Here is a 71,700-nt window from a genome sequence, read left to right on the forward strand (position 1 = left end):
AGCTTGATCCTTGTAGGAGATTGTTTATACTCGTCGAGCCTTATGTATATTTTTAAATTCCAACTATATTGGACTTCTATTCTATGTATTAATTTCACACTACATGTTGAGTTTGAACCGAGCTTAGGCTCGTTTACGGTACTTCACATGAATTTGAGCCGAGCTAAGTTTCGTCCAAGCCTTTTTTACATATAAAAATAATAGTAAATGCATATAAACTAATTAATAATAATATACTGCACAAGCCAAGCTAGATCTTGAAAAAACGGCTCATGGGGTCATGCTCGAGCTTTTGTAAGTAAAAAACACGCCAATATAAGCCAAGCCGGGTTCATGCTCGCCTCGTTTACACACGTACCACACTCACAGATAAAAATAAATGAATGAATGAATGAATTGAGTTGAGTTGAGTCGAGTCGAGGATGACTCTGGTGTTGAATTGCCAAAAAGAGGCCGAAATAAGGGTATGTTTTTTAACAGTAACCAACGTTGTAAACATCCGGACAAGACACCATCTAATCGTTTGTCCCCCGCACTGATTAATTTTGGGCTAGTCGGTCAATTAATCAGTCAACAGTCAAATCCAGTTAAAATCATGATTAATCGAACTTAGTAGGCGTTTTATGATTAGGTTCCGACCAAAATCAGCGGTTTCTAGATTCCAACCAAAACGTGTATGTGCGTATATAAAACTGAAAATTACATATAAAAATGTGTGTGTGTGTATACAAAACTGAAATTATACATTAAAGTCCTATCTGATTAATCGCTAGTCCCCCACTCCACAGCCCGACCAACGATTTTTATAACCTTGAATGTATCCGAATACCGAACTTGACCCGAACCTTAAATGGTAAAAACCTTTTTTTTGGGTTTACATTTAAACTCGAAAACTAAACAACCCGACCCGAACTAACCGAAACCTGAATAAACCGAACCCTACCAGCTGAATTTAAATGGATCGGTTATTTATCGGGTCACCTTCTCTAGCCAAAAACCCGAATAACCCGACCCGGAAATCCTAAAAATTAACCCGAATAACAGCCCGAGGCTGCCGAAATGAATATTGTGCAGGCAGAAGTCTCATGGTTTCAAAAACCAAAACGGCAGATTAATCAACAAATTCACAAATTACGCAAAAACACATAATAATCAAATTAAACAACACCACCACAATTAATTAGTTAATAAAACTTATTACTTCTTCTTGCCTTTACCGGGTGCTTTCCGTTTAGGCGGAATAATAATCTCACCTTTCAAGGTCGGAATCTGCATAAACTGATCCAACCCACCGTCTCCACCGAACTTCTTCCTAAACTTCTCAACCTGGTCAGCATCGATAAGGTTAGCCGACCGACTGCCTAGGTAGAACGGGTGGTTACCTGACCACACATCCACCACGTACTCCTTCTTAGTCCCGCCGGTCGTCAGCACGTGCTCTCCGCTGCAGTACACCTTCGCGTCGTCGTAGAATTCCGGGTGGATATCCTTCTTCCGGCATGTGTACCGTGGTTGAGTTGGAGTTATTTGTTTGATCACCTGGTGAAAGAAAAGAAAAGTAAAGGGTTAGTTTAATAATTGATAAATGGAGATCTGTGGATGTAAAGTTTAGACCTTTTTGATGGATAGTGTTGGAGGAGAGCTTCCATGGAGGAAGGAGTTGGATAGGGTTATTGCCATGTGATGTGGGTGAGAGGAAGAATGAAGAAGAAGAAGAAGATAATGAAATAAATGGATGGGTTATACAACTTTACAGGCTTATAAAGGAGGTACCAAAAAGACGCTTTTACCCTCCACTTGTTTTTTTTGTTTAAATGGTTTTTTTATAATATATAAATTAAGCAAGCTTGAAATGATTCTTGGAAAGATTAAACAAGGCTCAAGGCTGCTGATGCTGTTATCTTTCCTCTGAGTTGAATCTGTTCCAAGCTGCCTGTTGATGATTACATATGAAAATTTAATTAATATCAAATTTACAAAAAAAAAAAGGGACAAAGAAAAGAAAGGAAATAATTTAGGGGTGTGCACGGTTTGGTTTGGTTTGGTTATTAGCTTAAACTGTAGTTGAAATTGAAGTCATCTGTTAATCTATTTTATTAGTCAATTGGTTTTCGATTAATCGGTTCAGTTTATTTGGTTTGTTTCTCGGTTTGATTCGGGTAATTTCGGTTAATAACTAAAACCAAACTTTCGGCTATTTTTTTTTTGTTTGTTTAGAAATGCATACATGAAGTGGAGGTATATATACATAAAATTGAGATGTATATACATGAAATGGAGTTTTAAGAGCTAGAAATATATGAAAATATGAATGGTTAGGTTCGGTTAATTTTGGTTAACCGAGGGTACAAAAAAAACCGACAAAACGGTTTTCGGTTTGGTTTCGTCGGGTTTCGGTTAACCAACCAGTTATTGCTCACCCCTAGGAGATATATTGTATATTGCATACCTTTAGAAGATCAAAAACCTTTTCACATATGTACTTCTGTTGAATGGTTGCACCCCTTTGTTGAAGTTTGTCGGGATGCACACACAGGGTCGCCTTTCGGTAAGCTTTCTTGACCGCGCTAGTGGTTATGATATCGGTCAGTGACACTGGTTGCCAACCACTCTCAGCTCCTAGGATCTGGAAAAAAAAATTAAGTTATTAATTACAACTGAAATTGAAGCTTAGAAGATATAGAAGCTTGTACATACATATTGCAGAGTTGAAAGCAGTGCACGCAAGTTCCCTTCTTTACCATTTGACCATCTTTTGATATCAGCGTCAAGATTCTCTGCTAGCCGCTGCAATTATAGTTAAATATTAAAATGTAAAGAACATAAAGATTGCGCCAACAGGTAAATAAATTTGATTCAAAAGATGCTTTACATTTCTCTCTGCTTGTTCTCTAAGAGCAAGCAGATCACGCATCTCTTTTTCTGCAAGAGCTTTGGCCTGTGGAAGAAAACATTCGAGTACAAGTTTAAGATATTGACGACTAAGATGTAGTTGAGTTATGGACAAGTGGCGAGAAGGTAGAAACATACCGCGCGTTCCATAATCCTGTTATCTTTTTCTAATTTTGCTTTACTTCTCAAAGCTGACTCAGCATTTGTGGTTTGGTTAATCTCCTTAACTTGTACTTTTGGCTCAGACATTTGCTTCTGAGAAACTGCTTTTTCTAAAGCCCGTTGTCTAGCCTCTGCAGTGGCTCTCTCTACTGCAGCTCGTTCTGCTTTAAGCTTGGCTTGTGCATTAGTTTTATCAGAAGAAGCTTTAGTGACCTTTTCTTGAGTTTCGGAAATTACTCTTTGTCTAACTTCAGAAAATGCACGTTCCCGAGCCTCACGGATTGCTCTATCTACAGCTAATTTTATTCTCTCCTGTTCTGTCTTGCTTGGGTCGGATTCTCTGCTTGCATTCTCAGGTTCTTGTTGTGTACCTGCTTCCATTTTTGTTGTAACTTCAGGTATTTCTTCATGAGGTTGTTGGATGTTGTTATCTTCTTTCTCAGCAGTCTCTTCTCTTTCTTTGTGTTCTTTAACTTCTATCTCCATACCAAGTAGTGTGTCTGAAGATGATTCAGATTGTACATTGTTTTGTACAAAATCCACATCAGCTAAACCGCAATTTGCATCACATTCATCCTCATTGTCTGCTGTTTCATCCCAAGAAATTTTGTCAATCGTCTCTTTGTCTAATGCTTCCGTGTCTTCCACTAGGAAGTCGTGACTTGAACTGCTGCTGTTGCTGACATCATCAATCTCTTGACTTGATTCTGCGTTGTTGTTGTTTTGGTCAACTTTGCTGGCCTCTTCTGTATCATCCACAATTTTGCTTGCACCAATCACACTCTCACTTGCTTCTTCATCATTATAATCACTTGATGGATTCTCATAAGTTTCTTCTGCCTTGTGACTTTCTTCCTCTTTGATTACGTATTCCTCTTTTTGAGACAAGTCATATGTTTCTATGCTACAATCGTTTTGTACAAAATCCATGTCAGCTAAGCCACAGTTTGCCAGATCATCAGACTTTGCATCGCATTCTTCCTTGTTGTCTCCTGTTTCATTTGAAGACATGTTTTCAGTCTTCTCTTTTTCTGTTGTTTCTGTCTCTTCCACTTGGAACTCATGACCTGAACTGCTGCTCCTGCTGACATCATCAATCTGTTGACTTGGTTCCGCATTACTGCCGTTCTGGTCAATTTTGCAGGCTTCTTCTGTATCATTTATAATTTGGCTTGCACCAATCGCACTCTTACTTTCTTCTGTATCATCAAAATCAATTGATGATTTCTCATAAGTTTCTGGTACTTGTATCTTATCCAACTTTTCCCATGTTTCTTCTGCCTTGTCATTTTCTTTCTCTTTTATCTCATAATCCTCATTTTGAGATAATTCATTTGTTTCAATGCTACAATCATAAGTTTCTGCATGTTTAATCATTTCCACCTCATGAACGTCATACAATCTCTCCTTCTCTTCCTCTTCCTGTTCCTCTTCCTCTTTCACTTCTTTCTCATCTTCAACTTGATTCGTTGCACTTCCCACTTGTTCATCATGTTCTTGTTCAAGATTCTCTTGCTTCTTAGTTTCAAATAACCCAAATGATTCTTCACTAGTTTCATCAGACTTCACAGGTATTTCTTTGTTATCTTCCACCTTTTGATGCATGGTTAAGTTGTTAGATTCAGTATCTCCTAGTTTCTTTTCACAGCTTTCAAGTACAAGAAAATCATCGGGTTTCTCAACATCCGTCTGTGGACCTTCACATGTATTATTTTCAATCGATTCCGTTTTGCCAACAACTTCTTTAGAATTGCAAACTACCTTGTTTTCTCTTAGTTCAACTGGAGACCTTATTAGTATCTCAGAATTCTTACCTAATTCTGGAATTTTTCCATGTAGTTCATTTGTAACCTTTTTAGCACCAAAAAGTTTCTCACCATCCATAAAGTCTGAGAAAAATGCTGTACTTTCATGTTTATGATCTCTTTCTTTCATTTTGTCTATAGCTTTAACTTTCAAGTCATCTTTGAAACTTCTACTTGAAAATCCTGTCTTTCTTCCGACTGATTCTTTTGCAATCCGTATACTTTTCTGAGCCTTTTCTATAGCTTTTCTTAAAGCAGCTGCAGAGATAGCTGCTGCAGAATTGACATCAAGCGCTTCATCAAAGCAATTAGAAGAAGATTCTCCATATGTAGCTGTTCTCTTCTGATAATCTTTATGATTATCAAAGTTAGTTGCTGGAATTGCTGGTGATGACGCTACTTTAGGGGGTTGTGATCTCAGATCAGCCTGAAATTTCGTAAAATTTCTATCATCGGATGTGAATTCATCTCGACTGTATGCACTTCTAGAATCAACACTGCTTTGTGAAGTTTGATTTTCAGGAAAATTCCCCTTGCTGGAGTTCTCACTGGGATGAATATTATTTGTTTTATGTGATTTTTGGCTCTCGGTTTCCTTGTTTGGTTGAGAAGCTACAGGTGGTGATGATACTTTAGAGGTATGCGATTTGAGATCAGCCTCAGAAGTCTCCAAATTTATAGAGTCGACAGCACTTTGTGAAGTCTGTTTCTCATGAAAACCGCCCTTGCTGGAGTTCACACTGGGATGAATATTATATGTTACAAATGATTTTTGGCTCTCGGTTTCCTTGTTTGGTTCTGAAGCTGCAGTGGCTGATGATACTTTGGTGGGATCTGATTTGAGGTCAGACTCAAAAGTCTTGAAAATTCTATCATCTGATAGAGATTCATCTTGATCAACAGTACTTTGTGAAGTTTGTTTTTCAGGAAAATCCGGCTTGCTGGAGTTTACACTTGTTACATACGATTGTCGGCTTTTGGTTTCTTTATATGGTTGAGAAGCTGCAGTGGATGATGTAACTTTGGAGGTATGTGATTTGAGATCAGCCTCAAGAGTCTTGAAAATGTTATCACCTGATAAAGATTCATCTTGATATCTACTTGTAAATTCAATAGCACTTTGTGAAGTTTGTTTCTCATAAAAATCCTCGTTGCTGGTGGTGCTTACACTAGGATGAATATTATCAGTTACAACTGGTTTTTGGTTTTCGGTTTCCTTCTTTGGTTGAGAAGCTGCGGGTGGTGATGATACTTTGGAAGGATGTGATTTGAGATCAACCTCAAAAGTCTTGAAAATTCCATCACCAGGTAAAGATTCATCTAGACCGTATCTACTTCCAGATTCCACAGTACTTTGTGAAGTTTGTTTCTCATGAAAATCCCCCTTGCTGGAGTTCACACTGAGATGAATATTATTTGTAATATATGACTTTTGGTTCTCAGTGTCTATATTTGGTTGAGAAGCTGCAGGCAATGATGGTTTATTTTGGCTCTTGGTTTCCTTATCTGGTTGAGACGCTGCAGGCGTTGATGATTTTTGGCTCTTGGTTTCCTTATTTGGCTGAGACGCGGGATGTGATGCTGATAATTTTTGGCTCTCGGTTTCCTTATTTGGTTGAGACGCTGCAGGTGATGATGATGATGATGATGATGATGATGATGATGTTTGGCTCGTGGTTTCCTTATTTGGTTGAGACACTGCAGGCAATGATGATGATACTTTGGAACGATGTGTTTTGAGATCAGCCTCAAAAGTCTTGACAATTCTCTCACCTGATAAAGATTCATCTTGATGTCTACTTCTAGAATCAACAGTACTTTGTGAAGTTTGTTTTTCAGGAAACTCCCCCTTGCTGGAGTTTAAACTGGGACGAATATTATTTGTTACAGATTTATTGTTTTTGGTTTCCTTCTTTGGTTGAGATGCTGACTCGCCGATGAAACAAGTAAATCCAGATACAGCAGGTAACTGTGTGACCTGTGTTGTCCCATCTAACCCATCTTTATTCCTTTGGCTGATCTTGTTATATGCCATACGAAACTGCTGCAAGGCATCCAAGGGTTGATTAGACAAATCACCCAAATCTTGAGAGCTCTGGCTTGCTGACGAGGGAGCACAGGCCCTGCAAACAATATCATTTACAGAAAAAGTTAAAACAACTGGAGTTCAGTGGCAAAACCACTATGAGAAAGAGTAAGACTACATTTATGATTAAATCTCTGTACCTGTAGAAATTACTTGTTTTCATTCATGTTATTAACCACGCTGAATGACGTTGTAAGTTTAAAAAAATAAGATATTTCAAATTTAAACCCTAAGATATCTAAAAAAATTATTGAAATGTTCATGCTAGGGAACAACTGGTAATTAGAAGCGTTAGAACATATTACGCTGTCCATGTGTAACTAATCAAGCTTCCTGCTTAAGTAGCTCAATTACACAGTTAAGCTAACGACTTTAGTTATGAAAGTTCAGGACTTGTTGGCATTCTTGTCCCTATACTCTGAATGTTTGCCAGAACAGTCCTTATGTTTTAGCTACTGTTTATTACCGTAACACGCCTCACCTTACCTTACTGTAGGAACGGTTGTCCAACTCAAATATGATATCATAATGTTCATGCATCAATGACTAACACAAAAACCTACTGATTCCTATTAAATTCTCACCCACACGCCAAATCACAAATATGATATCATAATGCAAAAAAACTCAAAAAAGAAGCATGCTCCAAAAATAATTCCAAAAAAATCAGATAAAGAATCTCAAGGAAAACTAGAAACTACCTAAAAATAGGAATATGTCAGCAAAATCTCAACATTGATCATCATCATCATCATCATTCATCAAGAACAAAAATAGAAACAATCCAATGTTTGGAATCATGTTTCAAATACATATACATCATCATCCAAACAAGAAAAAAAAAAACCGTCTTTTTATGCAATCCTGAAGAACGCTATGAACTACAAAAACGTGTTTTTCTTCTGGTTTCTGAGCAGACAGCAAGTTGGATCGGAGGCTACTCAGGATAGTGTAAAAGCATTTAATCGGGTACACCCAAATATAGCATTTCCTAATTCCTACCATAACTGAACTGATAAACTACGTCTTAAGCAAACACCCAATCTTCCCTGACCCAAACTACCCAAATTCTATGACATGGTAGATGCTCGAGGAACGAGTTTGCTCGAAAATGTGGTTAAACATGTGGCTTAACATTTAAGCTATGCAGTCAATATCAGTGGTATCTCGGTGATATCTCAGTTAAAATATCGATACCGGTAATATCGACGAAATTGACTGATATCTCAAATACTGGACCTCGACCGATATCCTATATTTTTCCGCATTAACTGCTTAGCATTTAAAGTACTTAATGAGTCCAACTCATTAAGATATATTAACTTTAGAGCCAAAAAAAAAAAAGTCCAACTCTAGTGAGCACAAGACTGGAGTAATTTAGATCTAAAACAACCACATTACTGTAACTGAAACAGTAAACAATTAATTATAATTACCTAGCGTTATCACGAGCAACCAATTCTTCATAACTAATAGCAATATCCTGATCACGAAATCCACCAAATATCATCCCGTAATCAGGCTTCCTACTCCAGATTTCCGAATCCAAACTATCACATGATTCTTCCAAGCTGGAAACATCAAGCACCGGAATCGAAGAACACTCGCCTTGACCAGTACTGAATATCTCACCGTACTCCTCAACTCTAACCGCCGGAGCTCCGTCGTACTTCGGCCGCCGCCGGACGGATAACACGCCGTCGTAGGCGTTCTTACCGGAAAAGCTGTTAACATTTGAAAGCTTCCTTCTCTGATTAACAGGCTCCATTATTGTTAGGTTAGGGTTCGTTACTTGGTTTACGTTATCTATTAAATGTTATTAATATTATTAAGTTTGTTTGTTTGTTTGCAGAAGGAATTCTGCAGAGACAGGACAAAGTGAGGTGGGAGAGAAGGTGAAACTCAATGTCAGGGGTATAAATGTAATTTAATGTCAAGGGTATATATGTAATTATGGAGTTTTAAGATTAGATTGTAGTACATGATGATGAAGTATCAAATCTAATGTGATTAGCTTTTTGTGATTGGAATGTAACTTGTTGGAAAGTGGATCCCTTTGGTCATTTTTTAACCATGTGTTGGAATCTTTTAAAGCTAATTGATTTTTTTATTAAAGGTTTAACTTTAAAGTAGTAATAATCACATATTTTTATAAAAAAGATAACATGAAGTAAAGAGAGTAAATAGGAAAGTAGAAGGTGTTATAAGAAATTTAACATGGTTATTGGCTTATTGTTTTGAAGTTCTCAACAATGTCTCTCTTGAATTAATTTTTTCGATAGTATTGTCTTCTCTGTTATATATGTGCAAACCACAACCACACATTTTCTTTCGGGTTCATTCGCCCATGTTTATCATTACTCTACAAAATTACTAGGGGTAAATGTTTTGTTTTCAAGTAAAAAGAAAAAAGAATGAGTTCAATACTGATTAAAAATGGAGTCGTTGCGTTTGTTTGAATAAGGTATATAAACGAAAGAAAGAAGAAACAAGTTTTGCATTGGAGTACACTAGCCTAAAGACAAGTTTTTGTGATACTAAAACAGTCTATGTCGCTATTCATGTATCTAGAGGGGAGAACGTTTGACGGAACAATTTCTTAGATGTGTTACCACATCCCAAAGGGTTAAGCCCACTTTTTACATGTTAGTGGAATTTTTATGCTCAAAACCCGGATTCAAGTAGTCATTTATTTGGTACCTCCCAATGAGCAGGAACCGTCATTTTAAACATTCTCAGGGAATTCAATCCACTGACCCAAAGTTAATGGCCGACTTATATATATAGCTCATCATCATTTAGCTATTGCATTTATTTTTCTCATGTTGGGCATATGTATATATAGAAACAAATGTTGGGTTTGGGCACAGTGTGAAAGATCTTTCAAATGCACATAGCCCTTCGGGAGGGCGATTGGAACGTGTTATGGATATTTTTTTGGTATTCTTGATTATAACCGGTGCAAAATACACATATTTCTAGGGTTAATATTAGTATTGTGAACTCTTGGTATTGTAATTACATGTACATGCATATATGCATGTCTATGTATTTTGTTTATATGCATGCATGCATGCATGCTTAAATATTTGTTTTGATTATGTGCAAGGTATCGTCGAAAAAGTTAACTTGTTCAACTAATATAAACACGTGTCGTGTCACAACACTTATTGTCTTTCAAACCTATTTGAGCTAAGATATGCTTGTAATCAAAGCTAGTTATAGGAAAAAGGAAAGAGATGTATTATAAATCCTTGGGAGTTAGATGAAAACTTACCACATCAATGAGATGATATGAAAGAGAAGTTATGTAAAAGAGATTAATAACACAATAAACTGTTAATACATATATTGTTTTTTTATTATGATTTAAAAATCATAATAAAAAAAATGCAATTATGTTATTAATTGTTTTTATGATTGTTTACTGTTTAGGCCATATGTTATATGCCGCTCCCCTTATTTTGCATATATGCGCCACCTCAGTTTTCCTCCCTCATTCAACTCCATCACTCAACTCATGTTATACATTATTCTCTATCATTCCTTTTATAATTTAAATTATTAAATAACAAAAAAAGGAAAAACAAAAAATCAGATTGGTCATGCTCCAATGACCGACGTTAGGGTGGTCATTCCTCTCACGTCACTAGTGACCTGGTGGGGGCGACGTGATGTTTCAATGGTGTTGTTGGCGCCACGCCAACATCCCAATGACCCAAAATGATCCATATGAATATAAACTTACTTTTTTCTTTATTAAGATAACTAGGTTATTGACCCGTGGACGCCACGGGTGGAAAAATATAAATCATGTAACATTCACACGTTTTTAACATCAACTGATATATAAATCATGTAAAAACATAATATTCAACTAAAATAACATCCATTTTACAATTATAAATTAGTAAATAGTTCCTTATAAACCAAATTTTAATTTTATTTATAATTTTACCTTCCTTGTCTAATAGAAGCATTTTAACACCGTCTCTACTTTTCATTGGTGATAAAGCCCATATAGTTAACCATGTGTAGACACCGGTTCTCACAAGTATATGCCAACTCTTGCAAATGACTGGCCTTGACTTTTATTAATGGTCATTTCAAAACAAACCGCAACAGGAAACTGTCATCGTTTCAATTTAAATTGCAGTTTCGTATCTGAATGAGTTAGACCACTACGAGTTATATACGTGCGAAACCCAATGTTAGTACCTGAAATAGCATTTGCTTCGATAACACGCCTCCCCAAATTAATTACTTGTAATATGGTTCAGTTGCATAAACTGTTCTTCTGATCAATATTCCTTAGTAACATTATTGGCACACCAACTTTTAGAACCAATCTATGATTAGGCATATCATACATCTTTAAACCATTTAGAAAATCCGGTGAGTGTAATGCTGGATCGAAACCAGGACCAACACTATCAGACTTGTCTATACTATCAGAATTGAGATATTTAACTTCTTCTCCGGGAAACAAAGACAAAATTCTGTCATTAATATATTGGATAAACTCATTTAAAGGTGCAAGTATGGCCCTTTCTTGAAAATATGAAATATCGTTAAAATTTTCCAATAATGCTGGATATACAAAATCAATAAGATCAGAAATAGGATCGGATGAATTACCAATCAAAAGATCATCTGATATACCTATAATGGCGTTGTTGTATTTATAAATAATGAAATGCAAATGTTGTATTTATAAATAAAAGATAATTTTATATGAATTATAAGACATCATAACTTATTTGAAGCAAATACAAAGACTAACAAAGATAAATGAAAAGTTAAAATATTTTATAACTTATATCATAAGTACAATAATAAGCAAACAAAGAAATTAGTCTCTAAATCAACAAAACAATTTTACAAATTTGATTCAACAAAACTTCTATCTCAATGTTGATTCAAAGTATTAACTTTATCTAAGACATTTATTACCAATCAATAACCGTAATGTATATTACTCTAAGATATGACCCGTGTTTATATACACATCAATTTAAATATTTGTTGCACATCAATGTTAAAAGGTGAACAATATCTAAAACATTTCTTTTTATAAGTATATTTTAAGTTTTTAAGTTACAAAACAAACTGTTATGACAATTTAAAACCTAAATTTAGTCTTTCATAATATTACAATAAATTAATCTTTAAAATAAAGTCTTAATCAATATTCAATAACATATTAATTTTTATTCAAATATAGTTGACATATAGTTGATTCCTAATATATATCATTTAGGAAATTAGGCAAAACTTTCTCATCTATTTTTTATAACTCCTTTGTGGATAAATTATGTTAAATAGTTATTGAATACATATAATAATAATAATCTAATATTGTTTTAATAGAGTGTGCTCTATAGCTGTATTGTTTTACCCATTTAGACAAATTGCATCTACTCGGGAGATTAAACTTTTCGCTATATTTCATACATGCTAATTTAGTGGTGATGAAAATAGAAATTTAATTTTGTTAAAACTTAAACATAGAAATAATTAAAAATTGTTTTTTCATTATGGGAATAATATGAATAAACTAAGAAAAATTTCATGTTCACTAATGGTTATTTACGGAGAAAAATGTATAAATTAAGGAGAAAACGTATTTTATTTTTAGCAACCACTATTTGTTTGACAATTATGTTAAAATCATTTTATGCATTATTTTTAGGTGTTTAAAAATATAAAATTTAATGTAAATTAATGTTTGTCAACTTAAGAATTGATTTGAAGTCAAAACTTATATTAGGTCAAAAAAGTATTGTACAATAAAAATAATGATTAAAATACGAGTTAAAACATAAATTAGTAGATGATGTATAATAATATGGTTGATAACTATTAAAGAAACTTTATAATAATTTTATTTAAATGAATATAAATTGAAAGTTACAAATAGTTTTTATTTCTAGTTAGGAATAAGGTATTGATATATTTTGATACCATAATTAAAAGTGTAAGAATTACTAAATAAATTATTAATTAATACGAATCGATTTTTTAAGTAATTGTATTTAATATAACAATAATTTTGGTAATACGATTATTATTGATATAAAACGAATATTGATTTTTGACTCTAACAATAATGGTTTTTTATTTTATAAAATATTGTAACAATAGAAAGTGAGTTAATTTAATAATAATCATGGAATAAAAAAATTCTTAAGGTACAGAAATTCAGGAAGTTAATTGATACTATTTTTAGGCATATGCATCTTGACATTTAGATATAATTATAAAATTGTCAAATAAAAAAATGTAAACTTTTATAAGATTGAAAAGTATCAAAATATTTTAAATGTCAATGAGAATTAGTCAAATAATGTTTGCTGAGTTTAAGATACGACTACAAATAGATTATATTGCTATAATTTGACAAATTATAATTGTAGTGTTTGTTAATAAAATTTGAAATGAAGAAAAAATACATGTTTTGTATATGAACAAAAACATATAATTATATAAAAACTGTAATCAATAAATATACAAATTGTAATAAAAAATTTATTTTAACTTTTGTATCAGAAACATTCAATAACTTTTTTTGTTAGATCTCTTAAATCCAATGCTAGAGTTCACTTTTATGAATAAAAAAAATTATTAGTAAACTTCAAAAAAAAAATTTAGCACAGTTATATTGTAATAAATAAACTTCAAAAAACAAATGATTTTTTTATTTTTGTAATATTAAAATGGGGTTTATTTTATACATTAATTTTGACATTCAATTTGTAAAAGTTTGTATTTAATTTGTAAATTCCGTATTTAATCGGTTATAGAAAATATTTGGGTTTTACTAAAGGTATGAATCTTGAAATAATTAAAAAAGTGTCAAATATAAAAAATAAAAATAATGGTTGTAACATCCCTATTTTCTTAGTTTAAATAATAATATGTCTATATTATGACACTGAAAATAAATAAGTAAAAGGAAAGGCCATTTTGGTAATCTTTATAAAGTAGAAGGGAGTGCTATGAAAACATGGCTTATATTACTATAGTTAAATAGTAGTAAAATCAAAAATAAAATGAGACTAGATTGTGTTCAGGTGGGGAGGGCGATAAGAGAAGAAAGAGGCTGTGAAAATTGGTTTCAAATTCAATAGAACTTCAACTGGATTATCTTCATGTGTTCTTAATCTTGTTCCTCTTCAGTTTGCTTCGACTGGTAAGTATGATCTTCCCTTTTATCCATCATTGTTGAACCTCCAGCCATGCCAATGGGTTTTGATAAATTAAACAAATTATGACAATTGTTAGCTTAGATACTATGTAGATGATGCTTGCATGAGTTTGTATGTTGTTAATTTGAGATTTAATACAAGTAGAAATTAGGTGCGCATGAAGAAAATTGGGGGCGTTTTTGGAAAGGTGATATTTCATGTTTAAGATAGGAGGTAAGAGTAAAATAGACAATTTGTGGGTAAATATTAAATTATGAAGATGCCATGGATTATTATCACTATATTAAATGTTGATATGAAAGATATAGTCTAAAACGAATCTGAATGAGTTTTGTTGCCAATAGTGATATATTCCATAGTTGACTAATTGTATAGTCCTAACTTAAAAGTGCATACAAAATATAAAGTTAAGAGATGGTCCATAATGTGGTTTGGAACTTAGAAATTTGAGGACTAATATTCTAAACGATGACGTTTAGGTAGCGGGACCATCGAGAACGAGGATCGCAAGCGAGTCCATCACCTCTTCAAAAGGTACACACCTTTTCAAAAGTGATCCTAGTTTGAGTGTATATTAATGAAAATTGCAGGTGCTATCATCTAATGGATCAACTTAGTGATTGTCTTAGTTTCCAAAATGTGAGAATGTTGTATGTAAGTAATGAATTAAATTTAACATGTCTTCAGGTCAGTGAGTTTAAAGTAGGGCCGTTCAAAAAACTCGTGGCTCGTGGCTCGCTCGAAACTCGCTCGAAAATAGCTCGGCTCGAAAAAGCTCGATTCTAAATGAGCTCGGCTCGATTTCTAAACGAGCCGAGCTCGAGCCAGGGCCAGCTCGGCTCGTGGCTCGGTTTCTGCTCGACTCGTTAGCTCGGCTCGTCTGCTCGTTTAGATTAAACTCTAAATTTTAATATCTATATATAATAATATCATACTTATACATATATTATGTCACTCAATACCTAAAACCTTATAAAAAGAATAACGAAAATAAAACATATAAAGTTATAAATTCTCTAATTTATAAATGTTATATAATATGTATGTTAAAATTATATTTTTTGTCTTTTATATATCAAAACTTGTAAAATATATAATAAAAAAATAAATAATAAAAAAAAAAATTAAAGGAGACTAGCTCGACGAGCTCGAGCTCGGCTCGAGTTTTAAACGAGCCGAGCTCGAGCTCGATTTTTCAGCTCGATAAAGAAAATGAGCCGAGCTCGAGCCAGCTCGATTAATTTCGAGCTCGAGCTCGAGCACACTCTGGCTCGGCTCGTTTACAGCCCTAGTTTAAAGTGGATGTGTTAAATATGACCTTACATTTGTTTTAAAATGGGTTGAAAATCATATCTTATATGGGAACACTTTAATAATTGTTTAGATGTAAACGGAGTTTGAAATGGTCAAACTTGCTGAATTCGAGTGTATTAAAGGTGGTGATGTAGGCTACTCATAGGCTGTGTAGCTTATACCACCTGGGTTTTTTTTATATACAGAATATTCCAGCATAGGTTGTTGGGTGATTACGCCATGCGACGTAAGCTATGCCAAGGTCGGCGTAGCTTATGCTGAGTCATATTTCTACATTTTTTTAGCATATTCCGCGTGTATAATGTTATTATAATACTTATCTTACTAGCGTGTATGATGGATTTGGGTGCTAGGTAAAGCTCAGTAAGGAAGATTCTCAAATATGGTCAAGGGCTCGGTTCAAGGCAATGAAAATATGGATTTAATGTTTTTGAAAACTTAGTGGCATACTGACGATGTTGATTTATTGTTCGAAGTAAGCTTTGAATCCATGTTATGTATTAACCACGTGACATATTAAAAACTTTGGTCAAGTTGCTCGTTCCATGACGTTTTGTAAATCATAAATACGATTTCAACTATTGGGACTAAGCTTCCGCATAATTTATGAAAATATGTCGTTTTCAAATTTTGAGTGTTTCAATATGTTATGAACGTTAACCATAAATTAAATGTATTATATAAAAACCGAATTAAATAAATGTACATTCTATTATATATTTTATTTTTGATATTTAGGAATAAATATATTAATAGATTTAGTTGAAATTGACATTAAAATCATAATAACTTTAAATATTTAGAAATGGTTATTAAAAATAATTTTTTTTATTTAAGGCATTAATATTGAAAATTTATGAAATGGTCAAATTCGTTAAATTTCGGTTTTTGAATAGCTAGTGAAAGTCAAACTATATAACACATTTTTTTAAACTTCACATAAATAGTGAACATCCAAATTTGAATGGTGAAAATCGGTTTCTAAAATGTCATATTAAATGTGTATTATTTAATGTTAAATACGATAACATTGGAAAATATAATAATATTTTAAATTGCGTTGACATTAGTGGTTTAATTGGAATTTAAACAACAACATTATAAGATTGATTATCTTAGTACAACTAATTTAATGTATTACATGTTGATCAATTAAATTTTATTTTCGGATTATATAATAATCAATTAAATTACATGAATTGTGAAAAAAAATACATGAATAATAACAAAAATATACATTAAAATTAAACAAAAAATAAGACATCTTGTCAACAAATCCTCAATCCATTATATCAAGTTGGGGACAATAACCTGAAATGATAAAATTAAATATTAATATTAATATCACATAACAAATAAATTACCAATTATGGACGATTTGAATTATGTGAACAAATGTAAACCTTACTGGAAAACAATATAACTTTAGCAGAAAAACATATAAATGTCTATTAGTACAAAATCGGTGAAAACCTAACCAATAAATATAATAACATTCATCATCCATTAATTAGTACAAAATTGTGTGAATAATATACTAAAATTAATGAATGTGTAATTTGGAATAAAAGTAAAAGTCCGGATTATGTTAAGCTATTTATTTTTATGTAACAATACCATTTCGTCTTGAAAAATTATCCTATCGACCAATCTTCTCCGGGCTTGTTATTGTCCTTGAGACGCCATAGTTTCAAAATACGAACCTTGAGGACACAGTCGTTGTTAAGCACATCCAACTGGTTCAACAATGTAATGTTTGTTGGATCCATCTTCCTGGTGGTGAAAAATTAAAAAAATAAACAAACTATTAATTTTTGAACAATTATACTTTAAACCGAACAACTAAACAGCAAAATGAATTATATAAGCACGACCAAACTATATACCTTACAAAGAAACAAATTCGTTTTTGCTAATTTCGGTGTGATGGTGTGAGAATTATCGTGTGAAGGTCAGACTATTTATACATAAGTATTAGATGTTTGAATTTTTGGATAGGTGAATAAAGAAGGAATGAACAAATGTAATTAATTAAAAATCATAAAATTAAAGATTTTTAAATTAGCTTGAAATATGGATGAAAACTAGGAGGTCTTTGATTACGAATTTTGAAATATTTGAATTTAATGTTGTTAAATTATATTATTATATTATAATTACAATATAAATAAAAATAATATGTTAAAATCTACACCATATTTCAGCATACAACATAAAGATAGTAATGTACAAAAATATGTAACTAATTTATTTTTTACTTATTAACGTTAATAAAATTAATCATCAATTGAATAATTGCATAATTGATATAAGTTGTAGATTTATGATAATTTTAGAATCCATATGATATTTGTTTCATGTATAATGAATTTTATTTTTTATTTATTACCATCCATAAAATTAGAATCATTATGATAATATTAGATCCTTAATCATATGGTTGATTTGATGATTATGTTAAAATCATTCATACCACGTATATATCATAATTGATTATAATTTTAAAATTCCGTAATCAAAGTAATCATTAATCATATGGTTTATTTGTTTCTAATATAGAGAAATTTACTTGCAATTGATTACAGATTTCAAGTTTACTTGCATTTAATCAGTCAAATCTCATAAATCTAAAATTAAAACCATTATTTATCAATTAATAAATTAAAAAATTAAACATTAAGCAATAATAATAAAAAATAACAAACTGACATTTGATCGAACACCTGGTGGGCAACCGAAATTAGTGTATGAAATCACAATATATATATATATAATTTCATGTGAATCAAATGCACAACATAATACATGATGCTTTAAATGACAGTCATGGGTAGGCCGAATTGTTGTAGATTAAATGTCCCGTTGGTGAACAACTTCATCGACGGTGGACGGTCAATTTGCCGGATAAAGAAATGAGGGTAGAGATCCGAGGAAGAACATGATAAATGCGTGAAAGAGGGGATAATTGATTTGGGTTTAGGGTACAATACGTTATAATGAATAATGAAAAAGGAATAATATAAATGACATAGATTAAAATTAATAATCAATAATCATTTAATAGAATTTATTGTCTAGTATTTTTATTTATTTTAGAGTTTTTTTATTCACATCAAAAATAGAGAAGTGGTAGATAACAATGAAAAGTTTAAGAATTCACTAATAAGAGGAGGTAATGTTAAGTTAAACTCATTTGTTTTAATAATATAGTTAGATTATATCACCTCAAAATATATAATTTTTATCCAAAGAACTTTTCAAGAGCGAGAAAATAATTTCATAGCAGGTGTAAGAAAATAATTTAGTGACAAATACGTTACAATCAATATGTGATTAATACTAATTGTTATAATGTTTATTAAGAAATTGGCGTAAGAAATGTGTAGAAATTAGATGTGACTCAATGGTAGAACACTCATTTTACTAGTGAGAGGTATGTGGTTAAAACCTCACTGTTACTAAATTGATAATACCAATTTATATGGGAGATATGAGGGATGACCCTGGTTTGCCAGGGTTCGAGTCATAATCTCAACCGGTTTTACCGGCCCCTCGCTGTCGTGCCGTTTGGCAGGCGTGGGCGTCGGGTTTTATCCGGGGAATCCCTTAATAGGTGGACCGCTAGGGGCTTTGTTCGTCCGGACTCGTGGCCGACTCGGGCTACCTTTAGCCAATGGGGGCCGCGTACAGAGTATCCGACGTTACTTAATTGGTCGTTCAAAAAAAAGCGTAAAAAATGGCATCAAAATGCGACAAATTTTTTGACGAACTAGTTTAAGGCCTTTCAATGTTTGTAACAAACAGGGGTGCAAACGAGCCGAGCCGAGCCCGAGCTCGACTAGGCTCGAGCTCGTTTAACTTACACATAGCTCGAGCTCGAGCTCGGCTCGTTTCGAGCTCTATTTTTAAAGCTCGAGCTCGGCTCGTGAATGAATTTTGAAGCTCAAGCTCGGCTCGTTTACTATTTATCAATTATTCTTTTATATAATTATAATTATTTTATATATTTTTTTCTATTATAGTTTTATGTATAAAAGAAAATATATTATTTAGTTATTTTTATATATTTTTTCATAACATTATATTTATTGATTAATAATTATTAAATATATAATTTAAAAAAAATTATATAAATGGCAGACTCGTTTAAGCTCGCGAGCCGGCTCGAGCTTGATAACTAAAGCTCGGGCTCGGGCTCGTTTATTAAATGAGCTTATTTTTAGGCTTGAGCTCGGGCTCGATAAAGCTCGGCTCGAACGAGCTTTTTAACGAGTCGATCCCGAGTAGCTCGCGAACAGCTCAGCTCATTTGTGCCCCTGGCTGTAACAAATAATAGTAAACTGCAGATTCCTACGCTTTGTGACGAAAAAGTGTGTCGTAAAATCTTTGATTCTTTGTTATATTTCCTAGTAGTGGATATTCGTTCTAAAACTTTTTGAGAGTTCGTTGACCGGTACAAATATAAATAATCATTAAGTGGGTTGTCTGTTGTTGTGGCATTAATATGACTATAATATCAAAAGCATTGGATACTTTTTAAAATCAACTTCCACTCGAATGTATTTTTGAAATTTGTTTATTATCCTTTTTATTTTATAAATTTGTAAAAAAAAATTAAGAAATGTTAGGTACGGGGTGTAGTCAAGACAAAAATAATATACATTGTCGATTTTATAGAGAAAGTTTCTTGATCAATTTTTGTAACATATGTGGATATACACACTCACATTGAAGACCATTACTTGTAGAAGTGACAAATCTAACTTTTTTACTAAGGTTACGTGTAGTGGAGGGAAAAGAAGGCGCTAATCTCTGTTTACATCAGCGTACCTACCTGGTTGCTAAAATCATTACGCAATTGCTAAGTAGAGGCGGCAAGCCCTCATACGCCAAGCCTTGACCTAGGTGAGGGATGTCAGAGATAAGGTCTATTTCAATCAATGAAACATTTGTATTTAATTTAGATGTAGCTCGATTTGTGTTATATATAAAAAGAAACAAGGTATTTGAAAAAAAAATTAATTTAAATTAAGCTTTCAATAAAAACTAGTACACCAAAATAAAATAGTATTGTAGTTAGTTAAAGACTTGCTACCTATGTGACAATGAAATAACCACTTTAACATACATCAAATATGTTAAAATCACTACACCTAGAGCATGTTTGGGAAATTGTTTTACAATCTAACTTTACATATTAGGCTATTTCACAAATCAACTATCACCAGTAGAGGTGAAAAATCAAGTTCTTCATTATATGTTTAAGCTCGATCTTTGTTACTCCACTCATTTAACATACAAGAGACCCAATCTCAAGCTTAACTCCTTTCAGTTATAAGTTTAAATCATAAACTCCACTCACGAGTAATTTAATTTAGAGTAAATTACGTTTTGCGTACCTACTGTTTGAGGCAAAAACCACTTGCGCCCATTTTTTTGAAAAATGAACTGTTTGTGTCCTTGTAGTTTTGCGTCCCTCTGTTTATTTTCCGTCAAAAAACAACTAAAAAGACTTAATGCCCTTTCATGATTTCACAAGTGCGTCAATAAGCTTTGCATTGAAATATTGAATGTAGTTTGAGTACATCCGTCCATCATCATCTAAATTCAAAAAATTAAACCAAATTCTAATTCTTATGCTATATTAAAAACCATTTGTAATCATTACAAGCTACAGTTACCATTTATTACATACAAACTTGATCAGAAATGGTGAAGTAGATCAAGGATAAACATTCATCAACAAAAAACCTAGCTTGATCGCCAAAAGGCCCAAATATTGATCAACTCTACTGTTAGACATAATTATGCCTCAATAAACTTCGACACCGGGTACTTGATCCCATATTCCATGCTTCCAAATTTCAAATCTCAAGTTAGGCCAAAAGTTCAACGCTACAGACAAGTGAAACGAAAGGTGTGGTGTGGTAAGAGTAAATTTACATGTCATTGTTTGTGTGTCAAATGTGGTGGTGACCAACGACACTATCACAATTCACAAAGGTGGTGGGAGTAGGTCGAGGAGGGGTGTGGTAATGGTGGGTGTTCGATTGGCGGTGGGGGTCAACAACAATTCGGTGGGTATGATGGTGTGGTGCACGACAGTCGTACAAGGGTTTTGAGCATGTGCAAAGATGAAAATGGCCGTCACATGGAAGAGATGTTGGTGATGGTCAGCAACAACGGTGGAGTGAAAGCATGGGGGATGCAGATTGTTGCCGGTGTGCGTAAGAATTATTGAAGTGAGTAGGGTTTTGCATATATGGGTGAAAATACGAAACCACCCCGTTAATCGACATAACTTTAAACGTAATTAGACTTAGTGACGCAATATGATACCACTCAACAATCAGAGGGAAACAAACCATTCATTTTATAAATCACAAGAACCAAGGGTGTTCAAGAAATCCGAAAAAAACCGGAACACGAACCGAAACCTAAATAAACCGATTCGAATTCTTATTCGGATATTCGGATCGGATTAGAATCTGTATTTTTAAAAAATCCAGATTATTCGGATATCTGTTTAATCCGAATAAAAAACATGTTTTTAGTGGTATTTTCCGAGTTAGTATATTTATTAGACTATTATTTGAAGTTTGAACTTTAAATTTGTGTTAAGAGTAATTCATATTTTCCGGTTTATATGTTTATTGTGATTATAAACTATTAAATGTTAGGAACAAAAAGTAAGGAAAACTTTTTTGGTTTATTTCGGATTATTCGGAGATTATCCGAATCCGATCCAAATTAAATTCGGATCGGATTTCGGAAAGGGTCCAAATCCAAATAAACCGAATAATCTGTTATCCGATCCAATGAACACTCCGAATAAGAATACAAACTACAATTTGGTTTATACTTTACAAGCTCGAACTCAGCTTGTTTATTATTATAATAAACTAGTAATCCAGGGACTACTTATTTACTTCTTTATTTTGCAAGGGCTTCATTACACACACATATAAATCAAAAACACCATCACTAAAATTGTTTCACAAGCATACTCTCAACCTGAATTCAATTCTCTGAAAACCAAACATGTTCCGAAACCAATACGACACGGACGTGACCACCTGGTCGCCACAGGGTCGGCTGTTCCAGGTGGAGTACGCCATGGAAGCCGTGAAGCAAGGATCTGCAGCCATTGGGCTCCGGTCCAACACTCACGTGGTTCTCGCGTGCGTTAATAAGGCCAATTCTGAGCTGTCGTCGCACCAGAGGAAGATATTCAAAGTGGATGATCATATTGGTGTTGCGATTGCTGGGTTGACTGCTGATGGGCGTGTATTGTCGAGGTATATGAGGTCCGAGTGTATTAATTATGGGTATACTTATGAGGCTCCGCTTCCTGTTGGACGGTTGGTTGTTCAATTGGCGGATAAAGCTCAGGTAATGTTAGTTGTGATTTTGAATTGTTAGGGTTTAATTTGGGAAATTGTTAATGTTATTATGAATATTATTAAGGACTGGCAAATAGGTCGGGTTGGGTCAGAATGGGTCACGGGTCGGAACGGGTTAGGCTGGAAACGGGTCTAATAAAAAGGGGTTTTTTTGGTTTGGGTCGAAACGGGTAAAAAGGGCTGTTTTGGTTCGGGTCGGAACGGGTCTGAATAGGTTTCGGGTCGAAACAGGTTGGAAAATGGGTCAGGTTAGGGTCGATACGGGTCAAATAAAAAAGGGTTGTTTTGGTTCGGGTTTGAACGGTTTCGGGTTAAAACAGGGTTAGGTTAATCGGAATGTGTTTCGGGTCGGAACAGGACAAGGGGTTATGGTCGAAATGGTCAAAAATAAAAGGGATGTTTTGGTTTGGGTCGGAACGGGTTAGTGCCAAAACGGGTCAAATTAAAAATGGTTGTTTTGGTTCGGGTCGGAACGGTTTTAGGTTAAAACGGTCCGGGTCGGAATGGGTTAGGGTCGAAACAGGTCAAAAAGAGTTGTTTTGGTTCGGGTCGAAACGGGTTTGGGTCGGAACGGGCCAAATAAAAAAGGGTTGTTTTGGTTCGGGTTGGAACGAGTTTGGGTCAGAACAGGTCGGAATGAGTTGCGGGTCGAAACGGGTTGGGTTTTTTTTTTTTTTGCCATTTCTAAAAACATGATTTCATCATTATAACATCGTTAATAATTTTATCATTGTTAAAGGTCAGGTACTGTTGTTGATGATATATGTTAAACCTAGAATGCTGATAGTAGATAGAAATTTGTTCTTCAATTATACTGCTATTGCAAATTATAGTTGGCTTTTAAAGTTTTGGGAGAATAATTATGTTTACTTTTGAGAGTAGAAACTTGTGTTTGATGCTCGTTATTTTGAATTTGGAGAAGTGGTTTAAGTTGGAAACTGTGGAAAAATGCATTTGAGATGAATTGTTGATTGATGGTGGTTTGATACCATAAAAGACGATAGTAAGAGTGCAAGTGTAGTTATGCGAATATTATGTTGAAGGTTACTGTTTGGACTTTGGAGTGGACTGCAATGGATATATACTTGAATCTATATATTGTGTGACATTGTTTAAACTTTAAACACAACTGACTCGTATTATAGTTTTTATGAAAAACAGATGAGATTATTGTTTCTTAAAATAATCTATGTTGATAGGTCTGCACTCAGCGTTCATGGAAACGACCTTATGGTGTGGGACTACTAGTTGCTGGATTAGATGAATCCGGGGCCCATCTCTACTACAACTGCCCTAGTGGCAATTACTTTGAATATCAAGCCTTTGCCATCGGGTCCCGCTCACAAGCTGCAAAAACTTATCTGGAACGGAAGTTTGAGAAATTCACAGAATCTTCTCGAGATGAACTTGTCAAGGATGCATTGTTTGCCATAAGAGAGACTCTGCAAGGTGAAAAACTCACCAGCAGTGTGTGCACGGTTGCTGTTATTGGCGTGGGAGAAGCGTTCAATATATTGGACCAAGAAACTGTACAAGCGTTGATTAATGAGTTTGAGATTTCAGGTGAAGATGCGCCGGTAAATGAGAGTGCTGCAGAGCAAGCTGGTGGTGCTGCTCCTGATCAGGGAGGAGCTGCTGCAGAGGCGGCGGCTCCGATGGATATTTGAGGAGTGCAGGTGTTTTGTTGATCCTACTGTTTGGTCTAAGAGTCTTTTAATTGCAGTTTTCTTTTAATGAGTTTCTGTTTTCAATGGTGGACCTTTTGAACTCTTAGTTAAAACTTGTATGTTGATTTGCAGTTAAATGGAAGTTAAATGAACCAGCATATGACATGTTACTTTTTATTAAGGGTTATACAAACATATTTTCTAATTATACATGTGAAAATTGCTTAATCCAGTTCTGGTATAATGCTTAAGAGATCAAAGACCCCTATGAATAGGATTCAAATTTACTTCAATATACTCAAATCCACATCAACAGGCACAGAAAATATCAAATCCATTTGAAGTTTTCAACGTAAGAACGATAAAACAAACGTACAACAGGGTCTAATCCCAACAGTTCTAACTCTAATAAGTTTAACCTTTATTAGAAATGACAGACAGACAGACCGCCGATCCAATATCCATAAACAACCTGCTGCTTGAAATAAGCATCTGTTCGTCAACATCAAACTCACAAGCATGAACTAAAAGTACTTTCATGACCGATTTCTTCATGATTAAAAACCCAAACAATTATTGAATCAAAGGCTTGTCTTCTTTAGGCTTCTTTTGATTCACTTTTAAAAACTCAGTCTGGTCAAGTGGCTCTGCATTCTTGGTAGCATGAACCTCGGCAAGGCTCTTGTAGTTAGCAGCAGACTCAGCAATGAAGCTTATCTCTTTGTCTGTAAGCTTTCTCAAGAATTTGGCAGGATTCCCTCCCCATAGCTGTTACAACATTCCCAACTAGCTTCAATAACAAATGTTTGTGCTTTTTTAATATATACATGTTTGCATAATAATAACACGAACCTCGCCGGTAGGGATTCTAGTATCCTGTCTAACAAGGGCTCCAGCAGCAACCATGGCATGTTTCTCTACAACCACCCCATCAAGAACCGTTGCTTTCATACCAATAAACGCTTCATCCTCAACGGTGCATCCATGTATGACAGCACTATGACCTAAATTGTACTTTGTTTGATTAAAAATCATTTTATTGAAAAGATAAAAAGAACCATATGAAACACATTGCTCACCAACAGTCACATTGTTCCCAATCACAGTTGGATGCACCTTTCCAGGTAGATTAGATTTTGCAACATGCACAAGCGAGTGATCTTGTATGTTAGTGCCGGATCCAATACTAATGCTGTTCACATCACCTGTATAAATAACCATATTTCATAAATGAAACAATAACTAATAACTAGTATATAGTGCATCATATGAGGACATTGAGCGACTCCCAATGAAATATCAAAACTACTATCAGCAAGATGTAAATTCTGGTTAAAGTTCATATATAATCCTAAATGATATGAAGATAGCTAATGCTTAAATGACAGAATTGACAGCACATAAAGGGTTCACACAACCATAAAAACATATCAAAACATAACTAAATCGCTAACTTTTAAGTTGAATATTTTCTAGTATAAAGCTTGCATTCCCATGTACAGCCTTCTAAAGTGTCACAGCCTGATAATAAACAGATTGGATAGATTAATTATAAACAACGATAAGGAAACTTACTACAAAGTACAAATATTCAACAAAGAAACCACTCCAAAGATGATCTTGTTTTTGCTTTCAACTTTGTCACCTATTAATTTATCTACTTTTTTATCAACTTCTTTGTAATTAATGTACTGTTGCAGCATCAAACTATCAACTCTAGTTCATTATTACTGTTAGCTACAATATGATCAAGCTTATAGCAACCCTCTTTTGTTGCAGAAATAAATAAGAAAACCAATATCAGCTAAAGGAATGTACAAGACTATCAGAATCAACAAAAGCCAAAATGTGTAACCGTTACCTCTCAAAACACATCCATACCAAACAGACGATCCAGCCCCTACTTGAACATCCCCAATAACAGAAGCACTTGGGGCCACAAATGCATCCTTAGCTACCGAAGGGGCTTTATCATATACATTCATCAGAGTCCGATGCCTGGAAACTGACAAAAAGACAGATTGTTTCAATTTTCAAATAAACCCTAACTACAAAGTAGTATTGAACAACCGCTAGTAGACCTGTAAACGAACCGAACGAACATGAACACTTAATCGAACAAATACTTGTGTTCATGTTCATTTGTTTGGAAAATGAACATGTCCGTGTTTGTTTATGTTCGTTTGTTTAAAATCAAAATGAACAGTTCACGAACATAAATGAACAAATGAAATACGTGTTCAGGTTCGTTAGCTAACTTTTTGTTCATGTTTGGTCGTTAATTAAATAAACAAACAAACTTTTTTTTTTTTGATAAAAAGAGTCATTTTGGTCATTATTTAAAAACATCCAAACGATTTACAATGCAGTGGCAGGTAAGCGGGCAACAAGCTGCGCCGCAACCCCATTTTGGATAGCAAACCCAAACAATTTAAAAACATCCAAACAAACAAACTTTCCGTCGAACAATTCACGAACATTTCACCGAACATTCGGTTCGTTTGCAAGCCTCACGGATAGAAATGGAAAAATGAGCTAGACAGCTAGTTAATCGAGCGTCTAGGTGTTAAATTCAAATTTCTCTGATCTTCAGCAGTTTGTCATTGCCTTGCAGTTCAGATGTAACAAAATCATTCATTTTAATAATCTAACACACTGATTCAATCAGTTGTACCTCAAATAATAACACTAACAAAAAATGAAAACCTAATTTGACTTACAACTCTTAACATATCTGCAATAATCAAACTAATCATGAAATTAACATAAATATATCACTTTTCAGCATACGAAACCTAAATCTGAGCTGTTAGATGAGTTAAATAAAACTAATAATTTCAAAATGCTGAGGTAATGAAATTAGGGCTTTGAAATGACAGACAGACATACGTTGTTCTTTGAAGAAGTTGTTGCCTTGGAGGCGTGAGCCGAGGCGATCCATGGCTTGGCCGGTCTCACGGATCCAAAAGCCGACGGTGTAAGCTGCTCTTCCTAGGGTTCCCATCGCCGATCACCGTCTTCTACCGTCAGCCGCTGCGTATGTATGTATGTATGTATGTATTTGTGTGTGTGTTTCAGCTAGAAATGAACTTGAACAACCCTAAAGAAATGAGAAATGACAATTTGGCTGCTGTTGTTCAGGTTTTAAGCTTATTGGTCTTTAACTTACATTTTTAACAAATTTGGACATTTCTTGGTTAAGTGTAAAATTATCGTTTTAAGTTTTTTGGTTTGAGTTTCAACACGTTATTATTATTAGAGTTAAAATGCATAATAGGTTACATTCAAGACTTCAAGTTCATAAATTTAAATTGTTGTTTAGGGTATCTGTAGTGGGGCGACAAATTTGGGGTAATTTTTTGGGTGAAAACCGCCCCCAGGCGATAAATGGGGCGATAAGGGGCGTGTTTTTTGTCGCCGATAATTTTTTTGTTTGTGGTATATATATATATATATATATATATGTATATGATATATTGAGCTACAACACCACTAAACCCTTAAAACAAGCACTCATCTTTTTTCTGACTGAGCGCCACATGACACAAAACGTTTCATTTTATAGCTATCCACTACAGATATCCTTACAAACCTATCATATGTTTTTCTTTTTTTTAGTTTTAGTTGACTATAATGGTATAGCTCATTAAACATAAGTCATTGTATTTGTTGGTGTATATTTAACATGAACTTGGTAATTATTTTAGATCAAGAAAGATGTTCAAGCAAGACTTCCTTCTTTTCTTGTTACACAAAGTCTCCAGCCAAAAGAAAATATAAGAACTACCTCCAAAGTAAAACTAATAAAAAGACAAAAAAAAATAAAAATAAATAACATATACAAATTTAATTCTCACACAATAATAACCAGTAAAAGATATAATAATCCGACTTCACTTTATAATTCTATTAAATACACACTCAAAAAGTTATATGATTTTACACGGGACTATCAAAACAACATTTAAGCAGAACTCTTTTTTTAAAAAACGATCTTTAATCATGCGCTTCTAAACAACAAATGATAGAAAATAGAGGGATGAAAAATTGTAGTCTATTGAAAAGAATGACTAGTCACATAGGAGGTGGATTGAACTATTTGAAATAACCACATAAACTAATACAAAGATGTCCAAAATCTGTTTTTTTTTTTTGATCAATGGATATACTAATTCATTGAATAATCATAGTAGATTATGTCATAAGTTGAACAAAAAATAAAATAATAAAAGACATCAAACTCTTAAATAGTAAGTAAACTTATCATCAAAGTTTTATTCACAAACCCTATAAAAAAATGATCTGAGTCGTGCGAATCTAGATAATAATAATCGTCTTGTCACGCAAATCGCTTAGAACCCTAAAGAACAATTTCCGTTGGGTAAGCTCGCTCTTCAACTCTCACTACTGCTATTTATTTTTCTCATCGATTCACATCCTTATATCTCAATCGTATATATTTGTATAATAATAATCATATGTAAATCAGATGAACTATTATTATTATTATTATTATTATTATTCGTTTGATACACTCTGTTTGATCGGTTTAACACAATCATCTCCTATGACCTAACTAATTCGTTGATGGCGGTTATTATTATTATTATTAAAAAAATTGCCTGATTAGAGTGAGTAATCAATGATACATGTGATTGTGCTGTTTACAATTTTAAGCGTCCTGTTAGTACTATTAAGGACATAATTATTTTAACTGCTTTATTTTACAGATTCATTGAGTTTTGAGGTTAACAGGTAGCACTCTTTGCTTTTGAATATGCTGCAAATCTGAAATAATGCTATAATTACTGTTATTACTTTTGTTAAAAGAGAATATGTTAGCTAGGGTTTATTGTATATTTACACATAGTTATTAAATGTGCTAGGCGCACTCAAGGTGCATAGGCCTAAGCAGTTAATGCGGAAAAATATCTTATATCGGTCCTTGGACCGATATCTGAGATATCGGTGGGGTGGGATGTCGGTAATTTTAATATCATGTAAAATTCATATATATAGCAATTTAACATTAATAATTCAGTATACTCTCCTACCATTATCAAATTAACCTTTTGCAAATTGCAAAACACTAATAATTGTAGCAAGTAAGAATTGACTAAGACTTAAAACGCTAACACTGAACACTAAAAGTTGATAATTGAGACTTTAAACACTGATATTGGAAGTATCGGTGATATCGGTCAATATTATCGGTACCGATATTCTAATCTTGGTTTAAAAAGGCGCCCCTCAGGCTTGAGGCGCCTGAGGCGTTTTTGAAAACGCCTTATTTTAGGTAAGGCGCTAAAATACATGAGGCGCCCTGAAGCGCACATTTAGCTGGCGAGGCGTGAGGCGCTTGAGGCAGCGCCTCATGTGATTCAGTCCAAATTAGATTGAAAATGTAGCTGATTGGGCCATCTGCTTAAAATAATAACGTTGGGGCTCATCTATAAAACATTACCCAACTGCATTATATATATTTATCACTCTATTTAATTCAAACCACTCTTTAATTTTCATATTCAAAGTTTATCTTCTCCAAATATCAACCTTCTAGTAAAATATGTTTAGTTTTACAAATGTTTTATCTTTATGATTGATTTTCAAGTAAAATATGTCATGTATAATTAATTTTTAGTATTTTTAAATAAGAACGCCTCACATACGTGAAGCTCTCGCTTCGCGCCTAGCGCTTAGCGCTTCGGATTTTTGAACCAAAACGCCTCGCATCGCCTAACGCTTTTTTAAACCAAGATTCTGATTTATATATCGCCAAGGGATCGATAACCGGTATATCATTGATATATCGGTGATATCGACTGCATAGACATAGGCCTCGCCTGGGGCTTAGGCGCAAAAAAAGCAAGGGCTTGAGAAAAAAAAACGCACTTAAAAGAACAGTTAAAAGTGTATTACGTATATGAAAAATTATATTGTTGTTCAAATAAAATAAATAGTAGTTATTATATAGCATTTAATATCATCTAATTAGTACCAAAAGTTCTAAAATAGTCAAGATTCAAATGTAGTTCCAAAACTTGAATAACAATTGTTCAATGCAATTCCTTTGACCTCTCATAGATCTAAGTTTCAATAGCATACTTGTGTTTCTTTTGCTCGGCTTTTGTCTTCTCATGTTTACGCCGTAGACAATGTTGATGCGCTCGCCTAGGAAGAAGCGCATTTATTGAGCATCGCCTGATAAATGGGCAAGCGAGGGCTTTTAGTAACTATGATTTACCATAGTTAGAATATATGGTTTGATCAACTATTATTTGTTTGATGTAGTTTTTGTATTGGATTGGTTCACAATCGTCCTCTTTGGCTTAACCAATTCGTTGATGGCGGTTTCAATAATCTAAATACGCTCAGTTAGAGTCTACTTTTCACAGATTAGAGTAATCGATGATACACGTGAATCGTGATTGTGCTGTTTTTACAGTTTTAAGGGTCCTGTTAGTATTAAGAAACAAATAGAAGCCGGAATCTAGTTCTATCATTGATAGACATCAGGGATATAAGGCCATGATATGCCTTAAAAAAATTAGGGTTAATAAATTATCTTAACTGCCTTGTTTGACAGTTGACCGTTAGCAGTCTTTGCTTTCGAATATGTTGCAAATCTGAATTATGTTATATTTATTGTTGTTACATTCTTTAAAGAGAATACATTAGCTAAGGTTTATTGTCATATAATATCTATAGTTAGAAGATATGGTTTGATTATGTTTGCTTTTTAATTATCCAATGTGCTTCTATATATAGTTTTTCAATAATACACAACTTTTGTCATTGTTTTGGGTTTTATATCATGTATTACTTTGTAGTATCTACAGAAAGGTTTAAAAGCTGGTTAAAATGGAAGGATCAGGGGGTGATGCTGCGTCCCCAGTGACACCACTAACCAAGTGGAAAACTGAATTCTCAAGGTTGTTCCAGATCTATCTGGATAAATCAACACCGCTTCCGGTTCATAGGTGGATTGGGACACTTTGTGTTGCAGCAATTTATGTGTTGCGAGTCTATTATCTTCAAGGGTTTTACATCATCTCGTACGGTCTTGGAATTTACATCTTGAATCTGTTGATTGGATTTCTGTCACCAAAGGTGGATCCTGAGCTTGAAGCTTTGGATGGAGCTGCACTTCCTACAAAAGATTCTGATGAGTTCAGGCCTTTTATCCGCCGCCTTCCAGAGTTCAAATTTTGGTGAGTTTAATAATAATGGACACGTTTGGTACAAAAGATTACTCATTTGTTTTGTAATTGCAGGTATGCGATTACAAAGGCTTTCATGGTAGCTTTCTTGATGACATTCTTTTCTCTGTTTGATGTCCCGGTTTTCTGGCCAATACTGCTCTGCTATTGGATTGTTCTATTTGCTCTCACTATGAAGCGACAAATCATGCACATGATTAAATACAAATATGTCCCATTTAACTTTGGAAAGCAGGTAAAGTTATTTGTCAATGAAAATTAATTAGTATAAGTATAGTCCTTTTATATTAATAAATGTTTGTTATAATTTAACAGAAATATGGTGGGAGGAAGTCACCTGCGACTGGTGGCTCGCCAAGTCATCGAGGTTGAAGAAGCAGCTGTTTAGGTTTAAGATAGTGTAGGAGTAATATGAGTACTGATGTTTTGCTATTATTAAACAGTAGAAACAACTTGGATTGCTGATTAAGTGTAGGAGTAATATGAGTACTGATGTTTTGCTATTATTAAACAGTAGAAACAACTTGGATTGCTGATTAAGCTCAAATGATTTCATAATAATAATATTGTCTGCTGGTTTATATGGAATATATGTATCAGTTAACAGGTGGGCTTTTTGTTTGAGGGCCTTATAATAATACAGGGTATGTATAATGACAGTTTTGTCCCAACCAAATGGAATTTTGGTCTATAAAGATGCCAGGTGGGATTTTTGTGAGACTTGTATGTACCTGATTGGCATAACCACTAATCAACTACCAACCAGACAAAAGTCAACAAGTTTTTATGTACTTCTGATTCTTTTCGTGTCCAAAGTGGTTTTAGTACACTCTCATATTTTATATGTTGGTCTTTTTCTCATATATTTAAGGTCTTCCTCCCCTTGTACACACACTGAAATTTTGCTGCTATAAATTATATTCTCTCAAAAAGTTCTCAAGCTTTGGAGAAATGTTGTGGAGAACCTTTTTTGTAATACTGTTCTTCTGGGCTGCTCTCACTATCATCACGCCTATTCTCATTCGGTTGTCTGCATCTGCAAACATCTTGGATTACAATGGTATGTAAGCTTATAACACTATTAATAGTTTTGTCATTTATCATCTTGGCCATCAATTGTCTTGTTTTTAAAATTCAAGAGAAATGAACAATTTTTTCTATGTTTTAGTAGGAGAAATGAAGAACGGTGGGGTCCGAAGTATTAAAGAGGTGGGCTTATTGTCCAGAAGATCACTTGGATTCATCCAGAAAGAAAGGCCTACTACATCACCACCACCACCACCACCACCTTCATCGCCACCATCGCCATCACCACTCGCTGTCACCTCACCAAAACTTCAGACCAACTACATTTGAACTAGAGGTGAGTCGTGGCACGATAACTACATTATATTTTTAACAAAAAATGTAGAACAAGATAGCTTGAAATCATATTAAGCACTCTTGATCATATTCTTAGAAATTTGATAAAATTATGTAATCAACTCACAGATTACAAAAAATTGTCGTGTTGTGGTTTGAAGGTCAGGAGGGATTTGACATTTTTTTTTGTCTAAAACAAAAGGGAATGATGTGACAGTGAGTTTGTTGGCATAGTAGTGCAAATGATGGTATATCAGAAGCTCATGATTATTGCTTCAAGTTGAATCAACAAGCATTATTGGACAATAATGAATCTTAACTTTTGTGTGTATTTTAATTCTTTGGCTTTTTTGGTTTTTTTTATAAATTTAATTCCTTGGCTTTATGATGGGATTTTAGCATTTAGAGTTTGTAAAACTAATATTGTCATGACAATGGTCTTGGTCTCTATTCGCCTGGTTGGGTCCTGAACTGGCTTTTAAGTTTTAAGAAATATAGGAAGTACAACACTTGGAATAATAGCAAGTTGAGGTTAATTGAAAGTTCATGTGGAAAATAGAAAAATCGACTTAACACTAATCATGGTCATACAACGTTTCAATTTTGACACGATATGATACGGCTACCAGTCTTGTGCAGCCAACCATAGCACTGTAGTGTTTCCTTGATCAATAAAAGGAAACATTGATACGGTAATGTTGCGTGTTTCACTACGCCACCTTCAAGTTCTGCATTGAACTAAATATATCTACATACGTGCGTACAATATATCTAATGAAGTGATCAAACGTATACATTCAGTGAGTTACAAGTGGTTTCAGATGCATCATTGTAGTTCATTTACATATACATATAAAACCATAAAATTTTAGGTAAATCGTTAAAAAAACCATACATATTTGATGAATGATGAAGCATCATCATCCTTATTCACTTGTCACTCTTTACATATATTCAAATCAAAGAACCTCAATCTCATAACTTGTGCCACACGTCTGCGAATCATCTTCGAATTCACATGCACTCGGCTACATGAAAACCTCCCCCATTACCGGATCATATACAACTTTCTCCGGTGCAGTAACATTCACTTCCGCCCGTTGCATATCAACTGACTTCATCATTAAACCCTCAATATTTGTTACATCACCGTAAAACACCAAATGAACACCTGGACTCCCTTCAGTAACAGAACTGTTTAACATCATTGAGTTATTTACACCTTGAATATTACTATTAACAATTGCCTTTGGTAATGCTGCTTCCGTATGTTTTTCATTATCTTTTTGTGAGCTGGCAATGGCATTGTCATCAGTAGTGCGGTTATCGCCTCTTTTGAGTTCATGCAAGTCTAGTTGCATTAATGCGCCTGTGTTGTTACCCGCGAGTGTGATGGCATGTGCTGGAGTTTCATCTGCGGGTTCTTTTTTTGTTATTTTGTGAATGAAGCTGGAGATGTCAGTGTGGATTGCGGTCGTTGATTTTGGGTTTTGAGATTTTGAGTGATTATAATTTGAATCCGCATTTTGTGAAAGTTTATTTTTGGGAGGTGATGATGGTGAGGATGATGGTTTAGAGGTTAAATGAGATGGAGATCCGGGTGGGGTGCGGGTTGGAGATTGTTTTGCTGGTGGTGAAGATGCTGCGGTTTGAGTTTCTTTGGTGGGCGGAGCTGCAATAGGTTCTGTAGTTTCAGAATTTGGAGATTGTGTTGCTGGTGGTGGAGATGCTGGAGCTGCGGTTTTGTTGGTTGGGATGGTTTCGGTGGTGGTGGTTTGAGTTTCTTTGACGGGCGGAGCTGCAACAGGTTCGGTGGTTTCAGATATCGGAGATTGTTTTGCTGGTGGTGGAGATGTTGGAGCGGCGGTTTCAATGGTTGATATGGTTTCGGTGGTGGTGGTTTGAGTTTCTTTGGCGGGCGGTGCTGCAACAGGTTCGGTGGTTTCAGATGTCGGAGATTGTTTTGCTGGTGGTGGGGATGTTGGACCTGCGGTTTCAATGGTTGGTATGGTTTCGGTGGTGGTTTGAGTTTCTTTGGCGGGCAGAGCTGCAACAGGATCGGTGGTTTCAGGAACTGGAGATTTGGGTAATGAGGAGTTCGGTGAAGCAGATGGTGTTGGAGTTTGGGGAGACTTAGGCTGGGACTGAGCTTGTATAGGTGGACTGAATGGTGGCGATGGCGATGGTGTTGTTGGATTTGCAATTACACTAGTTTGTATGGTTTCAGTTTCTTCGGGGGGCTGAGCTGCAACAAATTTGGTAGTTTTAGCGGTTGGAGATTTGGGTGATGATGACGATGATGATGATGATGTCGAAGGCGACGACGACGACGACGATGATGATGATGGGGATGGGGGCGTTTGTGGCGTTGCAGTTTCAGTGGTGGGTTGAGTTTCTTTTGCGGGCTTAGTCGCAACAGGTGCAGTAGTTTTAGCAGTTGGAGATTTGGGTACTGATGATTTAGTTGAAACAGATGGCTGCGATCGTCTAGGCGAAAAAGGTTGTGGTGTAGCTGCGGTTGTCGGTGGTGCCGCCGGTGGTGGTGCGAGGGCTTTCCCTGCAGGCCGAAACGGTGGCTTTTGAGCAGAAGTTGATGCAACAGAGGTTTGTGTGGTGGTGCGTGGTGGTTGGGTAGGCGATTGACGGGCTGGAGGTAACGAGGCTTGTGGGAACCAAGGTAAGCGAAAACGGAAGCCTAAGCCTGAAGACTTTTTTTCAGCCATTGTTCCAAATTATCGGTTTTGTGATATATTCATAACATTAAGATGAGAAAGTTGCTATAAATACAACTTCGATTCACTGGAAACACGCGATTCATGTGAATAAAAACATGAAACTTTACCTGTGTTGCAGGCAACTTTATGATGCTGGTTTACCTTGTCTGCCAAGTCTAGCATCACCTTTTAAGTTTTAACCCTCAATGTACAACTCTTAATGACCAAAGTATAAGTAATAACATAGAATGTTAGTTGGCCAGTTTTTCAAGAAAAGAACATTAGTTTTCTTAGACTTGTTTACTAATTCAAGAAAAGAACATTAGTTTCCGGTTTTCATTCATATATTTAACCATAACACGAACCAATTCCAAAGCACAAAGTTTATAAGTATTTTCACTCAAGATGCAAGTCATCGCACGTGTTATAAAATCTTGTCGGGAAACGTTTCGTGTACCGGTTGTGCAACAACTGCAAACGTATACAGAAAATGCATCGGTTGTAGAATCTTCACTAATGCATCTAAAGGGTTTGGAAAATACAACGGTTGCTGAAGTTTTAATGAAAAAAGAAGATGAAAAAGACGGACCGTGGCTCTGGTGCAAGAGTGATGACACTGTCTATGATGCTGCAAAGCAAGTATGTTGTCGGTTGTTACCATGTTAATTATTTTTCATTTAATTTGAGAATATTTACTTTAAGTTGTCGTATATATGCAGATGGCTCGAAACAATATTGGTTCTTTAGTGGTTCTAAAGCCCGGAGATGAACAAATGATTGCGGGAATCGTCACTGAAAGAGGTTATTTCATATTTCATATTTTCATTTATTTTAATATGAGATAATAATATTAGTCATATTTCAGATTGCTTGCAGAAGGTACTTGCTAAGGATAAATCATTTAAATACACAAAAGTCATGGATATCATGACAAACCAGAACAAACTGGTAACGATGACATCTGACACAAATGTTTATCAAGCAATGCGACTAATGTCAGGTATACTATAGTTAACAATTACTCGTGTTGTCGGTTTTGATCCGTTTACTGATAAAACCGAGTTGTTTTGATCACAGAAAACCAGATACGACATGTACCGGTCATAGATGGAAGGATTGTAGGGATGATTTCTATGGTTGATGTTGTTCGGGCAGTTGTGGATCAACAACGAGGTGAAATGGATAAATTAAACGACTTCATCAAAGGCAACTATTATTAGTTTATTTAATAATTTTTAATATTTCCACTTCTTGTAATTTGAACTTTTTCTTGTGACAGAATAATAATAATAAAAAGTTTATTTTTCACATCCAAAAACATGGCTGTGAAATCAGATTCTTGTGACAGAATAATAATAATAAGTTACATAAATCACAGTTAACGAATGCAAACTTCTTAAAGAAAGAAGAAAGCTTCCGTACGGATTTCTTAAACTTTGATTTAATCCAACTGAAAAATCCCGACTTCTTGGAACGTGTTTTAACCTTACCATTTGCGCTTTGCGAGGTGTCCCAAAGGCTGCTGCATACTTGAGAACTATCATCCGGGACATTATTCAACAACTCAAGTAACTCACTCGCCAATAACCGACCTTTAGAACTCCCATTTCCAGATATCATTTCCAAGTTTCTAAAGATTCCGTCTTGCGTCAAGATTCCATGCAGGTCTTCACGTTGGCAATATAACGACAACAGAATCTCAACCGCGTCTTCTTGTTCTTCGTATTTACCCAACTCAAGCAGCTCGCCAATGGAGACGATGCAGTTGTTTTCAAACTGCGCTGCAGCCTCTTCAATCGCGCATAGATTTTTAAAAACTTTGATACAGTAACCGGACATTAACAGATCGTCTAAAAACGGAACCAGTTCTTGAATGAATCCTAAATATATCATGTGGTGTCCTAGATCCATGTGAGCTGAAAGGTTACACAACACTCTGAGAGCCACAGTCACATTATGTTGTTTGCTCTTTTGGTTTTTTATTAGTTTCAAAATAGTTAACAGAATTCCAGATGTCACGATTTCGGTAGTGTAAAGATGGTGGGAAGATAACAGTTCTAGTATTTGTAACACTTCTTCGGTAATGTCCGAGTCTAGAAACAAAGACAGGTCCCTCATTACATCTTTCGGTAAAGGCGGCCTACCAGATCTGCATCAAAAATATGCATTAATTGTTAAACGTGTCCAACACCAGATCAGATTGAAGGCTCTTAGTATCTTGGAAAATATTTAATATAATTAAATAAAATAAGCCCAACTTATCTTATAATAATAAACTAATTATTATATTAAATATAATATCTAATTAATCTGATTTGGTGTTGGACACGTTTAACATTAATGTATTGTTATTCGCGTACATAATGCAAAAAATATAGGATTTAGGCGAAAAACAAACATATGCGCGACCGTAGATTCACATATTTTATACATATCTATGTGAAATTATTCTGGCACTAACAATAACAAGTACCTGGATTCTTTCAAGAACATCAAAAGCAACTCGGCTCCGTGCCTTCTTGCAACCGCATCACCTAACCGATCCGCCTCTTTCAAGAACTTAAAAACAGGTTTAACATAACTTGTAGATATGAACAAATGAGAATCTTGATCATCTTGTAACTGCATTTTCACATCTTCAACCGCCTTACGCCTTGATGGCCACGGAAGCACAGAAAGATTTCCAAGTATAAACAAATTCGGCCCGTTATCCATAACCGGATCAGCCGTAAACTCTCTAGATCTTTCTTGAGTCTCATCAAACCCGTCGTCCGTTCCAGCATCAGTAGATATGATTGAAACATTATCTACTTGCAGTTTCAAGTCACCTAAAGAACTGTTGAAGCTAGGAACCGAGCTAGACGAGAAAACACTTAGGTGACGAGTTTTAAACCGCATTGGTATTTCTAGTAAATCGAAAACATCGTCACTGTCACCGTCGTCGTCACCACCTTCAAGTCCTTCGGTTTCTTGTGGTCTAGTTGAACTTGAACTCCCATATTTTTTTAAAAGGTATAATAAATAATTCAAGATTTTCTTTTTCACCGGATCGGTATCACTGATCTTGCTAAGTACTTTTCTTATGGAACGTTTCTCGATCACGAGAGCTAACGGGGATATAATGTGTAACCTTGAAGCTGCAAATTTGAAAGCTTTTAGTTCCTCAGTTTTAGTAACTTTTGATGCTTTTATGTCTTGATGAAGTAAAGCTAGTAACACTCTTCCTGCTTCATCTTCTGATGCATCCAATGCAAAAGCTACACTTTTTATATAATCAACAATCTGGGATATCTGCAACAGTTAAAAAGATATATGTATATAAGAGAAAATTACTGTTTGCGTCCTTGTGGTTTCAGGGCGGAGGCACAACGAGTCCCCAAAAGAAAATTTGAACTGGTTGAGTCCCTGTGGTTTTAAAAATGAATCATTTGAGTTCATGCCAGTTGTGGAATTACTAGTTTACCCTTTTTTATGATCCATAAGAGTTCTTGTGGTTAAGTGATTGCTCAATTTTAGTCCATCTTTATAAATTACCTCCAAATTACATAATTAACCTCCAAACTATAACCAATTAAGCCATAATCAACCAAAAAAAAAGACCCAAACTTTTTTTTAACAAAAATAAAAAAACCAAACTTTAAAAAAAAATAATAATAAACGAACTGAACTAATTTTTTTAACAAAAATAGACGAACCAGACTTTTTTTTAACAGAAATACGAACCGAACTATTTTTTAACGAAAATAAACGAACCGAACTACTTTTTAATAAAATTAAACGAACCACACAACTTTCTTAACAAAAATAAATGATCGAACTACCTTTTTAACGAAAATAAACGAACTATTTTTTTACTAAACTAAACGAACGTAACTACTTCTAAAATAAGCAATCAAATCAAACTCCACCTTAGCACAAGCTACGACGATATTTTTGTTAAATATAAGTTCCGTTAGCTTATTTTTGTTTAAAAAAATTTGGTTTATTTATATTTGTTAAAAAAAAGTAGTTCGATATGTTTTTTTATTTTTGTTAAAATAAGTTTGGTTCGTTTATTATTTAAAAAAAAGTAAATCTACATTTGTTTTTGTTAAAGCGAATTGTTCAGTTCGTTTAGTTTAGTAGAAAAAGTAATTCGTTTTGTTTATTTCTATTTAAAAAAGTATTTCAGTGTTTTCTTTTTGTTAAAAATGTAATTCAGTTAGTTTATTTTTGTCAAAAAAGTAGTTTGGTTAGTCATTTTTGTTAATAAAACAAGTTTGATTTGTTTTTTTTATTTGGTTCAGATGTAGTTGGATTCATTTATTTTGTTAAATGAAATGAACTAATCTGCGTGTTAAAAAAAGTGGCTCATTTCATTTAGTTTAATACATCAATTAATAGTTTAATACATATAATATTATAAGAACATGATCAACATTTAACAAACCTGTGCAGCCAACGTCGGTTCGACCATGTTTTGAAGTTGGCTCAGACATAACTCTAACGAGTAACGGATCCTTTCACACCTCACGATGATTTTTTCACCGCTAATCGCCTGCAAAAATGTATAATTAAATCTAGATTGAAGTGGATATATATCAAGAAACATAGGTGGAAAATGTACCAAGTAAAGTTTGCTGGATTCGGAACAATGGCGAAGAAGCAATTTGCATTTTTCCATGCCTTTGTGTAATGAGCATAACACTTGTAAGCCTGATTTGCATCGCGGTCGAGCTGACTCGAGTGCAGTAAATATTTTAGTGATTTTTTCCATGATTTTTTTAAGTTCTGAACATGCCAAATGATGAACCTGTTCCAATCAAACTTACTTTTAAGTTTATTAAACATTTTTAAAGAATTTAAACGAAGAACAGCGATATAGTGAATAATATTTTCTGTGTAATAAATAACTGAACAAGATCACTATGTTAATGACTATGTTAATATTCAAACAAATCAAATAAAGAGTAACAAACAGATCAAATAATAATCATAGCTATAATAGCTAATTGAACTAACAAGTTATATAACTGAAATATTTCCTGTGCATTAAATAGCATTTTTTAAGGCCAATATTATTATTAAAATAAAAAGAGAAACCAATTATAAAAGGCAAGTAGCCCAAACAATACAAAGAAAAATAAACAACTGAAAAACTAACAAGTTTCATAAGTAAATTAAAAATACATCTATGTGTTAAATAACTTAAAAATCATAAAAAAAAACGACTAATGATGAATCACTAATAACTATGTGTCTATGTTAAGATATATTTAAACAAATCAAACAAAGAGTAACAAACAAAACAAGTCAAACAATAATACTGTAGCTATAGTACATATGGGAAAGTTAACGTGTGCAAATGAAATTAACGTGCTAGTTGTGAGAATCAAGTAGAGTAATTAGAGTAATTAATTACTCTACTTGATTCTCACAACTAGCACGTTAATTTCATTTATATATGATCCAAACCCATAATTACATAATAACTGAACTAACAAGTTTCATTACTGAAAAATATTTTTTTGTGTACTAAATAACTGAAAAACCATAAAAAAGAATAATGACAAATATTCACAAATAAATAACATTCAAACAAATGAATGAAATATCATGAAATGCTTACTTTCCATCTAGTAGTGGTATATGCATGTTCATGTTCCACAAGAGTAACACTCTCCATTTTTCACCACTATAGCCTCCCTTCCTGCTCTTGCAACACAATTACGACTGTTTCGTGATCGGCTCGGTGACGTGTTCGAATGGTGAAGAGATCATGGTGGGTGTGGAACCGAAATCCACAATAAAAATTTGTGACAATATAAGTTTGAATGGCTGGTTGGTTTGTAGACTAAATAGTTAAAGGAAGGTTGTGGGTCAACGGGACGACTCCAAAGCAGCAAAAAGTATAAAACTGACGACGGCATGAAAGACGTAGTGAGTAGTAGTGACTACGTGGAGCCACTAGTTCGACTACTACGTACCACCAATGGTCCATGTGTGAATACAAGGTGATTGACTCGACCGGCCGAGTCAATCATGTGGACGTACGTTTTGTGGTGATTTGACTCGTTCTTTCGGCTTTTGTGTATCTTTGAGTTTGATTCTCTTAGATATTTTTAATTTTTTTTTTGCATGTGTATATTATTTAATTAATATTAATATTATTGGCTTTGGATAGTGGAGACTTGACTAGTTGACTTCTAGTTCATCCACTCACATAGAGTGCATGGGACGTTAATAGAAAAATTTGTAGAAATAAAAAAATGAAATGGTTTATAGAAGAGAGAATATTTTTGGGTTTCTAGGTGTTTCGTCACTTGAAATGGCGGAACCACAATAGTTACAAAGCGTGTCAGAAATTGTCTTGTGAGCTGGACATTTTTCTGGTGTTCCGTCATTTCAAATGACGGAAGTGACTTATTTTCCATCAAATGGCGGAACACATGGAAAATAAGTCACTTCAATCATTTGAAATGAAGGAACTCCAGAAAAATGTCCAGCTAACCAGACAATTTCTGACACGTTCTGCAACTGTTGTGGTTCCGCAATTTCAAATGACGGAACACCTAGAAACCCAAAAATAGTTTCTATCTCTAGTAAATAAGTCACTTTGCAACGCTTGTTTAGAATAGTGCAAAAAGCAATTACAACATTGTTGATAATGAAAGTCGTAATCATCTTTAAAAGAAAGTGTACGTACATGAGAAAATGAAAGAAAATAATAGCACGGTAAGCTTTTATCTGCGATTTATAAAGAGAACAAAATTGTGTTATCATTTTTCTTGAGAGAATAAAAGAAGAGAAATATTTGAACTAAAAAATTATAAGCAATTTATCATGCTTTACTTTTAAGGACTCTCAAAACATTAGATAATCGAGAAATCCATGAAACTTAAACTAAACAATAACCTAACTAAATATATATATATATATATATATATATATATATATATATATATATATATTCTTTATATGTTATTTTTATATATATATATATTCTTTATATGTTATTTTTGTAAAACTTGATCCACGATTTCGAAAACTTATTTTTCAAACAATTGGTCAATCAAACGATATAAACTGCTTCATAATCATCATTATTATGTATGTATGATATACTACTTAAAATTTATCCAAAATCGTAACAAAAATGTTTAGCTGGAAGGGGTATGCACCCGCCTTAATATCAAGCGGGGCGGGTCAACCCACAAGATATAGACAAGATGCTTGAAATCAGGATGTCATGAAGACACAAAGCCAAAACCTATGCGCAAGCGCATGAAACATCTGCGCGTAGCGCATATCACATACGCGCAAGCACATGAAACATCTGTGAGAATAAAGAGAAGACTTTGTGCATCCCCGGGATAGGCGCATAAAGGGCGCGCGTAAGCGACACACAACAAATGAGACAACAGTCTAATCCAAATCAGGATAAGGACAACCATGATTGTACCCATCAGGCAACCTTCCAGAAGGTATCTTTTAAGGAATAAAGAATGTGCTGATGTTGACAGCTGCCAATGAAGGGTGGACAACTCAGCAAAGCCCATGTGCCACCACGTGATGGCACATGGGTCAGGTGAAATACCTTGGTCAGAGAATAATCAATGAAAAAGCACCAGGTGTCCTAAGTACACGTGGCGCGAAGCAATAGGAGGAGGCCAAAAAGGCCCTAATTGGGTCTGAGACCAATCATTGAAAACCCTAATACTATAAATACCACACCACCTCCACAGTTGGAGGCAGGCAAGAAAATATACTCTAAATCCTTTACTCATTTTCACATCTTGATTATCTTCTCCTACAATACCTGATTCTCACACCGGAGGGTTACCCCAAAGAGGACCCATCTGTCCCTTTCTGAGGGGTAAGCTCACGGTGCTGTTCGTTTTGTAGGTGGAAGAACTCGTATCCCGGAAAACCATCGGTGATATAGCACACTCGTACCCGAGGAACGTTGATCGTATACAAGTAAGTCGATACACGCTTCTTCATTGGCGCTATCACCTGTTACAACGGCAACAAAACTACTATTTCATCAATTTTCTCTTCACCATGGTTTCCGGTGTTCGAAACAATGATCAAGTTCTGGAGGATAATGAGCTTGAGGATGTTAATGAGGGACATCAGGTTCTGAGGGCGCCGCGTGACACTGCGCGCACCACCAGTAACCATCCCTTCAACACAACACCTCATAGTCAAACTGAAACTCCCCCAGACGATCTCACGTTCCAAAATCTGACTGGTGCAAAACAAAAAGGACCAATGGGCCCGGAAATTGAAACCAATGACCCTAAAGAATGGCTCATAAACGAACAACGGCGTTTAATGGACAAATACAATGAGTTGGTAAAACACAAAAAGTTAGCCGATTTAACACAAAGGCTCGCATTTGATAAACAAACCATTCAGGGAACAACAAAAAAGACGCGCGCGCTGGAAGACGGTCATTCTGTTCACACCGAACAAGCTGATATTAGTGATGAGGAAGAGGTGCACAGCATGAAGAAGACGCGAGATACTCATGCAGGAGGTTCACAGCTTCGCGCACACATGCACATAGCACCTGGAGCCAAAGCTGATATGGATTTATACACACCATACAACCCACAAGTGAAAGAGCAAGTGGACGTAACCACACCATATAGGCCAGCCATCTTGGTAAAACATTCAAAATTCGCTGAGCGCATTGCGAAGGCTCCCATTCAACACAAAACCAAGATGCCAAGTGGTTTAGGCAAGTACGATGGTACAACAGATCCAGATGATTTCTTACAAGGTTTTTATAACACTGGAAACTTAGAAAGCTGGACGATGCCAACATGGTGTCACATGTTTGCTCGCTGCCTCACGGGCGCAGTGCGTGTCTGGTTCGAAAGCTTGCCGACAGGACAAATCGATGGGTTCGAAGAGCTATTGGAAAAGTTTCAGGCTCACTTTGTACAGCAGCGCAGACACACGCGCGACCCCGATGACATCATGCACTGCGTACACAGGAATGATGAAACCATTGAAGATTACATAACTCGTTTCAATCAGGAATCTCTTGCAATTGGAGGCATCACTGAACAACTCTTGCGCGTGGCCTTTATACAAGGTGCGCGCAGTGATCAACTCCGCAGAGCTCTCGTGAGCAGAGAAGGCATGCCAACCACTTGGGCTAAGCTTATGGAAGCATCGCGAGTCTTCGCGCGAAATGAAAAACAAATTGCCCAAGACAGAGCAAGAGATAAAGGGCATCAAACAGAAGCGCCACGCAACAATGAAAAGAGGCGCAAACAAAACTCCGTATGGTCCAGGTTGCAACAAACCAATTATTCTCCTACAGAAAAGCAAGCGCAACAAAGTTCACCCCAACCCCAAAAAGACATTCTTAATCGCGGAGAAGGTGACAAGAAGGAAGGCGGCAGAGAGCCTAACAGACCTCTACCAAGAATATGGACTCCCATCACCAAAACGCCTTCGCAAGTGTTAAGCACAGAGAATGTCCATTTTAAAAACCCCAGGCCATTACTCCATAAGGGACCACCGAACAGTGGCAAATATTGTGAGTTTCACAAATCCACAGGGCACAACACTGATGCATGCCATCATTTGAAGGATGCCATCGAAAAAGATGTGAAATCAGGCAAGTTGGCTCACCTGGTAAAAAATCCAAGACCAGAGAACGAACAACCAGACGGAGCCTCAGCCAGTAAAAAATTCAAAAGAATCTGTGTAGCTGAAGAAAGAAGGCAAGGGTAAAGATCGAGGAAGAGAAGCGCGCAAATCCAAGGGGATTGGCGCGAGCAACAAGTAATATTTCCAAGAATCAGAGGAGGCCTGTCTATCAGCAGCCCTCTAGTCATCACTGCACACATCGCTCATTATGAGGTGTCAAGAGTCCTGGTGGACACCGGTAGTGAGTCAGACATCATGTATGAGCAATGTTTCAGGAAGTTGGATCCAGCAGACCAAGCAAGGCTTGAAGTTGTGAGTGCACCAATCTCGGGTGTCTCAAACGAAATTATTCACCCCCTAGGTCAGATACAATTCGAACTAACTATGGGGTATGAGAAGCACAAGCGAGCTGAAATTGTCAACTTCCTGGTCTTGCCCACCACTTCATGCCATAGTATGATCTTGGGCAGAGGAACGATTGCCCAATTCAACGCCATACCGTCACCAGCGCATGGCGCGTTGGGGTTCCCAACACCAACAGGAGTAACATTTGTGTACCGAGATCACTTATTCGCAGTAATAAGTATACCTCGAGAGGGGAGAATGAAGCTTCCAATGACAAACAACGCGCCAGAGGAATGGATTCTCAACCCAAAATTCCCAGAATAAACAATCACAATCGGAGCTACGATATCAGATGACACAAGAGTGAGAATGAAAAGATTGCTCACAACGTATATGTCAGTCTTCGCGTGGCAACATTCTGACATGACTGGGGTTCCGCGAGACCTGGCGCAGCACTCTCTCAACACATTCAAGTCCGTGGAGCCAATTGCTCAAAAGAAAAGAGTCATGGGAGACGAGAAGACAAAGACCATGAATAAGCAAGTAGAAGATCTACTGCGCGCGAATATCATTTGCCCAATACGATATCAAACATGGGTAGCCAATCCTGTGATGGTAAAGAAGAGCAATGGGTCATGGAGAATGTGCATTGATTTCAAGGACCTCAACAAGGCGTGTCCAAAAGATTGTTACCCCCTCCCAAACATTGACATGAAGGTGGACTCTGTGGTGTCATTTAAGCTCAAATGTTTCCTGGATGCCTATAAGGGCTATCCCCAAATTCAAATGGCACCACAGGATGAAGACAAGACTGCTTTCAGAACTGACAAGGGTGTTTTCTGTTACACAAAAATGCCCTTTGGTTTGAAGAATGCAGGAGCCACTTACCAAAGACTCATGGATGCAATTTTCAACGAGCAGATTGGGAAAAACTTAGAAGTCTACGTGGATGATTTGGTGATTAAAAGCAGGGAGGAAAAACAAATGCTCAAAGACATCGAAGAAACCCTTCGGCGCCTAAAGGAAGTAAACATGAAGCTCAACCCGAGCAAATGCACATTCGGTGTTGAAGAAGGGAAATTTCTCGGCGTAATGGTCACCAAGGATGGTTTCAAGGTGAACCCAGAGAAGGTGGAGGCTATCCTCGGCATGCCCTCACCATCCACCATGAAGGAAGTTCAAAAGTTGAATGGTAGATTGGTATCAATTAACAGGTTCCTAGCAAACCATGCAAGCAAATCTACCCCATTCATTAACACATTGAGAAATTGCTTAAAGAAAAGCCAATTCAAGTGGACGCCTGAGGCCGAGCAAGCTTTCAGTGAGATAAAAGAATGTCTGATAAATCTGCCTGCGCTCACAGCTCCACTACCTGGTGAAACTTTAACGTTGTACCTGTCAGCAGGAGAGCGCGCCATTGGCGCAGTATTATTGGTGGATCGCAAGGGAATCTAAACACCAATTTATTATGTAAGTCGGGTGCTGACAGATCCTGAGATGCGCTACACCATCATAGAAAAGTTAGTTTTATCACTAACGCATGCGTCGCGCAAGCTTCACAGATATTTCAATGGTCATCCTATTGAAGTCCTGACTGATTACAACATCCAGCAAGTCTTGCGACGTCCCGCGCTCTCAGGAAGGCTGACAAAATGGGCGCTGGAATTAGGGGAGCACACGATCACCTATAAGCCTCGTCCAGCAATCAAGGGACAAGTCTTAGCTGATTTCATCGCAGAAATCCCTGAAGGAAAAGTCGAAGAGGCTCAGCGCGAAGTAGACCCTCCGCAAGCCAATAATGAAGAAAACGTTTGGAGATTATTCACTGATGGAGCTTCAAACAACGAAGGGTCCGGCGCAGGCCTCAAACTGGTGGATCCAGAAAATCATGAGTATACTTACGCAATCAGGTTGGATTTCAAGAGCACCAACAATGAAGCTGAGTATGAAGCCCTGCTGGCTGGTTTGCGCATCGCGCACAAGTTCGGAGTTAAAAAGCTAGAGGCTCATGTAGATTCATACCTGGTAGTAGCACAAGTCAATGGCCTTTATGATGCCAAGGAGAACACCATCCCTCTATATCTAGAGCAGTCGAAGAAACTCACCGAACAATTTGACTTTTTCAGAATCATACACATTCCGCGCAGTGAAAATAAGTCTGCCGACGCGCTAAGCAAGATGGCATCAACCAGCTTCGATCATTTTGGCAAAGATGTCAGGGTGGAAGTAATGAGCAACCCGTCGGTGGGAGCGAAGTCTGTTCTTGTAATTCATACAACACCTTCATCATGGATAACTCCAATAATGGAATTCTTGAAGGAGGGAAAGTTACCAGACGATCGCGCACATGCGAGGAAGATAAGACACAAGTCGCAGAACTACGAAATGCTCGATGGTACGTTATATCGACGCTCTTATCTTGGACCACTCATGAAATGCCTAGACGTTGAGGAAGCAAGCTATGTGATCAGAGAGATACACGAAGGAATCTGTGGAATACATGCTGGCCCGCGCATGGTGATCGCCAAGGCAATGAACGCAGGTTACTATTGGCCAGGCATGCACTTGGACGCGTTAAAAGAGATCCAAAAATGCAAAGCGTGTCAGAGCTATGCGCCAAATACCATGCGGCAAAAGAACAACTTGATTCCGGTGACCTCTGCATGGCCTTTCCACAAGTGGGCAATCGATATTGTGGGTCCCTTACCACAAGCGCCAGGGCGAGTAAAGTTTTTTGAAGTGGCAGTAGACTATTTCACAAAATGGGTTGAAGCCAAGCCACTGGCAAAAATTACAGCCGAGGCAATGAAGCAATTTATTTGGAGCCACATTGTATGCCGTTTTGGCCTGCCCATGGAAATCGTGAGCGACAATGGCAAACAATTCACTGACAGGAAGATATCCAGTTGGTTCAAGGAATTGCACATCAATCAGGTCTTCACTTCAGTATAGCACCCTCAAGGGAATGGTCAAGTGGAACGCGCGAACCAAAGCTTGCTGAATGGGCTGAAGAAAAGGTTGGAGGGAGAGTCCCATGCATGGGTCGAGGAGTTACCTAATGTCCTGTGGGCGCACAGGACATTAAGCAAAACCAGCAATGGCGAGTCCCCGTTCAGCCTAACCTATGGAACAGAGGCTGTGATTCCAGCAGAGATTGGATGCCCATCCTATAGAGTGCTCATGATGAGTAAGACGGATAACGAGCAAGAAAGGAGGTTGGATCTCAATTTGCTTGAGGGACGCAGAGAGGCGGCTATCATCAGTGAAGCCAAATACAAGAAAAAGCTAGAAAAATACTACAATCAGCGCGTGAAAGAATGCCACTTCAAGAAGAATGATTTTGTCCTTCGGAACAATGAAGCTAGTCGCGCAATACCCCCGGGAAAGATGTCTCCCAACTGGGAGGGACCTTATCAAGTCTCGGAAGAATTGGGAAAAGGCGCATACGCTTTAAAAGATTTAAATGGAAAGAAGATCCCGCGCACATGGAACGCAACACAACTTAGAAAATGTTTCATGTAAAAGTTGTCAAGTTTGTAATCAAGGCTTTTTAAGCCATTACGAATAATGATACGCTCTACTTTTTCTTAATATGCGTTCTATTACCTTTTGCATACATGTTTCACACTTCCCTTTATTAATTTTGAGCAATATGACAACATTGTATTGACATCAAACTAAAAATAAAACGAAGTAAAGCATACATGCGCGAGCTTCAAGCTCAGACGCGTTAACGAGTTTTAACTCTAAAACGTCAGGGCCTTAGCCCAATAATATGAGCTTTAGCTCAAATTACTCATAGCATCCATCCTACGTATTGCGCAGCTGGACCATAAAAATACCTAAGCACAACTAAGGCAAAGCACATGCCAAAGCATAGTTGTTAAGGTCTCAGGTCGGGGCCGCGCATAGGATCGTAATGGATATAGGCATAGTAACACATACTGACACGTAAAGGCTAAAAAACTCATTCATAATTCCCTATAATAAATGCACGATAACGTCGCGCAAAAGAGGAATAATGAAATGCCAAGGCACGTGTCAGCATATTCAGAATATCGCAAAGTAACTTGAAATATGACAACTGTTAAGGATTAAGTAAAAATAATTTCCTTACAACCTTGTTCAAGTTTCAATGTGTAAGCATACCTTATATTCAACAAGCACACGCATGCAATATAAAGAGATGAATTGGGAATGCGCAAGATGCGAATAAGGGAAAAACAAAATTTCATTCCAAAATATAGAAGTTCACAAATTTACAAATGATGAGGTAGAAACTACAAACACAACTAAAAAAAAACAAGAAGGGTTTTTCAAGTCTCTATGTTAATGTCAGCCTCTTCATCTTCCTCATCATTATTTCCTCCCTCAGCATTTGGCGCAGCTCGCTCCTCGTCATCTCCAAATTTACCATAATCAAGCTTTTCGTCTTGAATATAGTCGTCTTATGTCATGATAGCGTCAGGAGTAGGTCCTTTGGCCACGCCAGAGCCGCTGGCAGAGGTAGCGTTGCCCGCGCCATCATCATTGCCACCAGTCCCTTCACATTCATCAAGTAATTTCTTTAAAGCGCCAAGATCGGGCTGGTCAGCAAGCGCGGCTATCTGCAAGTCACAAGGAACAGTATAAGTACAAAAGATTATGAAAATAAGTCAAGTAAACTCATTAAGGTTAAAATACCTGCTCAAGGATAAGAATTGGAGTATTCAAGTACTTCTCCCCCACCTCAGCCATGTCAGCGCAGACAGCGTCGAGCTGATAAGGGTAGTCGGATGGATTCTTCTTTAGCATGCCATATTCATAACCATCCTTAAACCCCTCAGCCCGACCCACCAAGCGCGACGCCGCATTACAGTCCATCACAAGGGTCTGGAACTCGTCTGAATATTTCATGGCATAAGCGCAATGAGTCACACCCTGTGAAATCAGCCAATGACGATCCTGCGCAAGAGAAGAGACAGACGTCTCAAAAGCAGGAATCTGAGAGTTTAACAACTCAACAGTTTCTTTGGCTTGCTTCAGCTCTTCCTTTTCGGACGCCGCCGCCGCCAAGGCCTCTTTCTTCTCTGCTTGCGCAGCAACAAGCTCTTCTTTCAGGCGCGCAACCTCACTTTCCAACAAAGATTTTTCAATATTAACCTGCGCAATAGTTTGGTCACGCGCCTCCACTGCTAACTCCAGGTCACGCGCTTGACGCGCGTACTTGGCCGCATCTGCCTCTGCCACTTGCAGTTTCTCCCGCGCAGCTTGCAGCTCAAGCCCGCGCTTTACAAAAGCAGCGTTGGAACTTGCCCGGTTCTCGCTAAGTTCTGCTTGGAGTTTCTCAGCTTTCTCTCGGGCATCAGAAAGATTCCAAGCAGAAATCTTAGCCTCTTGCTTGGCCTCCACAAGGGCATCACGTACCTTTATATAATCATTGCGAAGCTCTTGGGAGGCAGCAAAAAACGCAGACCCAGCAAAAAGGTGGTCATTAAGCAAATCCACGCGAGCGCGGTCCTCTTGAAACCTCCTTTCAGCTGGAGGAACAGAGTGAGCCCAAAAGTCTTCACATACGCCCAAGGATTGGAATTAGCTCTCTTCAGTGATACTCCAGCTCGGGAGGTATATGTGATCGGCTCCCTACAAACACAAAGCAACGCAAAGAAACGTTTTAGTTATCTAAACACTAACTTGGAGGTCTGCACAGCGGAGCAAAATAAACTTATACCTGAGGAGAACCGGCAGAAAGATTAACGCCAGCTGATGAGCTCCTGCCTGCCCCATGAGAAAAAGGCTGCGCCACGAAATCTCGTGGCGCTATAGGGCTTACGCGGCCACCATCAGAATTTTCAAAATTAACCTCCTCATCATCCTCTATAACAGGTCTCTTCTCCTGCGACTTGGAAGAATCAAAAATAGTCTCACGAGGAGGGCTGCGCGCAGGAGGATGTGAGGGAGGTCTTGACGCTGTTAGAGTAGCTATATAGTCTCCTGCTCCTTAGTGATCCCAATAAGGGGAGATTCAGTACTTGTTGGAGCAGGAGCAGAACTAACGGCGCCAGCGCTAGCAGTGCCACCAGCAGCTTGTGTGCCAGCTATAATTCCTATGAAAAAACCAACAAGGAGAAATGATTCATGACTTGAACTAAAGGAAAAAATCAGACAATCAAAACGCAATAAATACCTTGGCGCACCCCAGTCCACGAATTAAGCATCGCCATGAAGTCCATTTTCCCCATTTTTGAGGGCAAAACAGAGGACTTCAAAACAACCTTCGGCATAGCCTTGGCACCTTGCTGCGCCTGAGGTTGAGCCACCAACGTTGCCGGCTCTACAAACATTTGAGTGAACAAAGCTTCATTAATAACTCTATCGGAATCACGCTCATAAAACCACAAAATATAAACAAAGTATACCTGTTGGAGAAGACGAAACAGCAGGCGCAGCACCGCTTCCTTTGTCCGCCGCGCGCAGAGATGAGGTGGCAACACCATACCTCGTGTGGACTGGAGGAGTGCCACACCTTGAGGCAAAGAAGACGAGGAAAACTTGGAAGTAAAACCCTTGGTTTTCTCAAGTCCCTTCACTTGTGTAGGAGGAAGATTCTGGGCAACAGAGGCATCATCTTTTTTCTGTTTTTTACTGGCCCCTGCGCCAGTTTTGCCTTTAGCCTTGCGCTTGAGTTTTTGCGTTTCAGCTTCTTCCTCCTCCCCTTCCTCTTCCACAGGCTCCAACCCATAATTAGCGAGCGCATCTACAATACGCACAACAGAAATGTTAAAACCAAATTTGGTATTCTAAGGGCCTAAACACAAATACAAGGGCTTACCAGGCGCATCGCTGTCAAAGCAAAATTCTAAGTCGACAGGGATGAACATATCATCGAAGCGATCAAGGAAAGCAACTTCCCCAGCGTTCAGGGCGACAGAGCCACCTTCTGTATGCTCGTCATAGGCGGCGTGGATGTATTCCTTGCTTTCTGCATAAAACAAGACAAGTGATATCAGCAAAACGAATTATACTCGCGCAAAATTAATGCAATGAACAAACAACCCACCTGAGCCATCAACATGGATGACAAGCTCAGTCTCGCTGTCAGTCCACCTCTTGCTCATACCAACCCCCACCAACGCTTCCTCGCAAATATTCTTGGCGGGGGATGGTTCAGCAGTTAATTTTTTAACCCATGTGCCCGTTGGGTTCTTAAGGACATTGTCATCCGCGGGCGTAGAAGTGATCGCGCGCATAGTCATGTGGATTGGAATAACACCAGCTTTGACGTAGAAAAACTTCTCAGTCCAGTCATGAAGGCTCTTAAAAGTGACAGTAGAGCATTTAACCTTCTGACTGCGCGGAGTAAACGAAAACCAAGAATCTTGAACCTTTGGTTTATAGAAATATTGAAATCGGCGAGGAGTAGGCTCTTCGCGCTGAGCTTTGCACATAAACTCAAAATTAGTCATGTGCACCAACCCAAAAGGGTGAACTTGGGATATGTGAATCCCATAAAATTGAAGGAGCGCACCTATAAACCTTGTCATCGGAAGACGAAGGTTACAGTGAGTAAGAAAATGAGAATATAGAGAGATATAGCCAGCAGGAGGATCCGCAGCCGTCTGCCCGGCTGCCGGGAGCAGACAACCATACTCAGGGAGAAAACCCTGAGAAGCAATGAGACTATCAAGCTCAGGCTGTTTCAACTTGCAGGGGATCTCGTCCCATCTTTTCGCCGTTTTATTCTTTCCCCCCTCCTCCGACGAAGCCTCGGCAACCCGAGTACCCTTGCCGGTTTTCTTCAAAGTAGACATAACCACTGATTTTACACGGCCTTTACTAGGGGAAATTGTGGTGTCTGGGTTATCAGACATACAATTGCGAATCGAACAATATGGTTACTTTAAGCACGGAATTTAGGGACGAAGACGAAAGCTCTTAATCGGAATGTAAATGATAGGCAAAAGCTCTGAAAATGACAGTGGAGATGAAGAGAAAACCGTTCAAAAGGTTTGGTTTTATAGGCCCAGGGGAGAGAAAGAGAAACAAGTAATAATCAGATCTACGCTCACGCGCCCCTACTCGCAGGCGTAGGCCAACATAAGCGCGACACGTGTTCCTGACACTGCATGAGGAGACGTGAAAAGCCACTGTATCACCTCGAGCACACGAAAGGTCTGACACATAACGTCTCTATCTCTGATGCATGTCAACACCAACCAACCACGTGCATTGACGATTCGTTTTAACCAAAGGGAAAGAATTTCGCGCAACGCGCGTACAAGAAAAGAAAAAGAAAAAGAAAAAACAAGCCCTATTGAAAAAGCAAACTATTAAGTCTAATATCTATCTTACCTCGCTCACGCGAGACAAGACACACATTAGACTGGGGGGGCTTGAAGGGGTATGCACCCGCCTTAACATCGAGCGGGGCGGGTCAACCCACAAGATATAGACAAGAGGCTTGAAATCAGGATGTCATGAAGACACAAAGCCAAAACCTATGCGCAAGCGCATGAAACATCTGCGCGTGGCGCATATCACATACGCGCAAGCGCATGAAACATCTGTGAGAATAAAGAGAAGACCTTGCGCATCCCCGGGATAGGCGCATAAAGGCCGCGCGTAAGCGATACACAACAAATGAGACAATAGTCTAATCCAAATCAGGATAAGGACAACCATGATTGTACTCATCAGGCAACCTTCCAGAAGGTATCTTTTAAGGAATAAAGAATGTGCTGATGTTGACAGCTGCCAATGAAGGGTGGACAACTCAGCAAAGCCCATGTGCCACCACGTGATGGCACATGGGTCAGGTGAAATACCTTGGTCAGAGAATAATCAATGAAAAAACACTATGTGTCCTAAGTACACGTGGCGCGAAGCAATAGGAGGAGGCCAAAAAGGCCCTAATTGGGTCTGAGCCCAATCATTGGAAACCCTAATACTATAATTACCACACCACCTCCACAGTTTGAGGCAGACAAGAAAATATACTCTAAATCCTTTACTCATTTTCACATCTTGATTATCTTCTCCTACAATACCTGATTCTCACACCGGAGGGTTACCCCAAAGAGGACCCCTCTGTCCCTTTCTGAGGGGTAAGCTCACGGTGCTGTTCGTTTTGTAGGTGGAAGAACTCGTATCCCGGAAAACCATCGGTGATATAGCATACTCGTACCCGAGGAACGTTGATCGTATACAAGTAAGTCGATACACGCTTCTTCTGGCAATGTTCAAAGTTGGTGACTAGTCAAATGGTGTTGGGTCCCAAGAAGTTACGGCAGATTCTTTTTCTTCGTTGTTTCTTTCTCTAGAGGATATAATATGTGAAGTCCACAGACGTTCCTTTCAAAATTACGGGTCCATGATAACATTGGTGGTCATCTATAGCAACATGTTTTAAAATCGTCTCTTACGGATATTTTTTTTTTTCAAAAACTTTAACCACCAATTATTATTATAGTTTTTTTTTTCTTTTTTTTACGGCTTTTGTTTGTTTGCCACCAATAAGATTTGACATCTCATAAGTCTTATTTACACCTGATACCACTAGGATAAAATTCTTTTGATGATAAATTGATAAATTAAATTGTTATATATCTTGCTTTTTAAAACAAAAGGTCATCCTAAATACAATCTTTATGGTTATAGACATATCGTGTATGTATAACATACACAAAATAAGGATAGTTTCATTTAGCCACATAATGTAATGTATAATACCGACACACTTTTAAGTGCTATTACGTTTGACTTTCTATAGCCGATATTAAAACTTCTCACAAGAAGATTGGAAAAAGAACCTATCATTAGATTCCTTTTGTAATTGAATATGAGTGCTATCGACGACGAATTTAATCGTATTTTTAATGGGTGGAACATTAAACATGTTAACACTTTGTGCGCTAAGTGTCTTTTAGTGCTACTAAATAACAGCTTTCTTGTATAGATATGTGTCTATAGACATGCATATAGGTTTATTAAGAAATAATTTTTTTTTTAAATAGTGACGATATTTAAAAAAAATAGACTGACAAAGATGCTAGACAAAGAACAAAATACAACGAATGAGAACAAAAAATTACAAGGTATACAATTTTGGTCGGAGAACAACATCATTCTGACCGAGTAAAATTGCAAATCATTCCTCTATTATTAATTAAGTTAAATGACATGAGTATAATGCCATCCGCAATTTCCATGAACTAACGAGCGTTCTTCTTAAAACCACCTTTCATTCATAAGCTTTTCAAATATGTCATAGACTATATAGATCTAAACATCGTCTTTAGCTTGTTTCATTTCTTCAACCCGAGGAAGTTTCAAGCAGAATTATAATACTGAAATTGTTTCTAGGAGACAACATAAACATACCGAGTCACGAGCGTAACCGCTTCCAAATCTTAGCTAAGAAGTTGCACATGCAAAATACATAGATCAATTCCGCACCATACATATTGCAAAAAGGTCATGAGGTAGTTGACAAATTTACACATTTAACCGACATATTTGGAGAGAGAGCGCTCCTATTTTGAATTATACACCAAGCAAAACATTCGAATTTTAAAGGAGCCCAATTTAAGCACTTAAAAACGCAATCTTATCAACATAGTTCTCAATTAACATTTTACATTTTATTTCAAAGAGTCTTCTTCTTCTATATGATTTAACAAAAAAAACACATTTTTCTCTGTTTATTTTTTAAAAAACCTCTCACATATTATTCTATATCTATGTATTTATTATACTTACAAATACTAATTTACTTATCTAACTATACTATTAAAGCAATAGGCTTTAAGTCCATTTTCCCCCTTCCTATTGGTTGTTGATTATACTTTCCATATATATCAATGGCTTCTCTAATTTTCATCTTAATAAAATAAATCAATAATAAATTTAATTAAGATTCATTAATTCTCTTAAAGTATTCTCTTTTATCTTTAATTTAATTTTGAATTTTGAATTTTAAATTTTGAATCTTTTATAATTATGTTTCAACTTAATAATTATAATTAATAATTAATTACGATTTTTTTATTATGTATACTATAACTATAATTATGTTTTATAACTAATTTTATTTTATTATTTTTGATTGATTTCATTCACAAGCTTTGTTTCTTCCTAGCAGGTTTAATGTTTTTTAATTAATATATAATATATAATTTAGATAATTAATTGATTTTTATCTTAATAAAATAAATCAATAATAAATTTAAATAAGATTCATTAATTTTCTTAAAATATTTTCTTTCATCTTTCATTTAATGTTTAATTTTTGAATTTTGAATCTTTTATAATTATGTTTCAACTTAATAATTATAATTAATAATTAATTACGATTTCTTTATTATGTATACTATAACTATAATTATGTTTTAAAACTAATTTTATTTTATTATTTTTAATTGATTTCATTCACAAACTTTGTTTCTATCAAGTAGGTTTAATGTTTTTTAATTAATATATAATATATAATTTAGATAATTAATTGATATTTCATCAATAGGATTCAATATAGAGTGATTATGGATTTAACTTTAGTATAATCCAATGGTTAACATTTGTATCAGTCAATCGGTTAATTAATTATTATTTCAAATAAATTTTACATAAATATAAAATTAGAACCAACAAATTGTACATTAATATAAAATTGGAACCAATTATATAAATATCAATTACAATATTTAAATCATTAATGGCTCAATTGATTAAGGATTTGACTAACCATCCGTAACATTTACTATAAATACAAATGCTGATCTATTGAATGATTCTAAATTAGTAAATTTAGCAATTATTTATTTAAATATATGGTTCTTATTTTAAACTAATTGATTATATTGGATTTGATAATTAGCGTTCAATTGTATTAAAATTGTGTTAACGTTAATAAATAAAAAAAAATTAGTAACTTATTTTTTCACAACTTATATTAATTACATAATTAATTAAATGTTGATTAATTATATTATGTTGAGTGTTTTTATAACTTTCAATCATATGATTCAGTAGTTCATTATATCAGAATTTATTATAATTTTATATATTATAGACATTGTTATTTTATAAATTAAATATACGGTGTTATAATTGATGAAGTTATAAAACATTTATAATAATCTAATTTTGGAACATTACATATACGGTTTATTTCCGTATGTTTAAATATGGTCTACATTTAAATTAAATAATATTACATTTATAATAATCTAATTTTGGAACATTACATTTTAGTAAATTCAAAATTTGAAAATACATTAATCCTAATTCCCTATCTTTCGTTGTTACTTAAATTTTTTTGAAATTTTTTTAATTTCCCTAATTTTTGGTTTATAATCAATTCCCTGTATACCTTCCTTCTATAATCAAGTCTCACATAGTTCAATCCCTATAAATACCTAACTTTCATAGGGTAATTCTTACACCATCAAACCATCTTTAGCAAAAATGATTATCTTTGTGTCTAAGGTTTTTATTTGTGTTGTGTGTATATCGTCCATTTTTGTATTCATTTTTTGGCTTTAAAGTGATACTGTTCCTAAATGATTTTTTTTTTATTTTTCACTGCTAGCAAGATGGAGCCAACAAACATCACCATGTTGAACCAATTGGATGTTCTTAACAGTGAGTGTATCCTAAAGGTGCGTATTTTGAAACTTTGGCGGCTGAAGGACAATTCAAAGCCCGGATAGGTTTTAGGTTTTACATCAAACTCCAAGATTCAATGAACATGTTGAAGTTTTCTAACTGCTTTATCTTCCATACAATGAATGGTTTATTAGGTTGTGATTAAAATTTCTCTAATTGCATCTATCCGCCATTGGTAATTCTTACTAAACTAAAATATATGTTTTTATTTTTAATTTAGCCGGAATAATATATTATGTAACATTAATTTAATTTTATTCATTTCAGCTTATAGCGGCCCAACTTGTAAAATAGCGAATTGCCTGGAAGGAGTATTTGCTGGAACAATGGCTTTGCTTTTGTACAACATGGATTTTAAGTTACAATTATTTATGTATTTATGTAGGTTACACAATTTATGTAAATTAAATCATTTTTATATGATCAATCTTTATTTTAACTGTTAGCACGTGTGAATCTTCTCTTGAAACTTCTATAAATTGTTTACGTGTGTGTTCATTTTATTTTATTTTTCTTTTTGCATAACTTGTTTACGGTTTATTACCAACTTCTGTTTATTTGTTTTTATATAATATCCTTAATTTATTCTTAATATTCATAACAAATTTAAACCCATTTTAAAAACGAAATTTGACCAATCTTGCAAAAACCTTTAAAGGTTTCCATACTCTTCAATCTTATCAAGATTTCTATTTTTGTTATTTCACTATTATTTAATTATCCTTAAATATCAAAATTAATGTCTAAAATAAACCCCTCATTTTAATGTTTCAAAAGTAAAAAAAAAAAATTTCCATAATTTTTGAAAGTTTTCTAATTAACCAATTTAATTTTAAATTTTGCAATTATGTCTAAATTATTTAGTAATATTAGTAGAATATAACTTTATTGTTTTGATTTAACATATCTAACTAAAAGCCATTGAATGTATCTAAAACAAAAGTTAAAGTAAAAATTCCTTTATAATAAAATGTACATCTATTTATTTTTTCTTATTTTTATAATACACTTACTTTATTCTTATTATTTATAACAAATTTAAACACATTTTAAATTTAGAATTTGACCACTCTTAAAACAAACCTTTAAAGGTTTCCATATCTTCAATCTCATAAAAGTTTCCATATCTTCAATCTTATAAAAGTTTCCATTTTTTATATTTGACCATTTTTTTAATCATTCATAAATGTCGAAATTAATGTCTAAAATAAACCCCCCATTTTAATGTTTCAAAAATCAAAAACGTTTTCATAATTTGTGAAAGTTTTATAAATAACCGATTTGATTTTTAATTTTGTAATTATATGTAAATTATTTAGTAAAGTTTTTCTCAAACTGTATAGCTAACATATTTGTGTCTTGAGCCAATATGTGGAGTTTGTAACTTGGCTACTATCGCGTTATTATTTATATTTTGTTTTTACATCTTATAAAATTTTATTATATTGTAGTTATTTTTTGAATGAGCAACAAGTTATATTGCAACTTTTAAACATTTTGACAATTATTCAAATTATTACCATAATTATGTAGTTCTTTATAGGTATATATACGTAAAATTAATATGATTATGTCAAACATTTAATAATTGAATTGACTAACAATAATGATTTCCTTAATTATATATCAATATCAATATTTGAGTCATCGTCTTTTAATACGTTAATAAACGCCTCATGTAATATTATTGTTATGGGATTTTAATACTTTCTAGAAAAATTAAAATAAAATAAAATTAATTAAATTATTAAGTCATTTTAAAATTTCTCAAAATTTGACACATATATATATATTTTTTATTTCTAATTTTATTTTTTTTACTTTGTGGTTGATATTTTCTTTTCATGGTAACATGGTCAACAAGTGGATTCATAAACATTCAATTGACTTTCTTTATATTATTATCTGCGATTGTATTTAAATGTGATAGGCTAAAACAATAAGAATTTAAGGATCATAACAATGCTTGCATTCTTATTTGATCATTCTTAAAGAAAGTTTAGTGAGTAGTTTAGTAAATGAAATAGTTTCATAATATTATAATTATTAGGCATGGCTTTCTACGCATTTCATTTTTTGGATACATTTCAAAAACATAACATTTATATAAAATTATTCGTTCATATAAATACAAAATTTACAATATTTCAATATGTTAACATATATTTATAATTGATGTTTTTTTTATATAATTTTTTTACAGTGTAATACACATGTCACTAACCTATAACATATTAAAGCATATATGAATTACAAAGTTTTTCTTAATGTTACAAAGTTGTTGGGCATGTAACATATGAATTAAATAGATTTTACATGTTTTTCTTAATGTATTTTTTGTTTCATGTTTAAGTTATAAAGATGTTTGAACTTGTATTTTTACTCGTATAAATACCTAATATTTCATATAGAATTATATTTTGTTTAGAAATTTTTTACAATTCATTATAGTGTATAACATATATATATATATATATATATGACATATTATATATTTTACACATGCGTGGTAAACGATTATTTGATTTACTAACTCGTGTTGAAAATTTCTCCTTTTATTTTAAGGTAATTTATTTTTTTACAACCAAAACTTAGTTTTTGTATATTTATATTTTAAATCCGTGACAACATTTTTATTTTCTAAACATCATTTTTATACACACAAAATGTAATACAATAATATCGTTATGAATGTTTTATTTTTAAAATAAATCACACCAAATTTTGGTTTGTCACTTTAAATTAATAGCGCATAAATATATCAAAAACTTATTAAAAATGTCATAAATAAAGATTATTATATGAAATAACTGAATTTATGTATTATATCATAATTGTCATGACTTAAGGTGGATCTTTAAAACATCATTTATTATTTTTAATATTTTTTATGAATAATCTAAATTATGAGTAATTTAATTAAATTATTTTTAACACATAACCATTTTTCTTACGCAACGACTCAGAATCAAGTTCTAAAGTTGATTCTAAAGTTGGTGATATTGGTGACACAAAAGATAAGCGGATATAATTGTAACAACTCAAAGCAGATCTCTAGCAAGAGTTGGAATATATGTGAGAGACCCGTTTTTTACTTATGGTCAACTATATTTTGTGTTATCGAGAGTGAAGAGCAGAGATTGTATTAAAATGCATATTTTGGATAAGTAAGATAAAGTTACAAACAAGACAACAAACATGGTTTATAAGAAAATATTTGTAATTTTTAAAGTTTTAAATTATGTTTCCAAACAATTTACTATGAATCTTCTTTTTTAGTAAGATTATGTTTTTAAATACTTTGTATACATAGTAATATGAATTGCAATTATATCAAATAATTCTCTCAATAAACATATGAAACAAACTTTTATCATTTTAAATATGTCTTTAGTTGACGATTTCTATATTTCCACCAGTGTCGTGCACGGGTTAATAACCTAGTTGACACACCCCCAATTCGGGCTTAGGAGTGTGAACCATAGTTGGTATCATATTTGTAAATAAATCAGAGTTCGGGTTTAAGCGGAAGACTTTATAAAAACAAAGGATCGTTATTAAAATATTTACAATACAAAAGACGAGACGAAAGTCTCGTTTTACTTGTTTATATGTTTTACAAAACCACCATATTTTATATTTACACAAAATTATCCGAGCCATCAGATTCTTGAGCTCCTTCGTCTTGCAAGCCCTATTCGTGATTACCTGCAAAATGTAAATAAAATACGTCAGCAACGAATGCTGGTGAATATGCTGACGCTAAAAATATTTTCTTAACTTAATCACCCCTCGAGACCACGTAAGTCTCGGCCCATCTTGGCTTAGGAATAATCAAGTTAAACAATCATCATAAACTCGAGTCTCTGCACTAGGTCACCTCAGCGAAACATCGCAGCGTTTATGACATAACTTAGGTACCATAAATATACACATGGCCATTCCCCATTCGGACGTAACCTAGGTCCGGCCCATCGTGGCTGTAGGTCGTGACCAAGCGTGGTGCGATGTGCCCACCGCGTTCCACATATGTAAGGATCCAGACAAACGTATACCATAGCCTGAGGGCTGGCTTATACTCTTATTTATAATGTTTTTAGAGACACGTAGCCTCATGTAAAGTTTTACACATAACATGTTTGTTTGTTTGAAAACAAGTTTGTAAAAGTGGGACGTATTCACCTTTTGATTGGTATCGGTTTCCAACACCGTCCGTGAGTTCTCTTCTTGCTATCTCGTACCTATAGTACGAGTATAACCTTTGTTAGTCAGATACACGATCTGGCTTAAGACCTTTAGTCTTATTTATCTCGATGAACCTTTAGTTCATTATCTCATTTTACTTTAAAACCTTTAGTTGAAAAGTAATATTAATAAACCTTTAGTTTATAAAACCCAACATTTCTTCTTCATTAAGAAACGTATTTCTTTCTTTATCATTATTTAAGTATACTCATAATACTTAAATAATATATTCTATAACAAAGAATAATTATATACTCATATATATATATATATATATATATATATATATATTCTTTTCTATCTTTTCTTTGTTATTTTCGTTTTTCTTTTATATTCATCGAGTATAATTCCGACTTAGGCATTAAGCCTTTATAATATTTTAATATTATTTTGGTCGGGCATTATGCCTACCTTGATTGGCTAAGAAATATCCTTGACACTTGGGTAGCACTTCGACGCTGCTCAATCAACAGCCCTTCCTTGCAAACTCTTGCTCCTCATTTGGCACGCTTTTCGAGACACCAACACTTCTCGGCACGCACTTCGAGGAAATCGCCGGGTCGTCGGGGCAGCACTTCCTTCTTGTTCGGGATGTCGAAGAATGGCAAGGAAATCGAGGTAATGGGCACGGAAAACGAGGTTTCGGGGCACGTTTATCGAGACGGATCGTGGGCACGCTTTACGAGGTAGTGAGAGAGTCTAGAGAGAGAGTATGTGTGTGAAAATTTGGTATGCTTGGATCAAACCCGGAGCTGCCTATTTATAGGCTGAAATCGGACCCCATCGCGGTACGCGATGGGCTTCCTGGCTCCCCCATCGCGTATCGCGATATAGGGTTGCCGAGTCAGCGCGTAGACCTGCCACATGTCAACACGTGGCAGGCGCCGCCACACGTGGCGACACGTGGCGCACGTGTTGCCACGTGGTGACAGGCGTTGCCACCGTGCGCCACGTGGCACACGTGTCAATGTTTGTCAGACACCCCGTTGCGGTACGCGATGGGTGTCTTTCTTGACCCTGTCGCATGGCTTGATGGGTTAATAAAACAGATTTTACATTTTAGTCCCTGGAGTTTGGAAATTGGCAGAATTGGTCCCTTGACTTTGGAAACTTGACATTTTTGGCCCGACTTTTACGTGATGTTACATCCTCCCCACCTTGAAATAAATCTCGTCCTTGAGATTGCTTACGCGAATAAGTGGGGGTATTTCTTTTTCATTTCGGACTCGATTTCCCAAGTATACTCGGGTCATCTTCGGGAATCCCATCTTACTTTCACGATTTTCAATATTCGTCTTTTAAGTTTCTTTAGTTTTGAATCTTCGATTTGGATGAGACGTTCTACGAATTTTAAATTTTCATTGATTTCTACGTCTTTTAGGGGCATTGAAAGAGATTCATCGGCTAGACACTTTCTTAGATTCGAAACATGGAATACGTCGTGTATCCCTTGCATTTCCTCGGGTAGTCGCAAACGGTATGCGACGGTACCAATTCGTTCGAGTACCTCGAAGGGTCCAACGAATCGAGGACTTAGTTTGCCTTTCTTGCCGAATCGAACTACGCCTTTCCATGGCGAGACTTTTAAAAGAACTTTGTCACCGACACTAAATTCTAACGGCTTACGACGGACATCGGCGTAGCTCTTTTGGCGATCACGTGCCGTCTTAAGTCGTTCGCGGATTTGAAGAACCTTGTCGGTAGTTTCTTGGACTATTTCGGGTCCAAACAATTGATTGTCTCCAGTTTCAGACCAGCACACGGGCGTCCTACACTTTCGACCATATAACGCCTCGAATGGTGCGGCTTGAATGCTCGAGTGATAACTATTGTTATACGAAAATTCCATTAGGGGTAAGTGGTCGTCCCAACTTCCACCTAAGTCTATCACACAAGCGCGGAGCATATATTCCAATGTTTGGATCGTCCTTTCGCTTTGCCCATCGGTTTGTGGATGATAGGCGGTGCTAAGATTTAACTTTGTACCGAGTGCTTGTTGGAAGCTTTTCCAAAAGTGAGACGTGAAACGACTGTCTCGATCGGAAATTATTGATAGTGGTACTCCATGCAAAGCAACGATGTTGTTCACATAAATACGTGCTAATCTATCCATTGAGTACGACTCATTGATAGGTATAAAGTGTGCGGACTTTGTTAAACGATCCACAATTACCCAAATAGCGTTATGTTGTCGAGTCGTTTTTGGGAGTTTGGTAATGAAATCCATGGTGATTAACTCCCACTTCCACACGGGAAGTTCGGGTTGCTGAAGCAATCCCGAAGGCTTTTGATGTTCAGCCTTGACTTTCAAACAAGTAAGACATTTCGCAACATGCGAAGCGATGTCCTTCTTCATTCCGTTCCACCAGTAGTTTGACTTAAGATTTTAATACATTTTGTCACTACCAGGGTGCATCGTATATTTGGACTTACGGGCTTCATTCATTATCTTCTCACGCAAATCCCCAACGATTGGCACCCAAATCCTTTTTCCAAGTCTAAGGATGCCGTCGTCACCTTTGACCAGCGAGTCAATAGTGTCGTTACGTTTTTCGTCAGAGATTTGGTTTTCATTAATGGCTTGAATTTGAGCGGATTTGATTTGGCCATTAAGATCGATTTGAAGTTCTAGCCTTAACGCTCGAACTCTTTTTGGCTTTTCGTGCTCTTTACGACTTAGGGCATCAGCCACAACGTTGGCTTTGCCTTCATGATAGACAATTTCGCAGTCATAGTCATTCAGAGTTTCCATCCAGCGTCGTTGGTGCATATTTAGCTCTTTTTGCTCAAAGATGTGTTTCAAGCTCTTGTGATCGGTGTACACGATGAATCTTACTCCGTAGAGATAGTGCCTCCATTTCTTAAGTGCGAAGATTATGGCGCCTAACTCTAGATCGTGAGTTGTGTATTTCTTTTCGTGCACCTTAAGTTGACGAGAGGCGTAGGCGATAACTTTCTTTCGTTGCATTGGTACGCATCCCAAGCCGGAATGGGACGCATAACTAAAGACAACGAAATCTTCGGTACCTTCTGGCAAGGCCAGTATAGGTGCTTGGGTAAGCTTTTGTTTAAGTACATCGAACGCCTCTTGTTGTTTTGCTCCCCATTTGTATTTAATGTTCTTTCGAGTTAGAGAGATTAAGGGAACAACGATTCGAGAGAAGTTTTCAATAAACCTTCGATAATAGCCGGCCAATCCCAAGAAACTTCGAATATCGGTTAGCGACTTTGGAATTTCCCACTTAGAGATAGCTTCAATCTTAGCGGGGTCCACTTGAATTCCGTTAACATTGATAACATGACCAAGAAATTGTACTTCGTGTAACCAGAACTCGCATTTCGAGAACTTGGCGTACAACTTCTCGGTTCTTAGAATCTCAAGTAAGGTTCGTAAATGGACTTCGTGATTGGCCTTGAACTTAGAATAAATGAGTATGTCGTCGATGAAAACGATCACAAATTTTTCTAAGTAAGGCTTACAGATTCGGTTCATCATGTCCATAAACGCAGCTGGAGCATTAGTAAGTCCAAACGGCATGACCGTGAACTCATAATGTCCATACCTTGTTCGGAAAGCGGTTTTTGGAATGTCTTCGGATTGAACTTTAAGTTGGTGATAGCCGAAGCGAAGATCGATTTTTGAAAAGAAGCTAGCACCTTGAAGTTGGTCAAATAGATCATCAATATGCGGAAGTGGATAACGATTTTTGATTGTCACTTTGTTTAGAGCTCGATAGTCAATGCACATCCGCATGGATCCTTCCTTCTTCTTAACGAACAGTATTGGCGCTCCCCATGGTGATGAACTTGGTCGGATAAAGCCTTTCTCGAGGAGCTCGTCGAGTTGTTTCTTTAGTTCCTTCATATCGGTTGGCGCGAGGCGATAAGGCGCTTTTGCAATCGGAGCAGTACGGGGAATAAGATCAATTCTAAACTCTACTTCACGATTGGGAGGAATGCCGAGGAGTTCGTCGGGAAATACATCGGCATAATTAGAAACAACAGGAACGTCTTTGATTTCTTTGGGTTTTGATTCTTCGGTAACGTAGGCCATGAATGCTAAGCATCCTTGATTTAAACACTTGTTAGCCCTTATCATGGAAATTAGGGTAACTTGGCCCGCGTCTTTATCCCCTTCAATTCGTATTGTACGTTTATCAGGGGCCCGAAGTTCAACGGTCTTGCTATTGCAAAGGATATGAGCATGATTGTCGGATAACCAATCCATACCCAATACAACATCAAAGCCAGCAAGAGTCATGGGTAATAAATGAATAGGCAAAACATAATCGGCTAATAAGATTGTTCCATTTTCTAAGGCTTCGGTGATTTTGATGGTTTCGCCATTAGAGGTCTCGACGCTTATGAGTTTTATTAAGTTTGATTAAAGGTTCGTTTAATAGACTATAAAACTTATAATCTATAAAACTTAAGTTGCACCCGAATCAAACAAGACTCTAGCATAAGCGTTATTAACAAGGAACGTACCGGTAATCGTTTCCGGTGTGTCGGCCGCTTTCTTCGTATCAAGAACGAAGACTCTTGCATTGCCTTTCTTGGGCTCGTTCTTCTGACCGTTACCACCCGCACCACCAGTCGCGGGCTTATTCTTGGGACACTCGGAGCTAAGATGCCCCATCTTTTTACAATTATAGCAGGTCATCTTCTTCTTCCAACAATCGGCCGTAGCGTGGCCGGGTCGGTTACATGATTCACAGACTCGCGAAGCAAGGTTGCATCTACCACCTATGATATTTCTTGCAAATTTTGCATTGAGGGATGCCGAGGTTGGAGCTAGACCTTCGTTGATCTTTACCCTTGAAGCGGGTATCTCCACCTTTTCTTGAGTCATGTGTTGTTACTATTTTTCTATCTTCTTCTTTGTTGCAGATCATTCCGCCCATCAAGTATCCAGCTAACTCCATTGCGGAGTCAGCGATTTGTTGCAAGTGTGACCTCACCATGTCACGAATCTCTCGTGGCAATCCCCATATGTAACGCGTGACTTTCCTGGACTCGGGGGTAACCAGCTGGGGAACCAAACGACAGTATTCATGAAACTTAGTGTTGTACTCACGAAGGTTTATTCCAATAACCTTGTGAGCCAAGAACTTGGTTTGAATTTGATCTGTCTCGTGCATCAGACATAATTTCGTCATCACTAACTCCTTAAACTCATTCCACGTCAATTTGTACATTACCTCCCTTCCTCTACTCATCACTAGCTTGTTCCACCATTCGAGCGCTTCGCCTTTAAACATCAGGGCGGAGTATTGTATTTTCTCCTCTTCAGAACATTTGCTCGTAATTACTATCGTTTCCATCTCCTCGAGCCACCTCACCGTTGTGATGGCTCCCTTGTCACCGTGGAATTCTTTCGGCCCGTAATACTTAAAGTCTTTAAACAAGCATCCACTTATCTTTAGTTTCTTAAATTCTTTTCTAACGCCCTCATCGGCGTTTGAATCATGCTCACTCTCTTCCTCACGTGAAGGTCGAGTACGGGGTTTAGAAACAGATTTATGAGAAGGATTTTCGGATTGAGCATGTTTTGTTTGTCTAGAACGGGATCTATTTTCAGATTCTTCTTGAACAGCTTTTCTAATCATTTGTTGTATCTGATTCATATATTTGTCGGGAATCGGTTCCTCTCGTTCTTTCTCAGGACCCTTCCCTCCCAGTTCTCGTTTTTCGGCTTCCTTTCGGGATGCCTCTCGATTATCACTTTGTCTAGACATTCTTTTTCTTTTTAAACTTTTCTTTTATCTGAAATTTAACACATTTCTTTTCTTATTATACAAGTTTTATTTATTTCACAATCATATACATATCATAAATGATATGTATATTATTTTACAACATACTTATATATCGTTTAAACGATATATAAGGTCCTATCCTTATTACATATGTTACATACTTTCACACATATCATACAAACTATTTTATACACATAAACTTCACACATCATCTTTATTTCCTCAATCCTTCATAAACTTCTTCACAACTTTGGTAAGTTTGTTGCATTTGCAAAGAAGTTTGTCTCCCATCTTCTTTTTCTTCTTTCCATCAGCTTCTATCTTCTTTCTTAACTCATCCGTTTCTTGTAAGGCTCGATCCAAATGTTCCTCCTGGGACTATGGTATGTCCGTAGGATACCCGTATCTTGGAGGTGGGTCGCGGTAACCCATCATCACAATGTCATAGTGGTTTTTCGGGTTCGGATACGGAGACGTCGTCGCATCGTTGGGATTGTTGAAGAATGCCTCGGCAGCTTCATTCTGTTCACGGATTTCATTGGCCTGTTCTTCAATAGATGGAATCTCGCCTTGGTATGGTGGGAAACTTGACGATGCCTGTCCCTTGAGTTCATGGAGAAACTTTATATATGGATCTACGGAGCCATAGCTTGGGGTTGGGTGTTGCTCCTCCATTGGTGTGGTTACTTCATTCGGATTGTCCGGATGTTCCTCCTCGGAATCATTTCTTTCTTCCGGTTCCTCTTCTGGTTCTAGTTCCTCTTCGGTCATTGCCGGTATGTGAATCTTCTCGTATGGCATTGTCACCCTCATCTTGGGCTTGTGGGATGGTCCTGCTTTGTTGATGTGAGAATTGGCAGTATCCATGGTTGATGTGCCGGTATGCCACCTTCGTTGGTCGGAATGACACTGCATCCAGTCGGATGATGAAGAAGACTTTGGTTCCTCCTTGATTGGGATATTTGAGAGGAAAGCATACGAAGGGTGTGGATTTGGCAAATATCCGGTCGGGTAGTGTTGTGGCTCTTCGGATGGTTGGTAAGTCGGGATCTCGGATGGTTGATACATTGGTAGACTTGTGGGATGATAGCTAGAGTGTCTTGGGGGTTGATATGTTTGATGTGGGGTATTGTCTAGGTGGTAGATTGGACTTGGGTTAGGGTTTTGGTTGTGTTCCTCGTTGAAGAATGATTCAAAGTAATCCTTGCTCATGATTCCTTGTGGAAACTTATAATACTTCCCTGCTCTTCTTACTTCATGATCATAATATTTTATTAATTCTTCATAAGACATCTTGATAGGTGGTTTATATTGAAGAGAGGGAAAAGAAAGGGTTACCAACCAATCTTATCCCTATTCAAATAAACAAGTAAATATTTCCTACGCTTGAATCGAAGCTTTGGTATTGTTTTATGATACCCAATTCGCTAAGATCGATGGCTCTGATATCAACCTGACACACCCCCAATTCGGGCCTAGGAGTGTGAATCATAGTTGGTATCGTATTTGTAAATAAATTAGAGTTCGGGTTTAAGCGGGAGACTTTATAAAAACAAAGGATCATTAAATGCACAATGTAAAGACTTTATAAGCATAGGGTTATAAGTAAAAATTTTTGAAGAACTCTTAAGCACAATGTAAAGACTTAAATAGTTAAATGCACACACAATTTGATAATGGTTTTTTTCTTTGAATGAGACACGAATAAGCTTGGCTATTCAGGCAGGGCGTACCTACATTTTAGTAGGGGTTGGTCAACCTCTGTGAGGAAAAAGTTTTTAGTGATATATATGTGTTAAAATCTCGACCGACTCCTATGAACATTGATACCGACTCCCATGAAATTTCAAGAACGACAAAAAGACTTTGTGACAATTCGAGAACGACCCCATGGAATTTTGAGACCGGCCATAATAAAAATTAAATTTACAAATTTACATTTATAATTAATATAAATGTATTGAGTTTAATTGAAACAAATTTAATACAAATTTAAGTCCAAATGCCCAATCAATCTATTCCTAAGTTTTATTAAAGCCCAATATACGATTAACTTATTAAAAAAGGTTACAATGACGCAGGTAATTTGTTAGGTGAATTCAACAGATTATAAGAGCTTTAATCTTCAAAGAAAATGTTTCAACTTTCTACATACGTTGGTTTGCTCACTAACTTCATTTGTATTGGTTTATTGTTTATTGAGGCTAGCTCTCGTATTACCCGTTGCAACCACATGTTGAAAATAATTTTACGAGAAGTCTGATTTGCGTAATCAAATGGGTGATGAGAATTTAAACGATAGTGTATTTGTTTTATTGAAAAATACATGCGCACTATGGTATTTTTGTTAAACTTCAAAAAATGAAAACCCGTAAAGAACAATTTTAGACATATGACATTTTATTTATGCATTTCTAATGAAGGTTCATGTAAATTTTTTTGTTTGATTATCTTTTTTCTATATTACTTGAACCGACCCGATTCTAGTCGATCTGAGGGGCTCAACCGGACCAAAAAAATTATATACCGATTACTTAACACGACCGGCCTATCCATATCATAAAAGATTTATGTAGTGATATCGATGGTCAACTGGATACTGACTAAAAAGTTTTTGGACCCCTGTGAGAAAATTTTCTTGGATCCGCCACTGTATTCAGGGTAACACAATCGCAAAATGCGACCCCATGTGCCCGCAATCTCTGACAACGATGGGTAGTTCCAACCCACCATCTCCTGTTTAGTGGAAATCGATTGCTCAAAAGCACATTACATTAGCATCTGGTTGTAATCAAATTCGAACTTAAAACCTTACGATATTTGACTCAAATCTTTACTTGCCCTTCAATTTAGTTGAGCTAAAGGCCGTTGATCAAAATAATAATTAGTAAAGGACAAGTTTTATTTTAGACACAATAAATCTTTGTTTTTAGAATATTATGCTCTTAAATACATAATAAAAAATGGGAAAAAGCGACATCAGGGTATTAATGTCTTGTTTATTTTAGGACATGCTGGTTATGCGTTGGTCCCCATTTAGGCACTCACTATACATGCAACAAAATCATCAAATAATTTAGATTATTCTGAAATGACATTCATATAAAATTATAAAGTTATTAACACAATAAAAAATATTCTAACATGTAAAATTTAAATAGGGAAATAAAATAATGTATCACTCCAAATTTGTAACAATGGGAGATGCCAAGTTGAATCCTAGTAGAT

At 35.9% G+C, this 71,700-nt stretch overlaps 7 protein-coding genes and 1 pseudogene across 7 annotated transcripts; 3 read left to right on the plus strand and 5 right to left on the minus strand.

Moving 5' to 3' along the window:
• Positions 1-1,197: 1,197 nt before the first annotated feature.
• LOC143580505 (large ribosomal subunit protein bL31c pseudogene) lies at positions 1,198-1,680 on the minus strand (annotated as a pseudogene).
• Positions 1,401-8,714, minus strand: LOC143580498 (uncharacterized). The gene is made up of 6 exons (XM_077063500.1): positions 8,382-8,714; positions 3,031-6,982; positions 2,873-2,938; positions 2,698-2,787; positions 2,450-2,626; positions 1,401-1,933 (listed from the first exon to the last, which is right to left on the minus strand). The coding sequence occupies exons 1-6, from the start codon at positions 8,711-8,713 to the stop codon at positions 1,898-1,900; spliced, it is 4,653 nt and encodes a 1,550-aa protein (XP_076919615.1). The 5' UTR covers position 8,714; the 3' UTR covers positions 1,401-1,897.
• A 13,773-nt stretch (positions 8,715-22,487) lies between these two features.
• On the plus strand, positions 22,488-24,684 carry LOC143580510 (proteasome subunit alpha type-1-B-like). Its single transcript, XM_077063512.1, has 2 exons — positions 22,488-22,859; positions 24,070-24,684. The coding sequence occupies exons 1-2, from the start codon at positions 22,509-22,511 to the stop codon at positions 24,535-24,537; spliced, it is 819 nt and encodes a 272-aa protein (XP_076919627.1). The 5' UTR covers positions 22,488-22,508; the 3' UTR covers positions 24,538-24,684.
• Positions 24,685-24,884: 200 nt separating this feature from the next.
• LOC143580499 (gamma carbonic anhydrase 1, mitochondrial-like) lies at positions 24,885-27,627 on the minus strand. Its single transcript, XM_077063501.1, has 5 exons — positions 27,427-27,627; positions 26,399-26,542; positions 25,617-25,742; positions 25,390-25,541; positions 24,885-25,305 (listed from the first exon to the last, which is right to left on the minus strand). Exons 1-5 carry the CDS (start codon positions 27,539-27,541, stop codon positions 25,111-25,113), a joined length of 732 nt encoding a protein of 243 aa, XP_076919616.1. The 5' UTR covers positions 27,542-27,627; the 3' UTR covers positions 24,885-25,110.
• Positions 27,628-28,765: 1,138 nt separating this feature from the next.
• LOC143580500 (protein RER1B-like) lies at positions 28,766-32,227 on the plus strand. The gene is made up of 4 exons (XM_077063502.1): positions 28,766-28,918; positions 31,368-31,748; positions 31,812-31,992; positions 32,073-32,227. The coding sequence occupies exons 2-4, from the start codon at positions 31,399-31,401 to the stop codon at positions 32,127-32,129; spliced, it is 588 nt and encodes a 195-aa protein (XP_076919617.1). The 5' UTR covers positions 28,766-28,918; positions 31,368-31,398; the 3' UTR covers positions 32,130-32,227.
• Positions 32,228-33,972: 1,745 nt separating this feature from the next.
• On the minus strand, positions 33,973-35,842 carry LOC143580506 (uncharacterized). Its single transcript, XM_077063507.1, has 2 exons — positions 35,327-35,842; positions 33,973-34,594 (listed from the first exon to the last, which is right to left on the minus strand). Exons 1-2 carry the CDS (start codon positions 35,840-35,842, stop codon positions 34,148-34,150), a joined length of 963 nt encoding a protein of 320 aa, XP_076919622.1. The 3' UTR covers positions 33,973-34,147.
• Positions 35,843-36,232: 390 nt separating this feature from the next.
• Positions 36,233-37,061, plus strand: LOC143580512 (CBS domain-containing protein CBSX3, mitochondrial-like). Its single transcript, XM_077063513.1, has 4 exons — positions 36,233-36,472; positions 36,553-36,634; positions 36,699-36,833; positions 36,911-37,061. Exons 1-4 carry the CDS (start codon positions 36,239-36,241, stop codon positions 37,051-37,053), a joined length of 594 nt encoding a protein of 197 aa, XP_076919628.1. The 5' UTR covers positions 36,233-36,238; the 3' UTR covers positions 37,054-37,061.
• Positions 37,062-37,138: 77 nt separating this feature from the next.
• Positions 37,139-41,930, minus strand: LOC143580507 (U-box domain-containing protein 5-like). Its single transcript, XM_077063509.1, has 5 exons — positions 41,442-41,930; positions 40,440-40,625; positions 40,263-40,370; positions 38,307-39,124; positions 37,139-37,982 (listed from the first exon to the last, which is right to left on the minus strand). The coding sequence occupies exons 1-5, from the start codon at positions 41,496-41,498 to the stop codon at positions 37,139-37,141; spliced, it is 2,013 nt and encodes a 670-aa protein (XP_076919624.1). The 5' UTR covers positions 41,499-41,930.
• Between the last annotated feature and the right edge of the window lie 29,770 nt (positions 41,931-71,700).

Source organism: Bidens hawaiensis, unplaced genomic scaffold (assembly GCF_021521415.1).
Source record: "Bidens hawaiensis isolate Kalapana, Puna unplaced genomic scaffold, B.hawaiensis_p1.1 tig00030503_1, whole genome shotgun sequence".
NCBI lineage: Eukaryota > Viridiplantae > Streptophyta > Magnoliopsida > Asterales > Asteraceae > Bidens > Bidens hawaiensis.

Coding starts and splice junctions, on each gene's coding strand:
- LOC143580498 (XM_077063500.1), bottom strand. CDS start 8,713: ATGGAGCCTGTTAATCAGAGAAGGAAGCTTTCAAATGTTAACAGCTTT. Junction 2,788..2,872: donor GAGAACAAGCAGAGAGAAAT/GTAAAGCATCTT, acceptor CTATAATTGCAG/CGGCTAGCAGAGAATCTTGA. Junction 1,934..2,449: donor AGGTTTTTGATCTTCTAAAG/GTATGCAATATA, acceptor AATCATCAACAG/GCAGCTTGGAACAGATTCAA.
- LOC143580510 (XM_077063512.1), top strand. CDS start 22,509: ATGTTCCGAAACCAATACGACACGGACGTGACCACCTGGTCGCCACAG. Junction 22,860..24,069: donor AATTGGCGGATAAAGCTCAG/GTAATGTTAGTT, acceptor CTATGTTGATAG/GTCTGCACTCAGCGTTCATG.
- LOC143580499 (XM_077063501.1), bottom strand. CDS start 27,541: ATGGGAACCCTAGGAAGAGCAGCTTACACCGTCGGCTTTTGGATCCGT. Junction 26,543..27,426: donor CAACTTCTTCAAAGAACAAC/GTATGTCTGTCT, acceptor TCTTTTTGTCAG/TTTCCAGGCATCGGACTCTG. Junction 25,743..26,398: donor GTATGGATGTGTTTTGAGAG/GTAACGGTTACA, acceptor TTATTTATACAG/GTGATGTGAACAGCATTAGT.
- LOC143580500 (XM_077063502.1), top strand. CDS start 31,399: ATGGAAGGATCAGGGGGTGATGCTGCGTCCCCAGTGACACCACTAACC. Junction 31,749..31,811: donor CTTCCAGAGTTCAAATTTTG/GTGAGTTTAATA, acceptor TTGTAATTGCAG/GTATGCGATTACAAAGGCTT. Junction 31,993..32,072: donor CATTTAACTTTGGAAAGCAG/GTAAAGTTATTT, acceptor ATAATTTAACAG/AAATATGGTGGGAGGAAGTC.
- LOC143580506 (XM_077063507.1), bottom strand. CDS start 35,842: ATGGCTGAAAAAAAGTCTTCAGGCTTAGGCTTCCGTTTTCGCTTACCT. Junction 34,595..35,326: donor CTGAAACCATACAAACTAGT/GTAATTGCAAAT, acceptor CCAAAATCAACG/ACCGCAATCCACACTGACAT.
- LOC143580512 (XM_077063513.1), top strand. CDS start 36,239: ATGCAAGTCATCGCACGTGTTATAAAATCTTGTCGGGAAACGTTTCGT. Junction 36,473..36,552: donor TCTATGATGCTGCAAAGCAA/GTATGTTGTCGG, acceptor GTATATATGCAG/ATGGCTCGAAACAATATTGG. Junction 36,635..36,698: donor GGGAATCGTCACTGAAAGAG/GTTATTTCATAT, acceptor GTCATATTTCAG/ATTGCTTGCAGAAGGTACTT.
- LOC143580507 (XM_077063509.1), bottom strand. CDS start 41,498: ATGGAGAGTGTTACTCTTGTGGAACATGAACATGCATATACCACTACT. Junction 40,626..41,441: donor ATACCACTACTAGATGGAAA/GTAAGCATTTCA, acceptor TGATTGGAACAG/GTTCATCATTTGGCATGTTC. Junction 37,983..38,306: donor ATGTTCTTGAAAGAATCCAG/GTACTTGTTATT, acceptor TTTTTGATGCAG/ATCTGGTAGGCCGCCTTTAC.